General features: G+C 35.1%; 2 protein-coding genes across 2 annotated transcripts; both read right to left on the bottom strand.

Moving 5' to 3' along the window:
- Positions 1–24189: 24189 nt before the first annotated feature.
- LOC124372507 lies at positions 24190–30813 on the bottom strand. Its single transcript, XM_046830908.1, has 5 exons — positions 30233–30813; positions 29488–29657; positions 28691–29264; positions 27931–28033; positions 24190–24376 (listed from the first exon to the last, which is right to left on the bottom strand). The coding sequence occupies exons 1-5, from the start codon at positions 30408–30410 to the stop codon at positions 24190–24192; spliced, it is 1212 nt and encodes a 403-aa protein (XP_046686864.1). The 5' UTR covers positions 30411–30813.
- A 15849-nt stretch (positions 30814–46662) lies between these two features.
- LOC124372506 lies at positions 46663–59252 on the bottom strand. The gene is made up of 5 exons (XM_046830907.1): positions 59104–59252; positions 55890–56010; positions 53431–53627; positions 49937–50077; positions 46663–47296 (listed from the first exon to the last, which is right to left on the bottom strand). The coding sequence occupies exons 3-5, from the start codon at positions 53609–53611 to the stop codon at positions 47025–47027; spliced, it is 594 nt and encodes a 197-aa protein (XP_046686863.1). The 5' UTR covers positions 53612–53627; positions 55890–56010; positions 59104–59252; the 3' UTR covers positions 46663–47024.
- Between the last annotated feature and the right edge of the window lie 168 nt (positions 59253–59420).

Genomic DNA, 59420 nt, shown 5'->3' with positions numbered 1-59420 from the left:
GTTTAACAACGGTCTACGTTTAGAGTTTTCAAAAGTTTTATAAATATCCTACAGATCGCAGTTGTATGTCGAAGTTGAAAAATCATTCATACGAGTTTACTCTCTGCTTTTTAGCGCTTCTGATTGGGTGTTTTCCTCAGTTGTTATTATAATACTTTTGAGGTTAGTGATACAACTAAACGACGCAGACGTACATGTTGGCGGGTTTAGTGTAGACAATGGCCCGGATGTTGCAATCGGTTCGCCCGAGCCGCTTTATTTAGACTATGATTCAGACATCATCCCTGCCACGCCGTAACCTTGCTCGCGTGTTATCGTTCCTACATCACGGATACCCCAGCAGGCCCATGTTCCATCTGAACGAATACCTTTGCAGCTGAATTTTCTAGTATACAATAGCGAGCGATACAATGTGGCGCACCATTGCTGTTCGTGCGGCCGCTGACCGTGAATTAATTCCCGTGCGCTGGTGCCCGCGCGCCAAAACAATACGATCCGCAATGGGTTAAAATAATGGTCCCATTTTTTGGTTTTCAACTTTGGGTTTTTTACTTGTGTGACAAGAACATGTGTTAATATTAAAAACATTGTACAGAATAAGTGTGTTCTACCTGGTGGGAGGGTTCCTCTGGTTGAGTGTTGATATACAGTGGTCATTTTTTTCTTGTTGGATTTTTATTTGTGGATGATATACTACAAGATTTGTAGGCAGTAATCATTCAAAAAGCTATCATGGAAAATCAAGATGGCCGACCATCTACAGTCACAGTGAAATTAACTCTAAGAAAAGTGTGTATTTAAGTGGTAATAATCCAACAAAATATTATTTACTTGTGCACAATACTTACCTTGGATCACATGTAAGTTAATAAGCTAACATTCCTTCATGAAGGCTTTAAAAACACTATCAAGAAACTAAAGTTTAATATTGAACTCTAACAAAGCAAGTAAATGATTAAGATCAAGTCTTTAAAAATTCAATAACTTTACTCCACACAACTATATTAATCACTCTAACACTATTTATATAAAAAAATCCTCTCTGCAAAAAAATATAAGTATGTTAAAAAGTATTTAATTGAAATAATTGTAGTGAAGAACAGCTCTATCATTGAGCGACCTACTTAGCAAGACAAACATCAATCACCCAACTCAGCAACAACTGGCACTTCTGCAATGTCAACAACACTGACCTCAGGTAATGCTGACAGAAACACTCATGTAAACACTCTCAGTAGGGCACTGATCTAGCATCTGACAGACTACTGAAAAACTCAGAATTTTTTTTAAATACATCTGACATTGTTGTATATCATCATTAATATACAGCCAACCCACAAACACTCATTGAAATTTAACAAGAGGAGACTGACAAACCTCTATATAAAAAACAGTTCCCATTGCAATTTATGACTTAAAAAAATAACAAATTTTAACACAGAGGAGCCTGCCAAACCTCGTAATAAAAAAACAGTAAATTTCAAACCTCTGACACTAAAATACCATAACACAGAGGAGCCTGCCAAACCTCGTAATAAAAATCAGTCCATAACAACACAGAGAAGTCTGCTAAATTTCGCTATAAAAAAAGTGTTTCTTTACCCTGGGCATACATACATTTTAAAAACAAAAAAAAATCCTCAGATTTACTACACAGAAACCGGAACAAACTCAACAAAATGTCAAAATATCCTTGCGGAATCTGTGATATTGGTGTTAAATACCAAGGCATTCAATGCACCAGAACCTGTGAAAGGTGGTTTCATGCAAAGTGTCTTGCATGGAGTTCTAAAAAGTTCAAAAACCTCACAGACAATGACATAAACACCTGGTCTTGTGACAGCTGCAAACCAAATGACAATGCTGTAAATATTGAAAACCTAAAATCAAAGATCCAAGATTTGTCATCAAGGGAGAATTTCGACCCAGATGAATCTCTGACTCTAGCTGCGGAATTAGGTAATGCGTTATTATCAGAAAATAATAACCTTAAACAACAAATTCATGAAATTAAACTTGAAAAATCCCAACACGAACTTGCATTAGAAGACAAACTTAACCTGGCAGAAGAGATTATAAATGACCTCAAAGGTAAAAACCAAAATCTACACCATGAAATAAAATCTCTGCAGAACAAACTTGAAATTGAACGAGTACTGAGGGAAGAATTCATTAAACAAGTAGAGACCGAAAGTAACAGCCAAACGAGACGGATAAAAGATATGTCATCCCTGAACACTGCCTTAAAAAACAAAATAAAAAATATAGAGGCAGTAAAAACTGCAATAAACACTGAATTAGACGACCTCAAGCTAAAAAACACAGCCCAAAAAGAAAAAATTGATCTCTTAAGCCACACCCTTGAAAGGGCAAAACAAGAAACCAATAACCTCAAGCATAAGCTGTTGGAATATGATGACACAATTAAACTGTACATAAAAAAAGTTCTAGAGAACCTCGAACCTCATCCAGCTCCTGACTACCTACCATCGCCTAAACCGCAATTGCCTGGACCAACACCAACATCATGCACCTCAGAGAACCTGACAGAAACAACTAAGCAACACCATACACAGGAGAGCAAAATCAACCAGCCACTTAACAATCCCCAAGTTCACAAAACACCCGCAACTTATTTCACAGGAAATTCCACAGACCTCAAAACTTCAAAAAAACCTCTTGTCCAGAGGGAGGAAACCTCCAGTTAGATGGCGAAAAAACATCTTTAGTATCTCTCTCCAAGTTGCAAAGAACCAGAAGAACAAGGTTGCACATGCAGTAGGCAATGAACCACAGTCTGCCCCAGCAAAACCACACCATGAAAAAAACATAAATCTTGATAAAAAAGAGCTCAACGGAATATTCAAGGTTGCGAAAACCCCCCCGCACACTGCCACAAAACTCGGACCATCCGAAACAATTCAAGAATTCTTTGATAAAAATGCTAGGCGCATAAACTCTACAACTTTAGAGGAAACCAAACTCATAAAAACTGCAGAACACCAAACACAAGACATTTTTTTAGAAATGAACTCAAAGGGAAGGGCCAAAGAAAAACAAACAAACTCAAGCACAGATTAACAATACTTCACCAAAACGTCCAAGAAGTCTCTAATAAAATTAACAGATTAATTCATTTTATAGAGTCTACAAACCCAAAACCAAATGTCGTAATCCTCAGTGAACATGGACTTAAACCACATCAAATTGAAAATGTTGAATTAATACCGGGATACTGCCTCAAAGCACATTATAGCAGGGAACATCACAGAAAGGGAGGCGTGGCAATATTGGTGGAAGAACTCCTAGTAAAGGATACAGAAAAGATAGAAACAACGTTGTATTGTCAAGAACTGCTCTGTGAAATGGCTATGATACAAATAACCCTAAAAAAAACATGCCTTAACATCATGGGCATATACAGGCCACCTGATGCAGACGTTGCCGAGGCACTAAACAAACTCTCAATTGCCATTGAAGAAACCAAAATAGAGAACTCTCCCTTAATCATTATGGGAGACATAAACATAGATATCCTCAACCCAGACAGGAAAACCATTAAACTAAATGAAACACTTGCTCTGCACAACATCCGCAGATTAAATCTACCAGCTACAAGGATAACTCAACATTCAAGAACATCAATCGATTGTATTTGCACCAATATCCCTGATGATGAAACTACAAAAAGCATAGTAATAGAGGGAAGAATCTCTGATCACACCGCACAACTCCACACACTCTACACAGAAACACCAGCTCAAAAACCAACCATGGTGTGTAGAGCCCTCAGAGAAGAAAATTTAAACCAACTGAAACTCCTTCTTTCAAATGAATCATGGGAGAACCTGACTGAAGCCTCAACGGTCGAAGAGGCATACAACATTTTCAATAAAACCTTAACACAGGCTCTAAACACTGCATGTCCTAAAAAGAAAATTAGACCTAAAAAAAAGTACAAGCCAAAGCACTTTATTGATGAAGAAGCAATCAGGCTCAAAAGAGACTATTTAACATCTCAAAGTCGATTTGAAGTGACAGGAAATCAAAATGATAAAGCAGAGGCAAACTTAAAGAAAAAGAGCTACGATCAAAGATTGAAATTCTTGAGACAGCAAGCAACCACCAACTATATAACCAGAGCTGAAAACAAGTCAAAGGCTGTATGGGAGGTGATAAACAATGCTCGAAACAAAAAGAAAAGCCCATCAGAGCTCAAACTCCACATAAATGGTGAAATAATAACAAGTCCAAAAATAATAGCAAACCAATTTAACACATATTTTGTAAATGTAGCAGAGGAGACTCTGGAAAAAATCCCAGCTTCCGAGAGGAAACCAATACTTCCTGCAACCCATGAACCGACTGAAAATCTCAATATCATTACAGACACAAGCACTAAAGAGGTCAGGGCCACTATCACTGAAATGAAAACTAAGAATTCAGCCGGCATTGATGAGATATCCACAAAAATACTGAAGCACTGTGCAGATGAACTCACATCTTCCCTTACCGTTATTTTCAACAGATCATTCCGAGAAGGGAGGTTTCCCTCAGAACTAAAGGTCTCAAAAATCTACCCAAAATTCAAAAATGGTGAAAAAACACAAATTAGCAATTACAGGCCCATTTCCCTTATCTCAACATTTTCAAAAGTGTGTGAAAAAATTGTCCTAAAGAGACTTCTAGACCACTGTGCTAGAAACAACTTGCTTACCGACAACCAGCATGGCTTCTCTACAGGAAAATCAACCACCACAGCAATAATAAAGCTAATTGAAACCGTAGTAGACAACTTAGAAGCAGGAAAACTAACAACCGCTATACTACTTGACTTGAGTAAGGCCTTCGACTGCCTCAGTCACAGTCTTATCATGAATAAATTAGGACACCTGGGAGTGAGTGACACTGCAAAAAAATGGTTTAAAAGCTACTTAGAGGGACGACAACAACTCGTTGAACTGAAACATACACACAGAGGAATCACAGAAGAAATAAGATCAACGCCTCTTCCAGTTCAAAGAGGCGTGCCTCAAGGATCGGTTCTAGGACCAGCACTCTTCATCTTGTTTGTAAATGACTTGCCTCACTATGTGGGAGAATTTTGCCTACCTCTCATGTACGCGGATGATACAACCCTGCTACTTAAAGGACAAACCGCAGACGACCTGGCAGTATCATCCTACGTTGCCCTCAACATGGCATACCAATATTGCAATGGGAATGATCTGGTAGCAAACCCGACTAAAACCAGCCAGATAGCATTTGGAAGAAGAGCGACCGAAGTTCAAATCATCCCAGATGTACGCTTGGAGACACATGTTAAGTTCTTAGGCTTGACTATAGATGAAAACATCTCTTGGACCCCACACATAGACAATCTGAGTAAAAGACTAAATACTAGCCTATACATGATAAAACAAATAATATCTCTGAGCAACTTAGAAACAGCTAAAACAGCTTATTTTTCTCTATTTGAATCACACGTAAGATATGGTCTTTCTGTATGGGGTGGTACATCAAAACTCAACCTAAAAAGAATCCTGACACTCCAAAAGAAATGTATTAGGGCCCTTGCCGGCCTACACCACCTGGATAGCTGCAGAGATGCATTCAGAGCACAGAAAATCATGACTGTTGTCTCACTCTACATCCAAGAGGTAGTGATGTATGTAGATGGAAAAGATCTGCCGAGGAACAAGGACACTCACCATCACAATACCAGAAACGGTGAGCTTTACATCCTGCCAGCACACCACCTAAAGCTATTTGAAACTAAACCATCCTACATCGGCAGAAAACTTCACAATTCACTGCCTCAAGAAATGCACACCAAGAGAGGGAACTCGCTGAGGTCGGCACTAAAAGCATGGCTCTTGGACCGACCATTTTACAAACTCGAAGAATTCTACAGTGAAACTCTTATCTAAAACTGCTTGAAGACTCAAAACTGACATTATTGTAAAAGACACTATTTGTAATCTCAATGATTGTAAATAAAGATGATTCTGATTCTGATATCACAGACTGCTAGCTAGATTGATTTGTTCCTATTGTTTAACCCACAGTTTTATTCGCATTACTCTACTGTATTTTTGTGATGTGATCCCTAACTAAAGATTTTTTGGAAATTCACCTGAATGCAACATAAAGAAACATTGGGTAAATTTACGTTGGTAGGAAATCTTCAGAAATCTATTGAGGTCACTGATGGTAATTTTGAAAAATATATTTGAGTTTAGTAAACATCAAGATTTAGTTACCTTCCACAATAAAAAACCAAATTATTACTGGGGCTGGTGAGTGGCAGATTAGGAATCTTCAACACTTCCAAGAATCCTGATCTACCTTCAAAAAGAATGATATTGAGAATCCTTGAGGTTCTGTTATTGTGTATCAAGGCAACTACGTAGCCATACTGTAAAAGCCATCCTGTTAGCTTATGTCCTAATTAGACCTAATTAATTATGTTGATTATATAATCACAGTGTGAGTTAGAATTCAACTTTTTGGCACGAATTCTTAATGATTAGAGAACAATAGTACTCTTGTACTATAGAATAATATAACTTTCATTGATTTATCACAGTAACAGAAAATCACTCTATGATGTGTTAAAAAATTAAAATGATGTTGATTAATTTCTCCCAAAATTATAGCCCTGATTATAGGACAGTACCCCACTTATCTTTGTATTTGAGATTTGCTGAAGTAGAGAACTCATCTGCATTAACAATGAATTAACAGTGACCCTTAACCTAGATAAGATTCAAGTGGAAGTAATTCAAACAAATTAGAGACAATCTGAGTTATCATTCTGTAGAGAAAGCTGTAAGAATATTGTCAAACCTGGAACTGACAGGCACTAATGGAATCACATTAACCCACTACTACTATTAATCTAAAGCAGATGTGAGCTACAACAGTGTATGACAACAGTTTAGCCCACATTGTCATACTGGTATCTATACAGGACACCCTGGTAAAGTGTATTAAATTCTAGTCATCATGGTCGTATTCCAGGCAGGTGTGAACTAAAATTGCATATTCTAGCTGTAGCTGCTTTGTTTGTATTTGAATGAATTATTCACATTCATACAAGCAACAATGACCATTTGTAATAAAAATTCAGCTCTCTTCACCTTCTACTTAGTGCAGCGTCTGAAACCTGATGCTGTCACAGATTTGACTCCTGAAATTTGGAGTCAACGTCTGTCTAAAGAGATCCAAGAATTAAAAGTCAGCAACGAAGAAGCTCAAAATGAACTCTGTACATCATTTTGATATCAGTGACACCTAGACTACAAAAATGTCATCTTTCAAATGTCTAGTTGAAGAGGTGTTGTCATTGTCTCAGTTTTGAGATGCTGCACTAAGTGTAAGGTGAACAGAGCTGAACCCATCATATTGGTGTATTGGATTAACCATTCTCACCATAGCTACGTTTTATGTGCTAAATTATTTAATTTTAAACAGAATTCCGCAATTTTACATCAACAATTAAAATACAGATATATAAGTTCGTATATAATAGGCTAGTTTTTTGTGTACGATTTGTTGAAAAAAAAACACCAAAAACACCCATCGTTCTACGAAGAGGCAAGTATTTGGGGCTAGCAATCAAAGTGCAATTACATCTCTAATTGCAAAGTCCTTTAATGATTATTTTATAAATGTGACAGATGCACTGTTAAAAGACCTTTCTTCAAATTCATTACAACCACAGTCTAAGAACATAAATATAACGTCTCCTAAATTTCAATGCCCGCCCTTGAGTGTAGAAGAACTGAGTCAAATTATTGACTCACTCAAAAATAAATCTTGTAGCGGGTATGACGGAGTGCCTATGAAATTGATAAAATTTTCAAAAAGCTCTTTAATTAAACCATTAATGCATTTGGTAAATTCTTCTCTCATTACTGGCATATTTCCTAGTAAGTTAAAATTGTCTAAGGTTGTACCTATCTACAAAAAAGGTATTGTAACAGACATTCAAGATTATCGTCCAATTTCAATTTTACCATCAATTTCAAAATTTTTTGAAAGAACCATGTACAATAGATTGGTCAAACATTTAGAAATAAATAATCTTTATGACAAGGAACAACACGGTTTTAGAACAAATAAATCTACTATAACTGCGTTGATAGAATTCACTGAGTCTGTAATAGAGTCAGTCGACAAAAATGATAATGTAACAGGAATATTCATGGACCTATCAAAGGCCTTTGATAGCATATCTCATGAAATTTTACTTAACAAATTGCAAAATTTAGGTATCCATAATATTCATTTAAAGTGGTTCGAGTCATATCTATCTAAAAGAGAACAATACGTTGAAATAACTCACATAAAAAATAACAAATTACTAAAATTACAATCGAGCACCCAATTAGTAAAAAATGGAGTACCCCAGGGGTCTATTTTAGGTCCTATATTATTTATATGTTATATAAAGGATATGCCAAACTGCCTTAGTAATCTTGAAAGTTCAAAAAACCAGCTGTGCCTATTTGCAGATGACTCAAATCTCATTATGTCTGCAAAAACAGAAGTCGAATTGGAGATATCTGCACATCTGCAACTCTCAAATGTACAAAAATTTTTCATTGACAACAAATTAGTTTTAAATACTGATAAAACTAATTTTATTTCTTTTAATACAAAACAAGACAGAAAACGTTTAAATCCTAACATATTGATAAACGATTCCAGTTTGGATCAAGTTTCCCACACAAAAGTTCTCGGTCTAACAATAGACAAAAACCTTAGCTGGAATCTACATATTGAACAGATAATTAAGCGGATAAATTCTGGGTTATATACTGTCAAAAGACTTTCTTATTTATGCAGTTTTTCAGTACTAAAGATGGTTTTCCATGCATATATTCAGTCCCACATTGCATATGGGATAGGAGTGTATGGAGGAACCACAAACCAAAACCTAAATAAAATTCTAATTTTGCAAAAAAAAGCACTACGAATAATGTTGAAAATGAAGAAGGATGAGTCAGTGAAAAATAATTTCACTGAACTAAATATTTTAACAGTGCATAGCCTTTATATTTTAGAATGTGTTATGTATGTTAGGACCTATCAATCTAAATTTAAAATTCATTGTGAAACCCATACTTACAATACTAGGAATAAGAAGGAATTAGTAATACCACGACACAATATAGAATTTTATAAAAAAAATAACTTCTTATGCAGGAATACATTTTTTTAAGTCAATTCCAAAAACAATAACAAGAGTTGAAGATATTAAGAAATTTAAATCAATGTTAAAAGATTATTTAGTTATAAAAGCATTTTATTCATTTGAAGAATTCTATTCAACAACATGATCTACTATAATCATCCAGTTATGTAACTTAGTTGTAGTGAAACTATTTATTGTACCCATGTACATAATGTAAATAAAGATATTTTGACTTTGACTTGTGCTATAGGAAGAGGCTGTCTACATTGAGTAAACACCCTAAGGCGTGGCTAAACAAGATCTTCTACGCTTGAAGAATATATTATAGAACAATCTCATACCTTGATTAAATTCGCTTTATGTGTTAGTGCATGTTCTTTTCTCAAGATACATGCTGCTTTGATTTGATCAATTGAGATGTTTTGCAGCAATCACTGTGGGCGAACAAAGTTGATCTGTCGCTGTCTGTTGGGAATCATATTGACATTGGAAGTGATCCACTAAAAGTTGTGGATGATCTAGACGACTGTGTTCTCGTTGACCAATCCAAGGAAGTCTGGGTCGAGATATCAAAATCGTCTATAGTTAAAGATCTTATCATAGGTTGGTATGCAACTTTTAAGCATTGCAATTATGAAATAAAATCCAATTTTCTAGACGGAACTAAAAATGTTGAGTGTTAACAATCATGGATCAATAAATTATGGCATTTATAATTATATATCTATCTATTTGTGTGCATGCGTGTGTGTGCGTGCACTTGTGTGTGTGTGTGTGTAAAATTTTTATTGCATTTTTGTGTGTTTTATTTGATATTTTCTGATCACTGTACTGTTACTATGAGAACTTTACAAATGGTGTGACATGAAGATTAGAAATATTAATACATTTTTATTAGAAATGATAATACCCCATGGAAATAAAAGGTGGCATTTCTGGATTTTTAATAAGGTAACAAGTTTCAGATTTAGATTTGACAACAATAAATTGTTTGAAAATATTTTTATGCTCATCTGTCTAATTATGTAGTAATAAGGGAAGTGTTATGTTGTTGTATTTCTTATTAATTTGTTTCATTATTTTTGTTGATTCATTTCTCATGTTAATTTATTTTCTCATTGGTATGATGCAAGAGATAAGTTGTTTAAACAGTGCAAATCATGAGATTATGGAACTAAGAGAAATTGACAGGCAAGCTAGAAACAGAGTAAACAAGGCAACTTACAGGGAAAAACCAAATTTTTACCAAAACTTGTTTAAAAATCAATCTAGTATAAAAGAAACATGTTTACAAATAAATTCAATTATAGGTAAAAATAAAATCTATTGATGAAATAGTGGGAAAATATGTTTAAAGTTAAAATACAAAAGAAATAGCTAATACTTTCTGTCAAAGGTTTGCAGTAAGAGTAAATTCTAATTCACAACTGTCCTCAAATTACTTTGGAAAGCTTAACAACATTTAAGGAATACAATTTTTAATTTTGTATGTATATTTTTAGAAAAAAAACAATAGACATTCTAAGTTCAATGGAAAAAATGCACCTGGAATTGATGGTATAAGAATAGTAGATCTGAAAAATAATGCAGGATTTCTAGCTAGGATAGTAACAAAATTCATAAATGCATCCATACAACAATGTATAATTCCAGAAATACTTAAAGCAGCAATTGTGAGGCCAGTATTTATGCAAGGAAGCTATGTTGATCTTTGTAACTATCGCCTGAGTTCAATAATGTCTTCTATATGTAAAATATTGGAAGGATATGTTGCAAATAATTTAATAAAACACTTAAAGAATAATAAGGTCATAAATAAATGTTATTTTTTATTTTAGAGAGGCAGAGGTACAAATGAATTGTTCTGATTTTTCAGATTACATTAGTGATGAAATGAGCAATGGAAAACAAGTGTTTCTAATATTTATTGACTTTTTCAAGACATGTGACACTTAGAGGCATAATAAGATTGAGTTGGCTTTGGAAAGTTCAGGTGTTAGAGGACAAGAAAGGAGATGGCTTATGGAATATCTTACAAATAGGAAAATGACAGTAGAGATATAGGTAGTTACAGTAAGCCAACGAATATTCAGTTCAGAGTTCCACAAGGAAATATCCTTGGCCCAATTATTTTTATCTTTTATATGTAAATATGATGCCAGAAACATTAAAATATTACAGAATTTTTACAAGTGTATGCAGATGACAAGCTGATGTTTAGCAATTTCAAACAAAAACATGTATAGTGCAGGCATGAAATTACAGATTGATTTTTTGAATGTAGCAAAATTATGTATGCTTTTCGTTATAATTCGTATTGTTTATCTGGGACAGTTTAGTGAGGATTTTACATATATTTTAGGGATTTTTATCTCTTTTATTATAACTTGCTGTTCCACTTTGTCAGTGTCCATTGAAGGTTGAGCAGGATCCATCAATGTTTTTAACGTAATTAATTTCAATGAGCTGCCATTTTGACCTTGGTTGAGAGAGAAAGTTCTAGTTTCCACTGTTCTTCATATTTATCAATACCTTTCAAATGAGGTGTTACTTAATGGGTCTTTCTACGTTTAAAATGTTTTTGCCACCCTCCTCCAAAATCTCATTTTGGGAAATGGGCAAAGTTGTAACAGTGACTAAAAGGTTCACTTCTATTTACTAAAAAGGTGTCCCGAGTTCCATCCCTCCATCTTTATCCATCAACAACTAAACAGAGTGTATCCATACTTTTAACTCACACTGTATATAACAATGCTCACTTTGCCTCCAAGCTAATTTGGACAAAGTAAACCCAAGGAAAAGTGTTCACAATTTTGAAACAAGAAGTTGTAACAATATCAACCTACCTCAAACTAGACTAGCTAAGACCGATAAAAGCGTAATGTGATAACTATTAATAAGTTACCATTAGATATAAGGATGCTAAGTGATAAGGAATTTAAAGCTTAACTAAATTATTTTCTTTGTAAAAGATCATTATGTTCGGTGAAAGAGTACATATCAAAAGTGTGGACAAGCAAGACTTTTAGAATATTCATTGTACAAAAGTTGTAACATTTTATTGACGTGCCAATGTATTTGTGTAAAAATTTTTCTGGCAGAATAAAATTCTTATTCTTATTAATATTATATGATTTTTGATATATCATATTTTAGATGTTTGTTTTGTTATGGAGAATGTGTAGTGAAATAGGATTTCTGTATCATTGGAATTGTGTAGTTTTTGTTATTTGAAACTATGGGGGCAAGCTTTGTATGGCTTTTGCAGTTTCAAGCAGGTTGCACATTTTTAAATATTCGTTGAATAGAAATATAAAATTACATTCCTTGTTTTAAAATATTTATACAATACTAGTCAGTTATAAAAAAAACTATTTTTCAATAATGTTAAATCTTGATTTGAATAGTTTTTGTTTCAACACCAACTAGAATATTTTTAGTGAGGCTTACACAGTAATAAATCTAGTATCAGTTGTTTCTCAAGCATGTTAATTTTACTTTTTCCAAAATATCTTCTTGTAAAGGAGGATCTAGTAGTCAGGTTATCTGATCTAGTAATCCCTAATAATAATAATAATAAGATAAATAGGATTTTGGTCATGTATTACAAGATGAAACATTTTGTAACAAACAGCCATTGTTAACGATGGCAAAGGTCTAAAATCCTATTATCCTCTCAAACCATCCATCATCAATAAATAAACTTTAAAACAAGAATAAGTTAAATTTATACATTTAATTATTTTTAAATAAGGTAGTTCTATAACCCTAATGAATTCTTCATACACTTGATACAGAATTGCCAATGCTTATAGTGTACATGCGTGTTGCAGACATTGTGCTGGACAATGCAGGATTGGAGGTGATGGTGGACATGTGTCTAGCCGACTATCTGACAACTATGTACAACGCTTATAGTGTACATGCATGTTGCAGACATTGTGCTGGACAATGCAGGATTGGAGGTGATGGTGGACATGTGTCTAGCCGACTATCTGACAACTATGTACAATGCTTATAGTGTACATGCATGTTGCAGACATTGTGCTGGACAATGCAGGATTGGAGGTGATGGTGGACATGTGTCTAGCCGACTATCTGACAACTATGTACAACGCTTATAGTGTACATGCATGTTGCAGACATTGTGCTGGACAATGCAGGATTGGAGGTGATGGTGGACATGTGTCTAGCCGACTATCTGACAACTATGTACAATGCTTATAGTGTACATGCATGTTGCAGACATTGTGCTGGACAATGCAGGATTGGAGGTGATGGTGGACATGTGTCTAGCCGACTATCTGACAACTATGTACAATGCTTATAGTGTACATGCATGTTGCAGACATTGTGCTGGACAATGCAGGATTGGAGGTGATGGTGGACATGTGTCTAGCCGACTATCTGACAACTATGTACAATGCTTATAGTGTACATGCATGTTGCAGACATTGTGCTGGACAATGCAGGATTGGAGGTGATGGTGGACATGTGTCTAGCCGACTATCTGACAACTATGTACAATGCTTATAGTGTACATGCATGTTGCAGACATTGTGTTGGACAATGCAGGATTGGAGGTGATGGTGGACATGTGTCTAGCCGACTATCTGACAACTATGTACAATGCTTATAGTGTACATGCATGTTGCAGACATTGTGCTGGACAATGCAGGATTGGAGGTGATGGTGGACATGTGTCTAGCCGACTATCTGACAACTATGTACAATGCTTATAGTGTACATGCATGTTGCAGACATTGTGTTGGACAATGCAGGATTGGAGGTGATGGTGGACATGTGTCTAGCCGACTATCTGACAACTATGTACAATGCTTATAGTGTACATGCATGTTGCAGACATTGTGCTGGACAATGCAGGATTGGAGGTGATGGTGGACATGTGTCTTGCCGACTATCTGACAACTATGTACAATGCTTATAGTGTACATGCATGTTGCAGACATTGTGTTGGACAATGCAGGATTGGAGGTGATGGTGGACATGTGTCTAGCCGACTATCTGACAACTATGTACAATGCTTATAGTGTACATGCATGTTGCAGACATTGTGCTTGGACAATGCAGGATTGGAGGTGATGGTGGACATGTGTCTAGCCGACTATCTGACAACTATGTACAACGCTTATAGTGTACATGCATGTTGCAGACATTGTGCTGGACAATGCAGGATTGGAGGTGATGGTGGACATGTGTCTAGCCGACTATCTGACAACTATGTACAACGCTTATAGTGTACATGCATGTTGCAGACATTGTGCTGGACAATGCAGGATTGGAGGTGATGGTGGACATGTGTCTAGCCGACTATCTGACAACTATGTACAATGCTTATAGTGTACATGCATGTTGCAGACATTGTGCTGGACAATGCAGGATTGGAGGTGATGGTGGACATGTGTCTAGCCGACTATCTGACAACTATGTACAATGCTTATAGTGTACATGCATGTTGCAGACATTGTGTTGGACAATGCAGGATTGGAGGTGATGGTGGACATGTGTCTAGCCGACTATCTGACAACTATGTACAATGCTTATAGTGTACATGCATGTTGCAGACATTGTGCTGGACAATGCAGGATTGGAGGTGATGGTGGACATGTGTCTAGCCGACTATCTGACAACTATGTACAACGCTTATAGTGTACATGCATGTTGCAGACATTGTGCTGGACAATGCAGGATTGGAGGTGATGGTGGACATGTGTCTAGCCGACTATCTGACAACTATGTACAATGCTTATAGTGTACATGCATGTTGCAGACATTGTGCTGGACAATGCAGGATTGGAGGTGATGGTGGACATGTGTCTAGCCGACTATCTGACAACTATGTACAATGCTTATAGTGTACATGCATGTTGCAGACATTGTGCTGGACAATGCAGGATTGGAGGTGATGGTGGACATGTGTCTAGCCGACTATCTGACAACTATGTACAATGCTTATAGTGTACATGCATGTTGCAGACATTGTGCTGGACAATGCAGGATTGGAGGTGATGGTGGACATGTGTCTAGCCGACTATCTGACAACTATGTACAACGCTTATAGTGTACATGCATGTTGCAGACATTGTGCTGGACAATGCAGGATTGGAGGTGATGGTGGACATGTGTCTAGCCGACTATCTGACAACTATGTACAATGCTTATAGTGTACATGCATGTTGCAGACATTGTGCTGGACAATGCAGGATTGGAGGTGATGGTGGACATGTGTCTAGCCGACTATCTGACAACTATGTACAATGCTTATAGTGTACATGCATGTTGCAGACATTGTGCTGGACAATGCAGGATTGGAGGTGATGGTGGACATGTGTCTAGCCGACTATCTGACAACTATGTACAATGCTTATAGTGTACATGCATGTTGCAGACATTGTGCTGGACAATGCAGGATTGGAGGTGATGGTGGACATGTGTCTAGCCGACTATCTGACAACTATGTACAATGCTTATAGTGTACATGCATGTTGCAGACATTGTGCTGGACAATGCAGGATTGGAGGTGATGGTGGACATGTGTCTAGCCGACTATCTGACAACTATGTACAATGCTTATAGTGTACATGCATGTTGCAGACATTGTGCTGGACAATGCAGGATTGGAGGTGATGGTGGACATGTGTCTAGCCGACTATCTGACAACTATGTACAATGCTTATAGTGTACATGCATGTTGCAGACATTGTGCTGGACAATGCAGGATTGGAGGTGATGGTGGACATGTGTCTAGCCGACTATCTGACAACTATGTACAACGCTTATAGTGTACATGCATGTTGCAGACATTGTGCTGGACAATGCAGGATTGGAGGTGATGGTGGACATGTGTCTAGCCGACTATCTGACAACTATGTACAATGCTTATAGTGTACATGCATGTTGCAGACATTGTGCTGGACAATGCAGGATTGGAGGTGATGGTGGACATGTGTCTAGCCGACTATCTGACAACTATGTACAATGCTTATAGTGTACATGCATGTTGCAGACATTGTGCTGGACAATGCAGGATTGGAGGTGATGGTGGACATGTGTCTAGCCGACTATCTGACAACTATGTACAATGCTTATAGTGTACATGCATGTTGCAGACATTGTGCTGGACAATGCAGGATTGGAGGTGATGGTGGACATGTGTCTAGCCGACTATCTGACAACTATGTACAATGCTTATAGTGTACATGCATGTTGCAGACATTGTGCTGGACAATACAGGATTGGAGGTGATGGTGGACATGTGTCTAGCCGACTATCTGACAACTATGTACAATGCTTATAGTGTACATGCATGTTGCAGACATTGTGCTGGACAATGCAGGATTGGAGGTGATGGTGGACATGTGTCTAGCCGACTATCTGACAACTATGTACAACGCTTATAGTGTACATGCATGTTGCAGACATTGTGCTGGACAATGCAGGATTGGAGGTGATGGTGGACATGTGTCTAGCCGACTATCTGACAACTATGTACAATGCTTATAGTGTACATGCATGTTGCAGACATTGTGTTGGACAATGCAGGATTGGAGGTGATGGTGGACATGTGTCTAGCCGACTATCTGACAACTATGTACAATGCTTATAGTGTACATGCGTGTTGCAGACATTGTGCTGGACAATGCAGGATTGGAGGTGATGGTGGACATGTGTCTAGCCGACTATCTGACAACTATGTACAATGCTTATAGTGTACATGCGTGTTGCAGACATTGTGCTGGACAATGCAGGATTGGAGGTGATGGTGGATATGTGTCTAGCCGACTATCTGACAACTATGTACAATGCTTATAGTGTACATGCGTGTTGCAGACATTGTGCTGGACAATGCAGGATTGGAGGTGATGGTGGATATGTGTCTAGCCGACTATCTGACAACTATGTACAATGCTTATAGTGTACATGCATGTTGCAGACATTGTGCTGGACAATGCAGGATTGGAGGTGATGGTGGACATGTGTCTAGCCGACTATCTGACAACTATGTACAATGCTTATAGTGTACATGCATGTTGCAGACATTGTGCTGGACAATGCAGGATTGGAGGTGATGGTGGACATGTGTCTAGCCGACTATCTGACAACTATGTACAATGCTTATAGTGTACATGCATGTTGCAGACATTGTGCTGGACAATGCAGGATTGGAGGTGATGGTGGACATGTGTCTAGCCGACTATCTGACAACTATGTACAATGTACAATGCTTATAGTGTACATGCATGTTGCAGACATTGTGTTGGACAATGCAGGATTGGAGGGGATGGTGGACATGTGTCTAGCCGACTATCTGACAACTATGTACAATGCTTATAGTGTACATGCATGTTGCAGACATTGTGCTGGACAATGCAGGATTGGAGGTGATGGTGGACATGTGTCTAGCCGACTATCTGACAACTATGTACAATGCTTATAGTGTACATGCATGTTGCAGACATTGTGCTGGACAATGCAGGATTGGAGGTGATGGTGGACATGTGTCTAGCCGACTATCTGACAACTATGTACAATGCTTATAGTGTACATGCATGTTGCAGACATTGTGCTGGACAATGCAGGATTGGAGGTGATGGTGGACATGTGTCTAGCCGACTATCTGACAACTATGTACAATGCTTATAGTGTACATGCATGTTGCAGACATTGTGCTGGACAATGCAGGATTGGAGGTGATGGTGGACATGTGTCTAGCCGACTATCTGACAACTATGTACAATGCTGCTCGTGTTCGTTTCCACTGCAAGGCCATTCCTTGGTACGTGTCTGATGTTATGGAGAAGGACTTCCTACAAGCTATAGAGAGACTCTCAAACCACACCTCAGCTTGCCAACAGCTGGCAGCCAAATGGAAAGACTATTTGGAACAAGGTTTGTCTAGCTTCTTTTAATTGTTGTTCAGTTGATAATTTGCGTCTTTATAACAATGTCTGGTTGGTACAAAATTCTGCTCTCTTTATGTAACTCTAAAACATAGAGCTAACCACAGAGAATTTAACAAACCAAAGCATATGAAAATGAACTCGTTAAAGTACAACTTTAAAACAGAAAAGTTGTATTTGAACAACATAATACTTAAAACCCATCACAAAATAGGAATTTCATGTTTAATTCTGCATAAAATTAAATGAAATATGCCTTTATTTAAGAGGCGGGCCCTAACTATTTTAAATAAAATAGGCCTGTGCTCAGACGTTTGCAAAGTTGACTAATGTGAGCTTCCAGCTTAACCTTATAAACACTATGAATCGCAATCGTGACACTTCAGTGTGCTGCCAAAGCAATAAGAGAGTAAACGCTGCTGGAGTAAAATTGTAAGTGAACTAAGGATCTTTGAGGTCTGGTGTGCAGTTAGAAGTCACTGTTCTGTGGTAAGCTGGCAGTGGTTGGCTGGTCTTAAATGAATAGTGGTTGGCTTGGGTGGAAGTCGATGGGATCAGTGTTTTATTATATAAATGAACCAGACCGGAAACATCTGTATTGAATATATTATTTTCAACACCCGGTATGCCACCGACTTCTCCCTTCCATCTCATCGCACAGCCCAGTTCCAAAGAAAACCAAGTTACATTGGATGCAAGTTATACAATGCTCTGCCTACATCTTTAAAAGCACTCAGAGGGAAACTACTAACAACAGGACTTCACAACTGGCTCAAGACAAGACCGCTCTATTCATTGAAAGAATTCTTTGACGCTACACATCAGTAGAGAGAAATAATTTCAACATTGTAATTTGTACTCACATATTCTGTTTGTACTGATTGTATAATATTTTAGACGCCAATACGTTTCTTAATGTTACTGTAAATAAAGATGATTGATTGATTGATGTTTGTTGTCCAGTGTAACAAGCAAAAGCTACAATTACTGTAAAATATGGTGTTATTGAATTTGTTTTAGCTGCATTATTTAGGTTAAGTACATCTTGGTTAATACACATGATCCTTAGTAAGAATATATTATTACTATTTTATTGTAAATAATTGACACCATTCATGTACTTTTTGTCTACTAATATGAATAAAGAATATTTCAATTCAATTATCTATAATCATGAATACTTCGGTGCTGCTTATTTGTGTAATGCTTTTTATTATACAAAGTTTTTATTGAGTTTACAACAGATGTTTTCAAGGTAAGTTGTAAGCGTTATCGTAGATATTTCTTTATTTGATTTTATTTAACTCTAGAAGGCCATGGTATGATCATTTTATTTAAGTATAGGTTCTGAGTAATGGTGAAAAGCTGTTGGATTTTTTATTAATTTAAAAAATGAAATCATTAACGTATTATTTAGTAAGGTGTTATTGTTTATTAATGTTCAAGGAAATGTCTAGTAAGTCTTGTTCTTGTTTGTTACAATAAGAGCTGTATCATTGGCAAACATCATTTCATGATAGTTCTTAAGTTATTTTAGGAAATCATTGCTTTATAAAAAGGATATAAAGACTGGTTAAAGAACAGAGCCTTAAAGTATTCCTCTGCTTACAAGTAGTTCTGATTTTTTTTTTTTGTCAGTGTTATTTGTAATATAAGTAAGCTCTACTATCTGATTCCTGTTGCTTCAATAGGGTTTCAAATCAATATATGCCCTTATCAGTAGTTTCCAGGCTTTGCAGCTTTTTATAGTAAAATTATGATGTAATGTTTATGTTTGTGATATCAGTGTTTATTGGTTATGATACAATCAGATTTTTTGCTGAAATTCAGGAATTACTTGTAGCTATGTATTCTTTTACTAATTTGCAGTTATGGTTTCAAATTTGCTGTTTTCTATTTGTATTTTATAAAACCATGTTGTCACGGTTTAAGGATATGGTTTCCGTTTTAGGTGGTCAAGCAGTCTGGTTAGCCCTATTCGCTATTGGAGTTTTGAAAATGTAGAATTGAGAGAGATTAGCCAATAACTGGTAGCTGAAACAGTTTCTATATTTTCATATTTTGGGTAAACTTTTTTAAGTTTCAGCTCACTTAGAAAAGTTTCTTGTAAAAGTGATTTGTTTATATATTTGTTAGTGGAGTAGTAATTTTGTTTGCACTATTTGATCAATTTAGAAGATACCTTATTGATATTTTCATTATTAATGTTTCTTTTATAATTCTTCCTATTTATGTTTCTTTTACTTCATAGAAAATTAGTTTTGGTGCTTTAGATATATGATTTGGTTTAATCGTAGGTGTTGGTTGTTCTTCATTTTGATTGTTGAGAATCAGCTGTTGTTACTAAAACATTATCCAAGTAATTGTAAATGTGTATTGAATCTGAGACTTCTTTTATTTTCAAACATTCTAGTAAACAGTTAGACTTGCTAATGAGAATTGGAATGTTATACAAAATTTATATACTGCAGTGAAATGAGACAGCAGGACCCTCACCTGTATGGTAGCATGAATTAGAGCATCATTATATTCAAAGAGACCCCGACTATCAGAAACACAGGTTGTTAATTAGAGTTGAACTGTTGCAGGGAAGTGGACATTACACAGTGAGCTCTATTGGACTCTGCCGTTCAGCTACAGTGATATGAAGGAGCAGGATCCTCATCTCTATAGCATCCTAAGTGAAAGCAGCATAATCATCTTCAAGGGGGATCTCAACTACCGGAAGTTGCTGGGAGACATAAACTGGAAGTATGACACACCCTTCCACTCGAGTCTCAGAGGGTTCAATCCTGCACCTATCGTTGCCATCCGCACTGCCAAGGCCGACCTAATATCTGGTCTGGACCTGTATGTGGTGAAAGTGGCACAAGCCAAGAAGAAGGACTGGCTCCTCACGGGTGACTTTGGAGTGATCCAATTTGATGGAACCAACAGCAAGAATAACCTCGAAAACGAAGTGAGCAGCGAAATAAAAAGGCTGATATCATAATTTTGCCCCTGTTTTTCAATAGCTTTTACTCCTTCTTTGTAATATATCTGTGATTTTTATTATGAATAAATTGATTGTTACTTATTTAATGGCATTCATTACTCAATATTCAAAATTGTATTTTTATTTATACCACTCTACGTACTTGCTGACTTTAATATCAGCAAGTCCTTAATAATATAAGAATAAAGAGACATACAATCAATATTAGGGAAGTTTAGTGTAAATCTGAGGATAATAATAGAATAAATAATGCAAAAAAATTACTATTGTGTCGTTATAGATAGACAGACAGATAGACACAGACCCCGAAAAAACAATAGTTCGTACAAACGTAAAAACTTTCGGTAACTTTCGAGTACATAACAAACCCCCAATGACAGCAACTCTACTTAAAGACAAAACTTTTGAAGATTTTTTTGAAAGAACATATGGAGAAAAATCTCAAGAAAAACAAACAGCTCACCAGATGACAGCATGACCAAGACTCCATTAACTAGCACTCCTTCAGATATCGTACCTGGAAATACTTCAAATACTTTTTTAGAAATTATACAAGAAAGCCAAAACACCACTTAAAGAAAACAAGGAAAAAACCTATCACCATCTTTCATCAGAACATTCAAGGACTATCAAAAAAAGTGAAATTGGAAAGAGTAAACCATCTATTGAGTGACCTACATCCAACCATATTAATACTTACTGAACATGGATTAAAATCAGATAAACTATTACTCACTAAGATTAGTGGTTACAATTTAATTACACACTACAGTAGAAAAGACCATAGATTGGAGGAGTTGCAATCTACATTAAGGAAACAGAAACCGCAGAAACAGAAGCAATCAACATAGCAAACAGTTGTCAAAGAACTGGTATGCGAAGCTGCATTAACAAAGATAAAAATCAAGAAAAAAACTCTCTACATTTCTAGGGGTTTATCGGACACCAGGAGGACAAGCTAATGTAGCTATCAAACATTATATCAGATATACTTACCTCATTTACAGCTGAGGCAAAACTACTTATCTTAATGGGCGGACATCAACATAGACAGGCTAACTGTTAACACGAATAATACTATTTTCGAAGATGAACTGCTGGTTTTTGGAGTCAGGCGGCTTCCCCCTTCCAGCGACAAGAATTACTAATCATTCTACAACAACATCAATAGACTGCATCTGTACCAACATACCTGAAGATGCAGTCGACTTTTCAGTGATCCAAGGTGGAATGTCGGATCACACTGGCCAAATCTGTTCTATTGCAGTGGAGAGAGAAGAAGTCTTCCCTAAAAAAGAAGCTACACAAAAAAGAATTTTCTCAACAAAAAACCTTAATAGCTTTAAAACAGGAATTCGAAATGGAAAAGTGGGAACTGGTACACGATGCCCCTGATGTTGAAGAGGCATACAGAACATTTTCAGACAACTGTCAGACAAATATTGGGACCATATATGCCCTAGCAAAAAAAGTAAAAGCAAAGCCGAAGGGCAGACTAAAAGTTCAGTATGACCAAGAGTCCAAAATACTAAAAGAAGATTTTCTAATTGCCTTACAAAGATATCAGCTCACCAGAAATGAACATGATAGAACATCCATGGCAGCAAAAAAAGAAAGCCTACGATCTCAAGCTTAGGAGTCTCAAACAACATATGGCTGCTAACTACATCATTAACTCTGACAATAAGTCTAAAGCCGTTTGGGACATTAATAAACTCAGAAAAGCAAAGTAAGCAACAGAAAGAAAATTCAACACTGAAGATGGAGATAGAAGGAAACATAATAGACAACCCCGCCGAAAATAGCCGAACATTTCAACCAATACTTTTCCCAAATAGCAGATTCCACATTAGGCGAAAATAGAGAACATCTGAAATACACAGCCATAACTCATCCGATTTTGCTTCCACAAAGAAATTGTCAATCACTAATTTTAACACCAAACAACTGTTAAAGAAGTCTTGGGAGTGATAGCTTCCCTGAAGACTAAATTATCATGTGGAATTGATGAAATTCCTTCAAAAATTAGTAAAACACTGTGCCAAACAACTAGCACCACCACTGGTTACCATAATAAATCAATCGTTTTCCTCAGGCCAGTTTCCATCCCCCTTAAAAATATCAAAAATATACCCAAAGCACAAAAAGGATCCATTACTAAACCTGAAAATTACCGTCCCATTTCACTAATACCAACTTTCTCAAAAATAATAGAAAAAGGTAGCACTCTCAAGAATGTTACAACATCTGGACAGATATAATCTAATAACAAAGAAACCAACATGGCTATCTCAAAGGACGATCCACCACCACAGCTGTCACTAATCTAATTGAATATGTCATAGATAAATTAGGAAGACCACAAACACGTATCAGCTGTCCTATTAGACTACAGTAAGGCTTTCGATTGTCTAGATCATGATCTTATCTTGAAAAAGATTCCAGCCCTAGGTTTTGAAGGCTTGGCGAAAGATTGGGGTGACTAGCTACCTGAAAGGACGCAAGCAAATAGTTGAGATTCAACAAAATGTAAATGGGAGTAAATGCGTTGTATAGATCAAGACAACTCACAGTAAGTAGAGGAGTGCCTCAAGGCTCAGTTTTAGGCCCCTTTTTGTTCATTACTTTTTACAAACGATTTTTCAAGTTTTATCAATGACAATTCTGTAGAAACCATTATGTACGCAGACGACACAACTCTTTTGTTTACAAATAACACAGCACAAAATCTAATTTTGGATATTTCATCAGCAACAGAAAAATCACTCCAATACTGCCTTCAAAACGATCTGGTCATAAATCAATCCAAAAACCACCCAGATAAATTTTAGCAGAAGACAAGAGCAGATTCCAAAAAATACCTAATATTTTAGTTGAAAAAAAAAGGCAAAACTGCTTGGCCTAAACAATTAATGCTGACTCTCTCCTGGACAGATCACATACGCGATCTGACCAAAAAACTTTCATCTGGCACTTATGTGGTAAAGCGAATGAAGTGGATAGGAGGTTTGGAGACGGCAAAGACAGCATACTATGCTGTAGTGGAGTCTCACCTCAGATATGGCTTAATTTCATGGGGAGGAACATCTGAAACCAATCTCAACAAAATCCTGATACTCCAAAAAAAAGCTGTAAGGGCACTCTATAGCCTCAGCCCTAGGGAAAGCTGCAGAGAAGCTTTCAAATCCCTGCAGCTTCTTACTGTCATAGCACTGTACATCCATGCAGTCGTCATCTACACCAGCCAGATGGACCTTCCTAGAAATGAAAATGCTCAACTCATACCACACCAGACGAGCAACGGACTACATTCTCCCTGTACACCACACATCGCAATTCAGCAAAAAACCTTCTTACATTGGACGCAAAATCATTAATGCACTACCACCAAATCTCAAGAACATGAAAGGGAACGAACTGAAAAGACATTTTCGAGACTGGCTGATGGAAACGACCTGTATATTCATTGAAGGAGTTCTTCGATCTTCTATAAATTACCACATCAATTTGTAAAGCAAGAAATATTAATCTAAGTTTTTGTTATTATCTACTATTGACGCAATTTGTATTTCTTAAAGAAACAACAAATAAAGAATATTGTCTATTGTCTATTGTCTATTGTCTATTATAGATAGACATTTTCTAAAGCATAATCCAACATTATTATATTATTGATGTTAAAAGTTGTCATCAAACAGTATGCACAACCTGCTACCAATTTTTATATCTATAAAATAAATCTCTAGACTTGCATTATAAAACCACACATATTGATCTTTTCAGAGATGTAAATTACACTCTTTCTCTCAAAAGAAAAATTGTGTGGCATATAGGGGGGGGGGGGTTACAAGACTTAACCCTTACCGAGCCAATGACGTTACTAGATGTCATGCCTAAACTAGCCCTAAAAGCCAACGACGTCCACTGACGCAAAATCAATTTTTTATTTTAATATTATTTAAAAGCATTTCTGGGTAACAAACTTAGTAAAAACTGTTAAACAAGGTTTATCTAAACAAGAAACAACCGTTCGTGTCTATTTTGAAGGTCATGGCCCTTGTTCGATTGACAAAATAGCGGGTGGCCGGATGTTCATAGTCTCCCGCAGAGCCAACGACGTCTACAGACGCGCGCTCAGTCCGCCTGTAGCCTTCCGTGAGGTTAGATGTTTATTTGCCCTTCCATTTTCGATCCGCGTATTTATCTTTTCAATTTTGATGTTAATCAATATTTTTGATCAATTTGCAGTGTAGTTTATGTATTATTATCGTGATGTAGGGCTTTATTGTCAAGTTTTTTTTTTAGTTCATTGCTTTTATTTAATTTGTATATATATAAATTTTTACTATATTCTTTATATTTTCTCTAAATACAAATTACTATATGCTTGTTTTTTGTAAAATATAACAATAATTGTGGACAATGCCGGACAAAGGGCATATAGGTGTATGTGCCCTTTTTCCGGCAATTGCTTTATTGGATCCGCCATGTTGTTTAGAATGTGCCCTGAAAGTTTGAAAAAAAATCTCTATTCTTTGGTTTCTGAGAGAATTTTTTTTGCAGCTGTGCAGCTGACAAAATCCAAAACAATGACATCTAACATCAGTGCTGTTTCTATTTTCAGCTTGTTGAATTATTGAGGTTATGTTCATTGTTCATAAGTTAAATCCTTTTAAAAACTAGAGCTATTAAGTGCAATGGATCAGCCGAAAGTTAAACGCAAACGTAAACTATACAGTAACAATACAAATTTGAAACGTGAAAGTGCTAAAGTGAAACGATTTAAAGGCAAAGAGTATGTCGGTAGGTCTGGAAAGACTGTAAGTGGAAAGCAGTTTTTTTATGTTACCGAGTGTTGTAGTAAGAAATGTTTTGAAAGTTTTACTGCAGAACATCAGAACGAATTATTTTCATCATTAAGGTAAAGAGTTACAAGACTCATTTATTTCTAAATGTATAGAAAAGATTGATCAACAAACTCAGACCATTCAACCCAAAAAAGCCCGAATTAATATTTGGGCCTATAGTATCAACGTTGGTGGTTTTAAGGTATCAGTCTGTCAAGGTTTCTTAAGAAAACTTTTACAAATAAGTCCTAAAAGAATAAGAGTAATCCAACAAAAAGTGTTAAATGATCAGGACTTTACAGAACGGAGAGGCAGGCCCGTAGCTAGGCCCTTGGAGGCCCCGGGGCAGAAAGTCCATTCGGGGCCCCCCTTTGTTATATATTTCGCACTTTTTTTAATTAATAGATATAAGCATACACTAATTGGATCTTTAGGCTTAGAATTTATGTGCATTTTTTTATTATTATCCTATTATTATTATTATTACCTTTTTTTCTTATTAAATCTATAATACTTAATTGTTTGCTTAAACTATGTTTACAAATTTCTACGGTAAGTCATAAACTGGTAATGATTTTATATGCAAATTTGTATGACTCCTGGCCCTGGTGCCATTAGTTTGGTTTTTAGAGCCATTATTTTTTCAGCTTACCATTGTGATTGGTATTCTATTTATAGTGCTGAAAGGAAAATGAAAAACATAATTATTTTTTCAAATTTTATTCACAATAGATAATAAATAAATAAAGACATAAGTGCTGATGTCTTAAAACTTTTTAGTCTCTTCTTAGGCCTACATCCAAGCAATGTAGTTTAGTAGATAAACATACAAGTAATATCATTAATTATGTAATACCTTTGAATACACAATAAATTGTATATTTATTTATGGTGTTTATGGTAATACTGGTAATACCATTAATTATATATGATCAATGGTGGTAATACCCACTCATTCTCAAGTTTAAAATTGCCCAACTAGTTTGATAGTGAGAATGCAACTGAACTTACTAAAAAGACTTTCTTCTTGACTTGACACTAGCAAAAACATCAATAATTCGGTCAAAATCTATTTTTCGGGCTCTGTCATTTTCAATAGACAAAAGAGCCAAATCAGTGAGACGTTGTTGGGACATGGAGCTTCGCAGGTAGTTTTTGATGAGTTTTAATTTTGAGAATGATCTCTCTGCTTTGGCTACTGTCACAGGGACTGTGAGGTACATAAAGCATGCTGTTAGTACATCCGGGTAGGTTGATGCTAGGGAACTGTTTTCAATGAGTAGGAGATTTGCAACTTCTTTTACTTCTTTGAAATCCTTTAATTTGGATTGAAAAGCATTCCTTACTGATAAAATCTGAGCTTTGAACAATGGCGTTACATCATCTGAAAATCTGCTTACAAAATTATCAGCTTCACAACGCAGTTCTTCATCTGAACATGAGGCCAGGAAAGAAGGGTGAACAATTTTATAGGCATCAATCACTTGCTTCATGCCTTTAAAACGGTTGTCAATTTGTGACACTATAGTATCAACCATTGGGAAGAATATTGTCACTCTGAAATTGCTTTTAGGATCTGTCAGTCTTTGGTCTTCACAAAGTTCATCAAAGTGCTTTTTTACCTTTCTTGCACGTTGGCCAATAAATTCATGGGTAATCGTAATCCCCCATTTTGAACATACTTCTTCTGCTTCACTACAGACTTCTTCAAAGGACCAACGAAGTTCGGTTACTTTCAATAAAGCATTGCCTAGGAGATCGTACGCTGTCATTAAATCAATAGATTCCGTTTGCAAGGATTTTGAGGCAATGTTTATTTCCCCTAATATTTTGCACTGGACAGTCAAGAGCAAAACAAAACTAAAAGATTCTAACCTTTTTTTGAGCCCCTCAGCTTCATTCCTTTCCTTTGGCTTTTTGCTTGTCAAAATTATTTTATTTAAGGCTTTCATTACATCACCGAACCTTTCCTTTAAAGCGTACACAGCTTCATATCTCCCTGCCCAACGTGTAGGGTTTAAAGTCTTTAATGTTACCTTGTCTTTAGGAACAGGAGCCTTCGGATTCTCTGTACAACCAGAAACGACTTTTAGTTCTTGCCACCGAACAATGCTGTGGCCAAAAAAACTGTAAATATTTTGCACCGTCTCAAAAAATTGTGCTATTTCTCGATTGCATTCAACGGCATCTTTAAGAACCAGATTCAAATTATGGCTGGCACAGTGAATGAAATAGGCATGGGGTGCAAGTTCTTGGATTCTCTTTTGTACTCCATTATACACACCACTCATGACCGATGCACCATCGTATCCTTGTCCTCTGCATTTTGTTATGTCAAGGCCTTTTTCTGAAATTGATTTTATGATGACGTCTTCTAGCCCCGAAGCGGTTTGGTCAGTAACTGCTGTGAAAGATGTAAACGTTTCACAAATTCTCAACTCACAAGGTTTTCCGAGTTGGTCATGGTCAATCTTTACATAGCGAAAAACTTCGCTTAGCTGATCTACTTTACTTACATCTTGTGTTGTGTTGTAAATTATGGAGAAAAAAGGCGCACTCAAAAGCTCTTCTTTAATTCCACTAAGCACTTCACTAGCCATCAGAGAAATAATTTCATTCTGAATTGTTGGACTGAGATAATTAACAGTACCACTTGGCCTTGTAATTAGATCTTCTAGGATAGTGTCATATTTTGACAGCAATTCAATCAATGATAGAAAATTACCTTTATTTCTATCAGTGATATGCCAACTGTCTCCACGAAAAGGAAGGTTGCATGTTGCCAACATAAGGGAGACATCTAAGACCCTCTTCAAAACTTTCCTCCAAAAATTCCGCTCCTCCTTCAAACCTTTTTCTAGTGCATCGTCTATTGAGCCATGACGTCGCCATTGCTCATAAACCAAGCAGGAATCAGCATGGTGCTGTGAATTCTCATGTGTCTTTATGCGATCAGACAAATGTTTCCAGTCCCTTAATCCTGAATCCCATCCTCCTACAGGTCCTTTCTGGGGAAACAACCAGCAAGGTTGGCAATAAACACAATCCAATTGGGACGAATAGCACAACCAAGTTCTTTTCAGTTTGAGCCCAGACTTTGACTTCAGGGTAAAATAATTGTCTGAAAAGGACCTACCTTGTTTTCCATCATATGGAAATGGGCCAACTGGTTGATAGGGTCCTAGTCCTAATTCAATAATTCGTTTTTTCACCTCTGGATCGATGATCTGGTCTGGAAAATGGGGTTCTCCGGTGTTTAAACAAGTTTCATTAATTTTATTCGTCCGGCTACATTCCACCTGTAAGTAGATTGCAATGCATTAGTATTTTTTTCTTACAAACATGATCATAACAATAGGGACTTACTGTAATTCCATGTTTACATGGAAGTAATACTGTTTACTTCCATGTAACCATGGAATATTTTATCGTAGGGATTCCATGTTTAGGGCGATAAAACAGCATATGTTGTTATGTTGAAAAATATAATATAAGTATTCTGTACTTGGCATGTCTATTTACTTGATCATTTACGCCGATCAGTTCACTGCTTGACGTAGGACTTGTTGGAGGTTTGGCACAATTTTCTTGTTGATGCCCTAGCCCTAGGCATGTTACTTCTTCATCAATACTTTCTTCAGCGTTATCTTGAGCTGTAACTTCCTCTTCAATCTCATTTCCTGGGACTGAGGCTGCAATAAAAAATAGCAAGTCAAAATAACATTAAGTTACATATAACATATAATTTAAAGCCAATTTTAATAACATTGTAAAGATATAATAAAATATATAAAATATATAAAAATATATAAAAAAATATAAAAAGAGTAGATACATGGCCTCATAAATAATGAATGTGCAAGCGAGTGTGGTGCATTTTTTACATCATATTATCACAAAAAGATATAAAATTACTATGATAGATATTCATGCTGTGCTGCTGTGCATGTATAAACAAATAAAATACCTACACAGAAAGAAGTAGAAACCAAAGGAATCATAAAAATCACATAAAAAATTAAATGACCACTACACAATAGTAGGTAATATGTAGCCTATATATGACTAGTGATAAATTCACAAACAAACATTGCTTATTAGATTAGAATAGATTGCAGTCTGAGTCAGACACAGTGGTCTAAACTCAATCAAACATCCAAACTGTAGATAAATTTTAACACAGTTAATTTTAACATATTAATTATATAGTTATTGGCCAAGCTAATTAATTAGGCCTAAATACCGTATCTAAATTCAAACCACTCACCAATTATTGGTCTAGTTTCAGTACTAGATGTAGATGTGACATTAGTACTTTTAGTTGTAGTAGTACTAGTAGTAGGACATAACCAAGCAGATAGGGTGGAAGAACACTTTGAAGCATCCTCTTCTCTTTTCTTCTTGTCTTGCCTTTTCTTTGCCCCACTTTGATAGCTTCTTTTCATTTTAACAAATACAAGAATAAGAATACAAATTGTATAACACTTTAACACCGTAACAAACGAGTAACGGACGAACGCCAAAACGTCAGTTTTTGGTGTTAGTTTACCATCAACATAACATAACCTTATCCGGGCTGTCTGTCACTAGCTCACTAGTCGTAGTCACTCTCACTGTCGTCTGTCAGCTGTGGCAGAGGCAGTCGGCAGACGGAGCCGTCTACGTCACGTCGACGTCAGGACGAGTTTATTACTGTTGGGGATGGGGGAGTAAGGTGAACTAAAAGTGCAAACTGCATTTCTTTAATTGCGTAACAACTGACAGGCTGATTGATAGTCTGTCTATTTTTGTTACGAAATCTCTGTGAGAACAATATCTGTCCATTATTTTATATTGAAAAGCTATTTAAATATTTGTTTTATAAAGACATTTTGATGATTCGATGAAATATCCCTACGACCCTACAGTAATCAATAAATTTCACATAAACTTTAATTTCATTTTCAATTTTTCCACCTTCATTTGGGGGCCCCCCCTGGCCGGGGGCCCCGGGGCAATGCCCCGGTTGCCCCAGCCTAGCTACGGGCCTGCGGAGAGGTCATCACACTAATCGACCACACAAATTGAAACATAATGTTTTTGATTTGATGAAGACACACCTTGAATCAATTCCATATAGCCTAAGCCATTATAGTGGCAATAAAACCTCTCTAAAGTACTTTGACAACCCGGAGCTCAATATTAAAACTCTTTACACATTGTTTCAAGAGTTTTATAGGTCTGAAACAAATGAAAACTTGAAAATGGGCTACCCCCACTACTTTAAGTGTTTCAAATCTAAGTTTGGCCATGAATTTGGTATGAGGTCACCTAAAAGTGATGTGTGCGATTATTGTACAGAATGCAGAGAAAAACTGTCAAGAAATCCTAAAGATCCAATCAAAGTACCTTATCAGATTCATCAGCGTAAATATAAAAGAAGACTAGCTTTAAAACATGAGTTCATAGAAAAAGCAAAAACTGATTCTTCTTTTTTGGTATGTGAATTTGACTATGCTCAAAACTACCCAGTGCCAAGAATTAATGTGAACAGCCAATTTTACAAAAGGCTTTTATGGTTATATGCATTTAACGTACACATTTTCAATGATGACGAGTCTTACTTCTACTGTTTCATGGAATCACAAGCATCTAAGAATTCGAACAGTGTGGCTTCATTTCTGTACGATTGCCTTAAGAAATATATTGAAAAATCAGAAGTAAAAACTGTTGTTTTGTTATCGGACTCTGCTGGGGGACAAAACCGCAACGCCACAATGGTTAAATTTTGTTCGTGGTTCAGCAAAGTGTTTGACGTAGAAATTATACAGTTGTTTCCAGTTAGGGGCCATTCATTCTCACAATGTGACCGGAACTTTGGTCTTGTTAGGTCTCATATCAAAAAGAGAGAGGTCATCGGAACTGCCATGGCTGCAAGCTGTGGTTCAGGCTCGGCAGAAGCCTAGCCCTTTTACAGTAATAATGGATCGAAGTCTCATAAAAGATTGGGATAAGAGCCTTCAGCCTTTCTTCGAAGACTTTCAAAAGTTGGCTAAAAAACAGAAGTTTACAATCATGAAGTACGTAATAATTAAATACAAAAGTGATGGAACTGTTGTGTGTTCTAGCACTTTTGTTCCTACCTACTCTCCTTTCAAGTTTATGAACACTGTAAATAAACAAACATTAGGAGAAATTCAACCTGCAACAGTGCCATTTCCTGAAGTGTCGGAAGCTAAAATCATTGATGTCCGAAGTTTGATGAAGTACTTGACCGCAGATGACGAAATATGGCTGGAGCAAATTTTTGAGGAAAATTCTTGAAAACCTTATTTTTATGATTTTGGCTATGTGATGTAATAAAGTTTGTTCTTTATCAACTTGTTTTTATATTTCACTGCATTTATCCATTAGTTTAGGTTATAGGCTATGTATTGCTAAAAAAGGGCACATAACATCTCTTATAAATTTTATTTTTACTAATTAGTACTTTTCAGTAAATACAAGAGTAATAACATTATAATAAAGTTTATAAAATATTCCAGTACAATAAATTTTAAGCACAGGATCCTTTAAGTGTTACAAAATATCTTTACAACTATAAACTTTAAGAGCCGTTTCCCGAAAGTACAATATCTTACTATGTGCCCTTTGTCCGGCAAGGTCCTCAATTGTGTTCAACTATTGTTAATTTTATATATGAACACATAGAATGTCAAAATTAAGTTTTTTCAGTGAAATTATGATTTTACCATTTTTTGGCTATAAGTTAACAATAAAGAGTGAAAAAAATATTTTGTCATTTTTTGTTTACTTCTTATGTTATAAGAATTATTAAAAAAATTGGTTTTGGTATGTGGAAATTCTTTTATTTTTAAGGTGTATGGCTCTTAGGATTAGTTTTGGTTATTTATTTGTGGCTCGCTAAGGGTTAAAGAGAAATGGATAGAAGTTTAACTACCACTTTAATTTGTCTAAATTATTCTCAGTAAATGTTTATTTAGAATAAAATTGACTTACTGAAGACATACAAATTCAAGAAATAGTTGAGTTTAAGATCAAATTAGATATTCCAGAAAACAAATTTGAAAATGTATTTATCCTATTAAAAAAAAAGAGGTATTACTAGATTAATTTTAATGAACTACTGAATGGACATGATTTTTGTAATTAAAATTATACGATTACTGCTGAATACAATTTATTCACCCCATTATTTATTTAGTTGATAAAATAAAGAGTTTGATTTTGTTTAGGCCTTAACAGAGTATTTGGCACTTTCTGTCACCATACTCTGTCCGAGCCCTCCTGAACATCTGAATCATTTTTGGTTCAACAACAACATTATCAATTCCACCGCAAGATTTTATGCCATCATATACTCTACGTTGTGCAATGAGCGAGCGTGGTAACTGATTTTCTACTATTAATTCTTTGTTTACAGAAAAACCTCTCTCTACAAATGCCTGTCCGTGACTCAATATTAAGACTTTCTGTATGAAGGAGTACGGGTTGGAGTAAGCATCTTTCCCCTCCAGAAGTGATCAATGCGCTGGTCACTTCTGCGGTACGACTTACACAATGTTATTACATCAGATTTATTTGTAAGAGTTCTAAACTCGCCCTCAACCTTATCAGCTGCTTGACTGGATATCCAATTCTTAGAGTGAAAATTTTGAACACACTTTTCCAGTCTGTTCCTAGAAACACTTAAATGACTAGCTATTAAAGCAGGCGCACCGCTGTCGCACCGGCTGGGCCGGGCCAGCCGAGCCGCCTCGGCTGCCTGCTTCATGCGCCGCATCGTCTGCAGGCTTGGACTCGGCGCGGCGGCAGTAAGTTAAAAAAAAAAAAAGTAAAGAATGTCTTATTTTACCAGGCGAAGTTAGGGCTAAGAAGCCCTCTCTAACACTTAAGTTTATTTGTGTAAAGGGATTTTATATTTTTCCCTGACCAACGTCGAAATTCCCTGACTTGAGACCGGATTCCCTGACTTTTCCCTGATTTCCAGTCCTGTTTTTTTTCCCTGACTTCCCTGATTTCCCTGACCTGTAGCATCCCTGACATAATATGAGTCTTAGATCACAGTTAGACACCTTAGTGCATAGTGTTACAATGTTCTATCTTGAGACCCCTGTTGTTCTGTTACTTAGAGTCAGCTTTACTGATAGCCATCTAGATTTTGAGCCCTATACGAACAATGTTCTACCTCAAAACTTTTACGCTTTAATTTTTGGTCCATAGAATTATGGAAGATGTCTCATTTCAAAGATTTAATCAATATGCATCCAAAATGTTTTTAAATCTCAACCTTTTTTTGTATTTCATCATTTATATATAAAGTATACACTTATCAAATCTTAATGAATAAATCATATACGTAAAATTACATTTTCTATTATGTGCATTTTTCATTGGATATTGTTATGGGAGTGCTGTTGGCCGATTGGTCCAAGATGTTGGACTTTGAGTCTGATTGAATCCTGTCTGTGACTTGCACTTTTTATCAGTACCATCGACCTCGTACTGTATCGACTCTCCCCCTTATTCTGTTTGATAAGATCCTGAACAGGCCAGTGGCCCTTGAGGACGGGCAGAATAAGGCATAAAAGGGGATTGGCTTCTCCTCAAAAAGATGAAATAAATTTTTTTAAATCGAATACATAAGTTACAGATAAGTTATAAACCATGGTTACTGCTTATTCTGTTCAAATTGATAATCATAACTCTTGTAGAGTCTGGTATCACAACAGGATATAAAAGAAGTGGAATAAATTCCCATCAAGTTCCATCATATTCCCCATCATAAATTTACATCAATGTTATCAAAGAAAAGTGATCACAAATCCCAGGATATAAGTCTTTTTACTAATCCATTTGCCATTATATAGTTGATTTTTATAATACAATAGGTGATGTGATAAATATAACATGCTATATTCCAATTTTATTGCTCATACTATTTTTTAAAAATGTGAAAAAATTAATTTTACAAATCTTAACATCAGCTGTATAAAGTATTGATCCAGCCTGTTCTACAACTGTATGGATCAGAGTTGTAGGCTCTAGCAAGTAAAGCCTAGTAGAAATGTAATTATTTTTTAAAAACTAAATGTTAAGGATTTATTGCTCTATCCAAGAGGAGGGAGAATGAGGAAAAGAAGGGAACTGAAAGACTTGTCAAGGTACCAATAAATTTGTGGTTGCTCTTATAAGAAGCAGAAGATTGAGATGGCTGGACCATGCTAATAGAAGGGGAGAAATCAGCAATTTCAAGTGTGGGAAGGAAGACCAAGAATGAGATGGGGAGGGTTAGAAAAGAGCAAACCTGAGGAAGATGGGAAAAGAAAAGATCTTGAAATAAGCCTAGACAGAAGAGCATGGAGGTACAATGTTGGTGAGGCCAAAGCTCAAATGGGTTTCTAGTGGCATAGGACTAAGTAATATGTACAATGAAAATTCAAAGACATACATTTTCAATCATTTTCTTTTCCAAAAAGACATTCTGACTAAACCCAATAGCTGATTAATTTATTTACTCGAATAGAATAAATGATATTTAGTTTGTAGGAATCTGATACTTCAAATACTGTTGCAAGTCTACAAAAATAATCAATAAAACTTTGTAAACAAGTACTGGAAAGGAAGGTATTATTAGAAAAGGAAATAAATAACATCTGCATGGTTAGTTCATAAATTAGTCATTATATTAATACAAATTTATACATATAAATGGTACACTGTAAAAATTAAGTTATATACTTCAGAGGCGATGAGATCTGGCCCAAACAGAGGCCAACGTCTGGGTAGTTTTAACATGGAAGCCAAGCATATAGTGTAATAATAAACATGATAAGTAATGTGACAGTAGTTTACTTCAGTTATGTTTAATATTTACATTGCAGCTCAGTTTCAACCATATCTGTTTACAAAGATAAATAAAATTGTATGGAAATTTATTTTTTTAATAATATATTGCCATAATTTTGATAAGCACAATTGTACACAAACTGATTTTTGTGTATAATTGTACTGCAATTTTAACATCCGAATTCAAATAAAAAGTTTTTTAATAGGTTTTTTTTAATGAATACAATTTTTAAAGTGTTTGAGGCATGTTTTTTTTTAAGTAAATACTATTTTGATATATAAAAATATCAAGTGAACTTTTTCTAACAATTTTATGTTTATATGAAAGGCCACATTTTTATCTACTTTTTGACATAATTGCCATCAATATTAAGACACTTATCATATCTAAAATAACTATTAGAACTTTTGATGCTATTTTCGTCGTTGCGGTGCTGACCTTCAAGATGCTTCTTCTGATTAAAATCCAAATGCTAGTCTCTGAGCGTTAAATTGAGGCTGTTTGGGGAATTACCAAATTGTTCCAAGCAAAATTCTGTTATGAGAGCTTCTTTTGCCACATGCGGACAGACATGGCCATACAGCAAAACATTTCTCAAATAAAAATGTCACTTCTTGAAACTTGAAGAGTCTTCTGATAACAAATAAATTGTGAAATGTCTATTTTCACTTTTATCACTCACTTTCTGCACCAAATTGTTGCTGATTATTACTCCTTTTCTCATCATGAACATTCTTTTGGCCATATTTTTAAGCTCTTACCATTTGAATGGCATTCCATCACTCATAATATTTTGTCCTTATACTTCAAAATTGTGATAGCAATTTCAGGTGCTTTCACACCTTTAGCACCAAGAAAACAAATAACAGTATGTACTTCATAGCCAACGGGATTCTCAATCAACAGGGAATTTGAAATGTATTAATGCATATAAGACATTATTGAATTTTGTTGTAACTGCATCATTAGCTAGCTATCAGATGAAGGTAGACAGTGTACAGACACAGGACACCAACTGCAGTGCTGCAGTGATGGAATTTCAAAATGGTACTTACTTGAAAAAACATGCCTTATAATCATGATGATTTGTAGAATATTTATCTAAAAACTGTTATAGTAATAAATTATAATCCTTGAATTCAAATGGAATAAAAAATGAATCTGAGCTGACTCCAGCTGCCTCTTGAGGGGATGATCTATCATGAGTGTGAGACAGCTTTATGCTACCCAATGTCCATAACAGCCAATGCTGAGAATGCGCTGCAGATAAGTCGAGATTGTTACTATGATGGAAGTTATGTTTTAATTATTAATATATCTTTAAAAAAATATGTAATATGCTGCAAAGAGTATTTAAAAATTAGTTTTAATGCGTCTTTGCTTAGGAGCCAACTGTAATAAAAGAACTTTTATAGAACTTTGTACACCCTTATCATTGAGTTATGGGAGAAATCTTATTTTAAAGATATGATTAATAAACGTCAAAATGCATTTTGGTTTTTATTGAACAGACTTCTTGAATATTCAAAAGATAAAGTACCAAAAAATTTTTTTGTCTATGAATGCATTTACCCGCGAGAACTCGCGCTACAAGAAGTTACGCAAGAACTCACGTTGTTAGATCGAATCTAACATCCTCCAACCAACTAAGAACGGCTTATTCATGATCTTCATTCATTGCAATAATTGTAAAGTCATAAAAGAGCAATCTACGAAATATAACTCAAAAGCAAACAGAAAAACAAGAAAAATCACTTAACTGATGGATTTAAACTGGCAGTTACGCGATCACTTGCGACGTTAGATCGCTCCTAACATTGGGCTGACGCAATCACTCGCGCTGTTAGGTTGAAACTAATAACCCGCGAGGAGCGTCCGCCCCCCCCACCCCAGCAACTTCTAATGTCTAAACATGATGCAATACGCAGCAGACGTACCCATAGAAGGATAAATTAAGGGTTCAGTGTTGTAAGATAACAAATAAAAAAAAATGTTATATAACACAAAAATTATGTTAGATTCAATCTAATAGCGCGAGTGCTCCCGGGTTAATTATATCTTTAAACTGAGACATATCCCATAATTCTAAAACTATAAATAAAGGCATAAATATGTTTTGAGTTTAACATAGTACTTATGAAGTTAAAGTCAAGAAAGCTAACATACAGTTCAGGTAGATCTATAATCTACGTGGACTTTTTTTCTGTTTTTAAAATACTACGAAAACTAGACTAAGTTTTGATATTAGCAGTAAGATAGAGTGCATCCATAGATTCTAACAATTCCTTTAGTTTTTTTATTTCATATATACAACACATATTTTTATGTTATACATATTAAAAAACAACAACAAAAAATGCTTGGATAATTATTCATTGTGGCTTAGCGTATAAAAATAAAGTATTTAGAAAGGAATTACTTTGGATATTTTTTATATAAAATAAAAGCAACAATGACACAATATTAATTAACATGGTGCAATAAATGTTACACTGTCTATGCTTACAATAGAGTGAAATAAAATATTAGCTGTTTAATAAAGACTTGCACCTAATTAACGTTCATAATATTCACATACTAATGTTCATGATTGAAGGCAATTATATTTTACATTATCATAATAACTTGCACAAAAGAGTAATTTAATTTAATTTATAGTTTTCTAGTTTGGGAAAACGGTAAATAAAACTAAATTTTGTATACCTTATGAATTTTAATGTAGTTTAAATATCTACTTAAAAATAATTTCTGTTCTTTTAACCCTTTTAAGGCCAGGCACTAATATAGACTTAATGCCATGATTTATAGTTCAAGAAGACTGTGTACCAATATATCAGAATTGTGATTATATTTTTTAAAAAGCTGCATAATGATAAATTAGTGCCAGAAAGACATTGGTGCTCCCCATCGTAATTTTGATTAGTCCAATTTTATTTGGCAACTGATCGCAGTCCACTTTCCCTAGAAAAAAGCCTTATTACAAATAAGAAACAAATTAAGTATGTAAACTCTTTAAAATATCTATATATATATATATACAGGGTGATTCATGAAGTTCTCCCCCCACTTCTACAGCACATTGTACTAGTAAAAATAATGAAAAAATGTTATATAAACATAGGTCCGAAAACGCTTCGTTAGCGAGTTACAGCTAGCGAAAGATTTCGCCTGAATTCCTGGGTAAAGAGTAAAATAAAGCCATACTGAACTTTTGGAAAGGTTAATTAAGTAAGAAATATCGTGGATTCTTATGTATTTTTACCTGATAAAGCTAATGAAATAGATTTCAGAACTGTACCTGTAGTAGTTTTTGAGGGATTCAGGGTTAAATGCAAAAAATTGGGGCACGAAACAATGTTTTTTTAAGTTTGATGTACAATAACTTTGTTAAATTGGTAATAAATACATAAAATCAACAGACATTAATTGTAGAGAATTTAATTCTGAGAAAATTGATATAATCAAAGTTTAAAATAAAACAGAAATAAGAACCAAAAAATCGATTTTATTCAGTATAATACATTACTAGCTGTAAAGAAATACCGTACGGTATTTAGTTAAAATAAAACAAAAACAAAATGTTTGTTCCTTAATGATGAGATAAATTGAGAAAACAAGATTAACTGTTAAATAAATTTGTTTGTAAATAAAAATATCATGTTTTATTACGTTGTAGTTGTTTTTAATAACAATTTAAATCAAATGTTCGAAAATAAATGAAGCAAACATTTTCCTATTATCGTTTACTAATCATCGAAATGCAGTTTTTTTTTATTTATTTCTAAGTTGGTAACGCACGAATAACAGCTGATCAACAATGGTATTCTGTACTGTTACGTTAGAACTGTGTATTAGTGGTGTTTTGCAAGCTACAGCAGGAGATCGGGTTCTGTGAATCGTGTTATTAAATGCAATTTTTCTGTGAGTTATAATTCGATTGTTTATTCAGCGAAAGAATGCCTTACTTATTTACATCAGAGGAATACGCTGATATGGTTTTTATTTTGGGTTACTGTAATGGTAATGCTAGAGCTGCTGTAGAAGAATATGAACTACGTACCCTAATAGGAGGATTCCAGATACCAAAACAATTTCAGGAACTTTTCGTACTCTTCGGGAAACAGGATCACTACCAAGTACTAGAACCAATTATGAACGAGCTGTCCAACTTGATGATTATATTGTTATTAATGCTGTTCATCGCAGTCCAGGTGTAAGTACACGACGTATTTCTAGGCGGATAGGAGTTTCGCAGTCAACGGTGTGGAGGTCACTTAATCGAAACAAATTTTATCCGTTTCATAAATAAAAGGTTCAACATCTACAGCTAGGGGATGGTCCGCTCGCTTGGAGTTTTGCAACTTTTTGAATATTAATAACCAACTCTACAAGCGTATTTTGTTTACGGATGAGGCACAATTCACTCGGGATGGTGTCAATAACTTGCACAATGAACACTCATGGGCAGAAGAAAATCCACATGAGGTAGTGGAACAGAACTTTCAACACCGATTTAGCGTCAATGTCTGGTGTGGCCTTTTGCACAATCGGCTGATTGGACCTTTCATATTACCTGGACGCCTAAATGCTGAGTTCTATTTGCATTTCCTTCAAGAAGAGTTGCCGCAGCTGTTAGAGAATGTTCCTTTACATCTCAGACAAAATTTGTACTTCCAGCATGACGGAGCACCTCCCCACTTTTCACGTGCCGTTTCTGCTTACTTAAATCATCAATTCCCTGGACACTGGATTGGTCGTGGAGGGCCTCACCCTTGGCCACCAAGATCACCAGATCTATCTCCATTGGATTATTGCATCTGGGGATGGATGAAAGGCATTGTATACAAGACAAAAGTGAATTCTCGTGATGAATTAATTGCCCGTATTATGGATTCGGCTGTGCAGATACAGGGAAGTCCTGAAAAATTTAGAAACGCAACAAAAGCAATACACAAACGTGCTGCAAAATGTATTGATAATGATGGCCTCATTTTCGAACATCTATTATAAAAAGGTGCGTACGGTTGGCCCAACCTGATTAATGTTGCTTAAAACTAGTAATGTATTATACTGAATAAAATCGATTTTTTGGTTCTTATTTCTGTTTTATTTTAGACTTTGATTATATCAATTTTCTCAGAATTAAATTCTCTACAATTAATGTTTGTTGATTTTATGTATTTATTACCAATTTAACAAAGTTATTGTACATCAAACTTAAAAAAACATTGTTTCGTGCCCCAATTTTTTGCATTTAACCCTGAATCCCTCAAAAACTACTACAGGTACAGTTCTGAAATCTATTTCATTAGCTTTATCAGGTAAAAATACTTAAGAATCCATGATATTTCTTACTTAATTAACCTTTCCAAAAGTTCAGTATGGCTTTATTTTACTCTTTACCCAGGAATTCAGGCGAAATCTTTCGCTAGCTGTAACTCGCTAACGAAGCGTTTTCGGACCTATGTTTATATAACATTTTTTCATTATTTTGACTAGTACAATGTGCTGTAGAAGTGGGGGGAGAACTTCATGAATCACCCTGTATATATATATATATACAGGGTGATTCGGTTAGTGTTACCGGCACTTTCTGAGCTGATTGTACTATAAAAAATAAAGAAAAAAGTTCATATAAACATGGGTCCGGAAATGCTTCCTTACTGGGTTATGGCCAATTGAAGATTTCACCAAAAATTGTGTGCAGGAGGTCAAATGATGATTTGCCGCGTGTTTATGAAGAGATATTTATAGACGAATGCAACTTTTTCTAACGGATTTTTAGATGAGAAATTGAATAAAGTTCATCTCATAGCTGTATCTCATTTAGTTTTTTTGTTATACTACAAAAAACAGAAATAAAATAATTTTGAAAACACTTTTTTAAGGTTTAACGGACAATTATTTTGTTAAATAGGCATTGAAGACCCACATTTTTACAAAGAAACTTGCAGAAAATTTAATTCTGAATAAAATTATGTGCCACACGGCTATTAACAGCGAAGTATTAGTTTCTGGAATTTAATTTTACAACAAACATTCTACCAAGCAAGAAATACGTATTTAGTAAATAAACACCGTAATGTAATGATATAAGGTACACAAATAATTGATTAGCATACAATTGTAAATACGATTTTAATAGATTAATGCTCAACTAAAAAACAATAATACTATTACTTTTTAGGACTATCCAAATGGTTACATCATGTACCTACATATCTTTGTCACGTTAGCTTTACAGAAGGTAAATTATGTTTTTATAAGTTGGTATCACAAATCAGCTGTTCAACAATACACTGCAATTTATTGAGGAATCCAAATTATTTGTTACCAATTCTGTACTAGTTTAATGAGTGCAATTTAATACAATTAATTTACTACTCGTTTGTTAGTGAAGTGTATTTTAAAGTAACTTACTATCACAATTGCAATGCCTTTGTTATTTACAACGGAAGAATATGCCGACATGGTATTTGTCTTAGGCGTTTGTGACGGAAATGCAACCGCTGCTACTGCAGAATACCGAAGACGATTTCCTAATCGCAGAGTTCCAAACCCAAAAACGATCAGTGGATCATTTTGTACCCTAAGAGTAACAGGTAAACTTCCTAGTATTAATAATTATCGGGATCGCCCTGCCCAGAATAATGTAGATATGGAAGAGGCTATAATCATGGCTACTGAACGCAGTCCTGGTGTCAGTACACGGCGTCTTTCTAGGCGATTCGCAGTGTCTCAGTCTGAAGTATGGAGAACTTTGCGCAAAAATAGCATGTTCCCTTACCATAAACAACAAGTTCAAAGTATTCAACCAACAGATCCTCCTCTTCGATTGGAATTTTGCAACTGGTTAATTAGAAACCGTCAACATCATAGAACCATTTTATTCACTGATGAAGCTCAATTTACCCGAGATGGCGTCAACAACCTTCACAATGAACACACTTGGGCAGAGGGAAATCCACATAGTACAATCGTGAGCAACTTTCAACACAGATTTAGTGTAAATGTATGGTGTGGACTCATTCATGATCGATTAATAGGACCATTCATTCTCTGAGGACATCTAAATTCCTGCATGTACCTAGAATTCCTTACAGAACAACTACCACTATTATTAGAAGATGTTCCATTAGCAGCAAGGTGCAATATTATTTATCAACATGATGGTGCCCCTGCCCACTTTTCCCATAATGTAACAATGCACTTAAACGAGCAGTTTCCCGGGCGATGGATTGGTCGCGGTGGACCACACACTTGGCCACCACGATCACCAGATCTAACTCCATTAGATTTCTGTATATGGGGTTGGATGAAGAACCTGGTGTACCAGAACAAAGTAAATACACGTGAAGAGTTAATAAATCGAATTGAAGATGCCGCCGCACAAATCAAAAACAATCGTGCAGCGTTGCGGAGGATAACTCGATCAATCAGAAAGCGAGCTGCTAAGTGTATTGAAGTACAAGGACTGATTTTTGAACACCTGTTATGAAAGTGGTACGTAGTATTATAAGCTTTAGATGAAAAAACAATAATTTATTTAAAACTTAATTTAAATTGCATCCTAATAAATCTTATGTGTAGGCTACTCTATGTCATTAAAATGCGGTTTTCCTTTGCTTTGGAATTTCTTGCTTGGTAGAATGTTTGTTGTAAAATTAAATTCCAGAAACTAATACTTCGCTGTTAATAGCCGTGTAGCACATAATTTTATTCAGAATTAAATTTTCTGCAAGTTTCTTTGTAAAAATGTGGGTCTTCAATGCCTATTTAACAAAATAATTGTCCGTTAAACCTTAAAAAAGTGTTTTCAAAATTATTTTATTTCTGTTTTTTGTAGTATAACAAAAAAACTAAATGAGATACAGCTATGAGATGAACTTTATTCAATTTCTCATCTAAAAATCCGTTAAAAAAAGTTGCATTCGCCTATAAATATCTCTTCATAAACACGCGGCAAATCATCATTTGACCTCCTGCACACAATTTTTGGTGAAATCTTCAATTGGCCATAACCCAGTAAGGAAGCATTTCCGGACCCATGTTTATATGAACTTTTTTCTCTATTTTTTATAGTACAATCAGCTCAGAAAGTGCCAACACTAACCGAATCACCCTATATATATATATATATATGTAGAAAAAGACCAACATATTAATATTAATTAACTATATTTCGCATTACGCTTCTTCAGGTCAAAACAACATAACAAAACACATAAAATAATTAAAAACATACATGTAAACAGATAAATAAATTAATAAGCATAATATTCTTGAAATGATAAACATATGTTCAGACTGTGGGTGTAAAGATGCGATGAGTGTTCAGATGATTTAAATTTATCGAAGATTTAATCCATAGGGAAATTTAGATTTTGTGACAATTTGACATGCTTGTTCTAAATTTCTTAATTTTGACGTATTTCAATTATTTTTTATTGATCGTATTGGTTTTACTGTATATAAATTTTCAAAAGATTCTTTGTGTATTTTACTATGAATGACTAATGGTTTTGATTCATCATTATGCTTAAAATCATAATGGTGACCTGTCATTCTTATTCTTAAATTATTTGTTGTAGAGCCGATGTAGTCTTTAGGACATTATTTACACTGAATTTGATATACTACATTTTTTGTATCACATTTTATATATATATATATATATATATATATATATACATATATAAAATAATTGTTCAAATCAATTATTTTTAAATTTTTAGCACTTGAACAAAACACAGAACAAAATATAAAATTAATAAAACCTTTAAAAACATAGCCCACTTATTTTAGCTCCAAATATAACAAGAAATTTCCTGAACTTTTTGTACTTTATAAACAGATTTATACTGTCAAATGTAGTTTTATATTATCCAAAACAAAAATTGTTAATCCAGAGCTTTCTCTGACAGAATTATAATTTTTTTGTAAATGCATGTTAAAAATGGTGTGTGTTAAAAAGCTATCCAATATTATTTTCTATTATGGAAGGAAATAACTAGAGTGAGGTGCTGACATATCGTTGCAATCAACCATAACCATGGTCAGATGATGTCGTCATGTCAGCAGTTGATAGTTCAATTTCCCTATATTGAATGATCTACAGGAACATTTTTACTTTGTGTGCTATGGTGGAACATCATGAAACATATGATTTGGTCAAAATATGGGTGATTCCCAAAATGAAACCATTCAAAAAACTTCAACAGACCTTCAGAGAAGATGTAGAAGTGTGATATAGGTACAGCTTGTGCCCGATTTCATGATGTACCAAATTGTTACAAAACACAAGTGCTACAAGTGTAATAGACACCCCACATTTCAATAGGCAGTGATTCTCATTCTGATCCAAATCAAAATTATGAAGTTATCGATCAAGTTAGGAATTTAGTGATACAGGATGAACAGTCTGTAAACTAGCTTGGAATTACTTAGGACATGTTAGAACCCACACACAATGACCCTAATTTTCTCAAAGGACTAGAAGACTCAAAACTGCGAATGATATAATGCAAAACATTGGCTCAACTGAAGTCTATTCAAAAAGAGGCAGTCAAGACTTCCAAAAGTAGTAGAGTATTGTAATTAGTGTTTGTAGTCAAAAAAGATTTTCTTTAACCCATTGCGGATCGTATTGTTTTGGCGCGCGGGCACGAATTAATTTACGGTCAGCCGCCGCACGAACAGCAATGGTGCGCCACAGTATCGCTCGCTTTTGTATACTAGAAAATTCAGCTGTGAAGGTATTCGTTCAGATGGACCATGGGCCTACTGGGGTATCTGTCGTGTAGGAATGATAACACGCGAGCAAGGTTCCGGGGTGGCAGGGATGATGTCTGAATCATGTCTAAATAAAGCGGCTCGTGCGAAGCGATTACAACATTCGGGCCATTGTCTAGACTAAACCCGCCAACATGTACTTCTGCGTCGTTTAGTTCTGTGTCACTAACCTCAAAAGTATTATAATAACAACTGAAGAAAACACCCAATCAGAAGCGCTAAAAAGCAGAGAGTAAACTCGTATGAATGATTTTTCAACTTTGATATACGATTGCGATCTGTAGGATATTTATAAAACTTTTGAAAACTCTAAACGTAGACCATTGTTAAACACTCTTAGTTGACAAGTGAAGACGATCACCTGATCTATCAGACATTAATAGAACTATTTGGAGGGAAACTTAAAAGCAGACCGCTTTCACGAACCTGAGCTCGTCATCGTGCCATTAGGCCCGGCCGCTGCGTGACGAGCCCAGCTTGTCAGTGATCCGCAATGGGTTAAGGAGATCACATGTTAAAATATGTTGATGAGTAAACATCTTCCAGATTTAGGCTGGATACTTTTTGAAATCACCTTGCAAAGGTTGCATATTGAGCCTGGTCATTGAGCATCCTCTTTCTCATAAATCAGCTGGTTCTGAGCACTAGAATTTTGTATATTCACCTAGTTTTTTTACTGTGCTCCATCTTGAAAGGGTTAAAAGATGGTATAATACACAAACAATACACCTATTGTTTTCGAATTAATATTTTTTAATAAATATTTACAAATACTCAACTATAATATTTATTAAAAATTTAAACTGCCATAGTTCCACTGCTGATGAGATCAGTTACAATATTTAAAAACCCCAAAAGCTTTAAAAAACAATGAAATGTGTTTTGGCTAAACAGAAAAAGGTTTTATTAAATTGCTACATTATTTTCAATTCAATATAAATTATTCCACACTATATTATGTAGATTTGGCTTACAAGAGGAAGTTTACTTTGTGCATGGTTTTAACTTTGAAGAGATCAATAGCAGTCTTACACGTTGATGTATTTTCCTAACGATTTTAATAAAATAAATGAATAAAAGTCAGACCCACTGATAAAGAGTTTGTAAAGAGTGAGTTTTGTAAATGTTATAGTGTGCATCAACAGAAAAGACCTTATTTTAATACCTCATACTATCCACCACTTCATGTAAATTTTCCTATTATCCTCAGAAATCATATTATATTACACCAGACAAAAATGTACAGTAACTAAAGAGTGCATACTGTAAATTTAAAAGTCCAAAATAAGTAACATTACTAAATTTAAAATTGAAAGACTTGTTCTCATGTTTCCATGTTGCAAATAGTAGCTTAGGTTAGACAAAATTATAAAAACATTATACTGTGCAAATACAATAGAAGCATAAGATACAGTCACTAAGCCAGTACGGGATGCTCGTCGGAATGTGGTCTGAAGAAGACGTTGGGCCCGCGCTGCGGCCAGCTCTGTGCGGCATATGGCAATACGCGAGCACACAATTCTGCAGGTGGAGATACTGCATCACAGCTACAAGTCAGCCGCAGGCGACACACGGTCAACTGGCTGGGTGGGGCTGGCGGGGAAGTGTTGGCCCCTCGAGAAACCCCTCGTTCCAGCAGACACTGCTCTTCCACAGTTGCTCTCAACACCTCCAGGTCATCATACTTTTCTGAAACAGTTGAAGCCCCCTTTTGAAACTTAGCACATTATCACAATTACCATAGAAAAATAAAACAAGCTGTGGAGTTGCAGCTCAACACACAAATAAAAAAGTACAATAAAGCAGATTGAAATGCAAGTAAGAGGAGAGTCTAACTATGTTGCCCCATTTTATATCCACCATTTCCTTACCTTCTATTGTATATTTTTCCCTTTCTGATCCTTTCATTTCTATTTCAAATCAGTATTACTGGCAAAATTAATTAAAAAGCTTTGCTTTAGTTATGAGAATGTTTCTTTACTTATAAAACAAATGAGACACAATGAAATTTTCATTAATGTGTTCCTTTGTGTAGTAGATGCAAATTATATCTCTTATAAATTACTAGAGGGTCCTGGAAGGTGTAGGTTGAGACACTGTATACAATGTTTTGTTATACAGAATCAAAATTGAATCTTTTTTAATCCATTTAAGGAACAGATGACAGATTACTGTCAGTGAAATTACTGAAAAAATCAGAATGGTAACTCTACTATGTTTGCTACACACCAAAATACATGAGATATTAATTAACATGTACTTCTGGTATTGAAAAATCTAGGTAACAGAACTTGAATGAATTTTACTTGCCAACAAAATACAATGTCTTGATGTATATTTTTCTATGGTAAATTTATTTCTCTTTTATTAGTTTAGTTCAGGCTTGGGCACAAACCCTATTAGTTATATCCAAGCACATAGCAGCCAACTTCATAGGGGCCCAATTTTGGTTTTGGTTAGGTTAGCCCCACCAATATCTCTGAAGTTAAAGTTTACATAAAAATGTTCAAAAGTCAAATAAAAATGTACAGTGTTTGAAGTTTTGATTACGTTAACAAACAAATAATACTTATATCAGTAAACTTTACATAACAATGAAAATACATTACTGTTTTACTATTACTTTTATGAAAATAAAACTTAGTGTTGGTAATTAAGAAATTGGATTATTATTATTGTAGTAAAAAATAACTCTAAAACCACCTTATTGATCTGGTTAATTCATGTGCTGCTACAACCTAAACACCCTATTGTTTGTCTACCATGATCTAATGCAATTAACTTTTATTTTTTCCAACCACTGCCGATTTAGCAACAAATATGTTTTTGTGTGTGTGTTTTATCATTTATATCTGAGTTTAAACACAAGTACGAAATACACAATTGAGAAGTATTTCTTGAAAAACCAAGATTCAAACAAACATTGAAAAGAACAATATGCCAGCAACTCCCCAGCCATCATCTTGCAGTTCTTCTTTTTCTACTTTGTATTGATTACCATCTGGTGGAAACCAGGGAGATAAAATGTACTATTAAAAATCAAGGTTTATAACATATAGTTACATTGAGTTTAATACATTTATAAAGCAGCTGAAGGTTTAATGAAATGAAAAAAGAAGAAGCTTTATATCTCTCCGTTTGTACAACTGAAAAAATATGTTATAAAGGTTTCATACAGACAAAAACACTCATGCTCTTAAGTAAAGCACATTATGAGTTGCATGTAAACCAAATATGACAGTATTTCTGGATGAACTGGTTGGCAATAAAAACTGCACATAATATTTTGTGCATTTTTACAACAATAAAATTGATCGGTCGTCAAGGGTTCGGTATTCAAGGTCATGAGGATAACTCATCACTGTTTTAACAATTACAAATTTGTGAAAAGACGTTCAGCCCGAAATAAAGAAATGGATGAGACATTCCAGATGTAAATGGATACTACATGAAATTCAAAACAAAGTAGTTGATACACTAGCCCAATCTATGTTGAGGTCCATGATTATAGAAATCCAAAATAATCATTATTACTTTGCTGTCTTAGTTGACAAGGCATTTGAAATATCTGTACAAGAACGATTAACATTTTGAATTTGAAGTGTGAATTACAATTAAAATTTTTGTGAAGTTCCGAGCATTTTCTGCAAGTGCTACTTACCGAAACTAAACCCCTCTACAGTAAAAGCTATTATTGTTCACCCAAATTTAACAGATAGATTTAAGGAACTGCAAACATTTTTATAAGCACTTTTTATACAGACCACGATTCTTACAGTAATTAATCAATACATATTTCATATTTTACTATATAGAAAAAAATTAATACACACCCGTTTTTTACCAGGCAGGATATCGGGTGGTATTCAGATAACACCAGATATAAAACTAAGCTTGACATTCCCGAACACCATCTTCCTAAACTAGGAACTTCTTTCAAAATAAATCTGTTGAAATTTTTAATAACTTTCCTGATATTGCTCACACCACGTCTTTCAATAATTTTAAACAAAATACTCTTGGCTGGTTAATGAATCACCTTCATAACTCAATAAATGAATGTCTAGAAGACAATATCTGTATTGATTTTAATTCTAAATAATTTCTTCCAATTAAGTGATGGATACTTGTTTTATGTTTAATTTTGTTAACGTTGTAAGTAATGTAATGCTTAACTGTCAAATTATATATTTGTAGCTTTTAATTGATTGACAATGTCTATTTCTTATAAGAGATCAGTGGCAATAAAATTCTTGATTCTTGTGTAAACTGTTTTATTAGCATTCCTTACTTAATAATTTAACTGCATTCCGGAAGCCAGACACTAACCTGGGGAGATCCTGGCCATGCGCTCCTGGATGCACTGTTCGTCCCTTGGCAGTCTGATGTATACACTGCTGGACGCCGGCAGCCAGTGAGTGGTCAACACCACATCCACACCCCCACCATCCAGAGAGGGCACTAAAGCACCTGACATAACACACACAACGTACCATGTCTTCATCCAATATAGTACACAAATTACGTTCCGATTCCCTTTTGAATCAGATAACAAATACAACACTTTAGCTCTCCACGTTTAGTAACACTTGGAACAGAAATTTGGGCAATAATGTAAACAAAATTATCAGCATGTAATCACATGCCATAGTAGAGTTTGCGTTATTATCATAATTAACCCTTTAAGCGTCATGAAAAATTGGACCTGATCCTTGATAAAGTTACAATTTTTAAAAATTTCCAATGTGTAAAGTGAAATTTATTTTCGCTTCTGTATGTCAAAATAGAGTTATTTACCGGTAAATAAAATTTGTTTAGCCCTTTTTGGATATCCTAGGCTAATTTTTAACTTTTGAGAATATCGTAGAATAATAGTGTAGTTGTCACTAATTTTTTTATCATTTATTCAGTAAATAGGGGAATGAAACACAGTTTTACAGATAAACATATACTATATTACAAACTAATAAAATTAGAAAAATACAAAAGTAGACAAAGAGTGTTTATTTGGTGGTGGGCTGTCACAACTGGCATTCCACGCGACTCCCGCAAGCCACTGTTATCGCTTGGACTTTGAACCTTCTTATCGCTCGGCTACCTGTAGGTCGGCCTTGTGGGGCTTGAATTATATTTCTTGTTTTCTGATAACATCCTTATGACCGTAGTAAAATATGAAAAAGTTTGGGGTTGACCAAGTAATTGCTCAGAATTACCAAATCTTCAAATTCCGAATCGTCTGGATTCGCCATTCACACGAATAATTGTAAACAAAATAAATAAACACTGGACACTGCTGTATATAATATTAATAATTTACTTTAAAAAGAATAGGACACAACAGAAAATTAGCGATAACCGAAATACATGTACGTGTACCGGACGCTTCTCACTAACTAACTGACTAGATGCCTTGACGGGAGCTCCCGTCAATGACTTTGTGAAAGGAGCGGGGCCACGCCTGCTAGACAGTGTTTGGCCAATTAGAAGCCACTGCCACTCCCACTGTAATAGAATTCGAGGCAGGGCAACCCGTCTGTTTGTCGCATGACTACTAGAACCATCTAGCAGCAAAATATTCAACTAACATAGCAGTAAGAAAATAACGAATGCAAAAATGCGGATCCACGGCAATAACGTTTTGAGCTTGTAGTGGCCCTCCGCGGATCCACGTCAATGACGCTGGAAAGGTTAAACAAAATGTATACATACTCGCACTGAGAAGCCTACTTTAGACCTTTATAATTTTCATTCAGCAACTAATTTTCCTAGTAGCATTTATATTGTAATCCAGATCAAGAAAATACATACATTCAATGGTCAAGGTGAGTCCTCTTCAGTGCAAAAGCAACTACTTCTGGTCTGAATAATAATTTCTTTAAAAATGATGTCTTCTTGAAATTCATTAATCTCCATTTGTAAGGCAGCTTTTCTTGAGTGAAAAACCTGTGCTGCTTCACTATTCCATTCACCATTAAGTTTGAAAGAGAAGCAGTTGCTTAGAACTTGTACATTTCTTATTTTCCCCAAAATCATTTAAAAAAAGTTTCTAATGGTTCGATATCACTATCAACAGTTTCAGCTCAGATAGATATGATGTTAGGAAGTGCATCTGTTAATCAGTGATATCCTCACACCAGATACCAATTTGAAAAGCTCCTAACTTCTAACACACAAGCACTCCTTTCCCTTGTAACATCAACTTTATTAGATTCAAATGTTTGAATATATCTGTTAGAAAGGCAATGATCACTACGTTCAGTTCTTTGTCAAGTAAGAAGCCTAAATACTCACTTGCAATATTTTCTTCACCTTCACTTTAAGACAGAAACAGTTTTATATCTTCAATAACTGCAAAGGAAGCTGAAGAACTGTTACGCTCAAGAGCAGGGCTTGATTTACAGCAAAAAATACTTTGTTGAATGATGCAATGGTAGAATAGTACATTTTAATTAAATCCCAGATCACTTATTATTCGACCAACCAAGCCTTTGTTTGTCCCAGCATATTGCTCGAACTCCATCTGTTGCTGCTTATATTATCTTTTTCAAATCTAAATTTGCATTTTCCATTAAACATTGTGCAAGTCTTATCCACAAATGTAACCTTCCATTGATATGATAGTTAACAGTTCTTCAACGAACTGCTCTTCAGCATTGTCTAAAAATCTCATAACTACTAGCTGGGCCGTGTCAGTGATCACATGACTTATCTAAGGCCAATGGAAAACTATCTGTGCCTACTAAAACTTGTTTTAACATTTTATTATTTTCATCTGCAAACCCCTTTGTATTTCTGGTAGTTGTGGCTGCAGAAACTGGAATGCGACTAATAGTGCCAATAACATCCTGTTTTATTCTCAAATAATGTATTCCATTCGCCAACAATCATTCTTTTACTATTTCTGCATCAGTAAAAACTTTCATATGTTTGGCGAGAGTCCTTGAAATGCGCAAAGAGGTTTCTGCAAATTTTTCTTATGTTACCATACATCAATTCAACATTTGATTGAAAGTTGAATAACTGGCACATAAGGAATCAACTTTTGATTTGCGTAAATTGCTGCCAATTGGAAATTTTGTATAAAATGATTTGTGTTTGGTCTCGGTGAAAGTGATGTTTAAGGTTTACACTTTTAACCACAGATACTTTTTGTTGACAAATCAAACAAACGGGTAAGGCCCCAATTCAGTTTGGTACTATGAACTAATATTTATCAGTCCATTCTGATAAGAACTGACTATTCTCACTGTCTTCTCTTCCATTGTAGCAGTTGCTAAACTGTAACTCACTTACAAAACTTACAACATCACCAAACAGCACATTAAACACAATAAAACTACAGTTTGTAAAACAGCACTATATTAATATTCACTGGCAGCCGATGACTGACAGAAAGACAGGCGACCTGGCCGGGCAAGCCCAATCTGGAGGGAAATTGGTGTGTTGACCAGCCAGGTGGTTAGTGGGGGATGGCTGGTGTTTAATTCAGTACAATCGAATACTGATACTCAAACTCACTTGCTAGACTAACTGCAGTCTGAATAATAATGAATAATGAATAAAAGCTTATGTTATTAATTTCAAAAATTTGGTAATTGATTACTGCAATATCTGTAATATCCACATTTTTACTGTATTTTACATATTACTCAAAAACTGTATTGTGGGCCGTTCCAAACGAGTTTGTGGTCCGGACATGGCCCATTTGAGGACCACTGTTCTAGGACATTGGGAAGTTGAAAAGCTAAAATATAATTCTTCAAGTGTTGCACCCCATTTTAATCCCTGTGGGTTGTTGACCTTCATGAAAAGTCTTTGCTTACCAGCAGATCCAATGTGAGGCAGTCCTCTACTGATGATGCTGCGTCGGATCCTGGGTTCGGAGTCTTCCCTCTCATCTCTCCCCAAAGTCCCAGGAGGATACAGTTGAGGAACCTCCTCCCCATCCTGCCCAAAGCCTGGCTCCAGCTCTGGCAATCCCTCATTGAGAATGTTGCTGTACATGCCCAAATTCGAAAACCTGTCCACACATTAATTAACTTTAACTACAAAAACAAATATTTCTAAACTGTAAAATTTAAGGAATGCAAACAGACTCCTCACCACAAATAATTATTAATTAATTAATTTAAAAACAAACGCTCCAATAATAGTTAAATTTTTTTTATGTGAGGCCTTCTGTTCTAAATGAAAACATCATCAGACCCACATAACTGAAATCAAAATGGTTTTATTTCCATATCTTGTGCCCTAAAACATACTAAAATATGGACAAAATGTTTTATTATAAAACCTTTTTGAGCTACATAAGTAGTTTCTCAAAAACATAAAAAAGAAATTAAACTATTATTTTAACTATATATATATATATATATTATTTATATATATATATATACAAACTAGTACAATACATTTCAACTATGAATTATTAGTGATTAATTTTCTTTTCCCACACCGTAAGTTAGGGCTGTAAAATTTGTCAATAAAACAATGAAATAAAAGTTTTTATTAGCCTAAGAGAACATGTTACAATGTTGTAGGGTTTGTTAATAGATAAGAAACTAATATACTAATTTAAATTAATTAAATCTTACAGTAAAATTGTACAAAATGTCCAAAATAATTTTAAACATGGCATATCATGAATTCAATGTGTACACTGTTACTAATTTCCTGGTGAATCTGGCTTAAAATCATCAAATGTATATATTTAATTTTCCAGCAAAAATTCTTTAATGACTCTTTTGAAGAGATGTTTAATATTGGAATCTGTTGCCATGCTAATGGTAATTTATTTTAAAAATATTGGTTATTATAAGAAAATTATTTTTTAAAGAGGGAAGTTTTATGTATTGGGACAGAAATAGCATTAATGTTCCATGTAAAATAATTATGTTGGGAAATGAGAGGTTTGGTTTGCACACTTTTGTAAGTTTGAATCAGGATTTCCAATATGTATATACGCTCCCTCACTGTAAAAATTCGAAGATCTTCAAAATGGTTCCTGCATGATTGGTTATTTCTAAACGATTGCAGTCAACGTCTAAATCGCTTATTATCCTAATTGCTTTTTTTCTGACTTTTGAAAACTTTTCTATAAACGGTGACATGCCCCATTAATCAATACCATACCTCATCAAAGACTCAAAATAACAAAAATAAACGATTTTTACCATTCTTAGATCAGTCAGATCTCTTTCTGACCTATTAGGAAATTGAATTGAATTAGGAATTTTTCTAATTGTATAACATGCTGAAAATCGATTTTTGAATTAATGATTGATGTGATTTTCCCATCTCAAATTGTCATCTAAAATAACACCAATACATTTTTAAGTTGTAGAGGAAGTTAATTTATTTTCAAAGAATGTTATTTCTATTTGTTGAACAGTATTTATGATAAAGTGAAAAGTTAAATATTGATGGTTTTGAGATATTTAATGAAAGTTTGATATTCTTAAGCCAGATATATATATTAAACTCAAGTTGTCTAGTAATTTTTGAGATAGATAAAATCTGCTCTATGACTTAAACTTGCAGTGTCATCTGCAAAAAGAATTAATGGATTCTACAACCGGCCCGATTGCTACCAAACTGAGGACAAGAAATTCCCTAGATTTCCCATGTCAATGAATCAGAACTATGATAGTTCCGAAATAATATAATCTCGCAATTATCTTATTTGGTCCTGAGCTTGTGAAGCTCATTGCATCATTGTAGCTCTCAACTTATGATTTATAAAAACCTGAGCTTGTGAATTGCTCTTTAAAGTATTATGAATTGTTTAAACATTTTTAATATATGAATGGTTCTGAAACTGCGTTTAATGTAAGAGATACATCTGAAAGCAGATAATGAATGCCTAAACAAGAAAATAAATAAGAAAAAGAATAAATAGTTGTAAAACTCCTAACTAATAATTAATAATACATGTGACTATAATAAATATTTGAAGCTAAAGTAAAAAATAAGATATTGGATCAATTTACTTGAATGGATAAGGAGAGCTGAAAATACCAACCATTTTGCCACAATGGCTTGATGTCTATAACATTTTCTTTATCTCACACTTCCAATGAACCATAGACAATCATCTGGATCTAAATTTTTATATTTTATCGAGTCATTTTATCCACGACATAGCTAATTCTCTCCCACATAACTCGGAGAGTTGACTGTAATTGAGTTACAAACTTATTTTCTTGATCACCTTCACATAAAACTAGATTTCCAAATCAAGTCAATTAGTTCAGAAAAGTTTATTTATAAACGTGACCAATACCTTCTGTTCTGAAGGTCCAGAGAGTTGCCGTAAGCCGACTCCTGCGGATGCCACTCAGCATGAGGCCTTCTCTGGGGAAATCTCTCGTACTCTTCCAGGCTTATCGGTAACTCTTGTGCTCCTAGGTTTATACATTTTTTTATTGATGTATACTGAATATACAATGTATATGTGGTGGGTTACTTTTAAAATCATCTATAGAGAGAGAGAGAGCAAACACATTATTAGTTCATACGCTAGGTTATTAATTTAGATGAGAGATGCCACGAATAGTGATTTGGCCAAATACTGAATGCCAAATATTCGGCTATGTACTTGGCCACACCCAGCAGGGATCACTTCTGGCTGGTTTATACGAGTTCCAGTTGAACCCACCACTGGGCACAGCAAAAACTGATGTGCCACTTCAATCTGGGCAACCTTATGGATGTCCAGTAGCGGCACATCACTAACCGCAAATGTTGAGATTCTGGGGTTCATGGGCAATTCAATAGGTCTAGTCTACTGTGGAAGATGACTGTTGGAGTTGGTGGGGTTTGCTCCCTTACCTCAGAGGTTCTTGTTCACTTCAACAAGGGTGTGCCTCCCCCTGCCTACTTTGACTGGAGAGGCTGGTTCAGAGCTGGCCTCCCCTTCTTCCGGGATGACTTTGAGATGTAGTGTCCCATAGAATTATCTTCCTCATGTATCTCAATAGGAGGCGGCCCCTACTCTCTAACCTTATCTATCCTGAATATCCTATCACTCCGGTAGCAGCAGCGCAAAGGTTCTTACAGGACTAAGTGCAATTTATAAGCTTCTTGTCCTAAGAGAACAAAAAAAATATATATATATATACTTGGCCAAAAGAAAAACAAATATTCAGCAACCAAATGTTCGGCAAAAGATGTGCATTTTGCATGTGACAGGATACAACGTCTCAGTGTGATAGAAGCAGGCGTATTTGTTTCATTTCCATGTACATCGCGTCACTACACGCATCATTTGTTTAATTTTGTGTTAAAATATCACTGTTTGCTTGCCAAAAATTAAAGAATGGCATCTTCTAATAAGAAGTCAGCCATTTGGGAATATTATGAGATTTTTAGTACAGATAATAAACTGACTGTGTTTACTATGTACCAAGGTCTCGTGGAGTGGAGAAGAAAAGAAGCAAGTAAGTAAAATATTCTTACTATTTATTTTTACTTAGATATTATTATGTTGTATGTATTATATATTAAGCAGGTAACACACAATTTTAGTTATAATTTACGTAGTATGTAATTACTAATTGGTAAATTGTAATTGGTAAATGTAATGTAGCTCTTACTATTTTGTTGACAGATTTGATAGAAATAAAATAAAAATAATACTATTTCTAATTACATATTCTTTTTATTATCTTTAGCTTTTTTTAATTAACTATGAGTAGTTTTCTTACAAAGTACCTACAGACGTACGCGGTCGAATCTCTGGGCTTACAAAATTTATCCTAAAGCGCTTCTATTTCTACATTCGAACAAATTTAATACTTTTGTAACATCAGTTTTAATAAGTTAAGTAAGCCGTCTATAAAGTTTTTAAATATTATTATGTATTATTTTATTACTAATGTGGAGGAGGCTCATAGTCCAGCAGTGGACTGAGGGATTAGGATTCCTCATTGGTCTTGGGTGGCAACTGAGTGTTACCCCTGGGGAGATACTTTCCCAATTCTTTGGGGATCACCTGAACTAAGGTAAGCCCATTCCCTAGACCCCAAGATCCACTTACTTATCCATGACAGTATGCCCAATATGATAAAATATGTACAAGACGCAGACTATGATTATGGAAAGTGTTTTATTCATTCATTGTAACTATCAAAGAATCGCCAAAGTCTAAAACTGAAATACCACAGAAGATAGCTGCTGCGAAATGAATTGTTACTCATTTTAAACAATTTGTAATAGCACAACAAGTTTAAATCAATTCGTTAAGAACTTAACTCGTAAACCACTAACTAGTAAAAGATGTAAGCACATGCTGGAATTCGATCTATTATTTAATGGAGCGATTATTAGCTGGAGCAACAGCGAGCTGACTCTTTCTATATTACGGATCACGAATCTTTAAACAATTTGACACCTTCTCAGTGGGAGTTAATGGATCAATGCATCAAACTCTTTAAACTATTCAAAGAGATTAGGAAAATAACCAGTACAGATATTTCCTGTATCTCCGATGTGATTCCACATTTTGCAACATTATTTAAATACCTTGAGAAAAGAAACTTCAAATAGAACACCAAATTTAACTAGAATGAGATCATCACAACAAGAAGAGCTTAAAAACTGTTCCAATTCGATGAAAATTACAAATATCTGGTTGCCACTTTTCTTGTTTTCAGACTGGTTTTCTAGGATTAGTTCAAGTGGAAAGAGCAAGACAGAACATTTTTTTTAGAAGCTCTGAAAATGAGTTGTGATGAGTCAAGTAGTACCGTTGATGATTCTTCTCCACTTCGTAAGAAAAGAAACAACAATGAAACTGATAAAAGTAAAACGGAAATACACAACAGTTTTTGGAACTGTTATGAGGAATTCGCTACAGATTACATGAAAAACGATGGAAATACAGAGAAAAGTTCTGTGACAAACGAGATTGTTATTTATTTGAAAACTATTCACCTGAATCAGACAACAGTTACTCACAAGTGGTGGTTAACAAACACAAAAGTGTATCCAATCCTGACAAAATATTTGACTCAGATATAATGATTATTATTCATGTTTAGTTGGTTCTTGTTGATCATTGATTGTATGAACGTGTTTTCATTTTCACTAAAGTGACATTAATCGATAGTAAACATTATAATGAAAAGTAGTTATTTATTAATAATATGACCTTATGTTTGTGGTGTGGGCAAGATCCCATCACAGAGAGTTCCCGACCCTGAGAGAAGGACTCAGTTGGAATACTTAAACAGACATTATTCTTTACAAAACAGATAATCCAATTTAGCCAACCTTGCAAAATTTATTCTTCGGAAAGAATGAAGAAACCTATTACTAACCGCAAATAGGCTTCTAAGGTCTTGTGGGATGGCTTCAAAATAAGTGATGAGAGAAGTCAGGGAAATATTAACCAACCTTGTGGTACTGATGGTACTACAGCAGTTACAGCATCTTATATGTGTAACATGTAAAAATGACCATGGCCCTGAAAGGTTGAGTGTGTGTGAGCAACTCACCGAACTGCTGCCGATGGAAGGTGCTGTGAGACCGGTGCGGGGAGCCTTGAGATGCTCCACAGAGTCACCCTTGTGGTGGAAGTTTGACATCGGTTGCTGAGGCTCGGCTGGTGAGACCCAACTGCTGTTGTGCTGCTCTGGCCACCGAGATCCTGTCACACAAGTCAACATTATCTAACATCACCAACGAGACTGAATTGTACATATTATTTGTGACAGTAGATAATAAATATTTATATAAGTAAATATGAAAGAAACTAGTGCACAGCATTTCATAATTTTAGTGTGTATCTCTGTTACAGCCAGGAGCATGAGTG

This window comes from Homalodisca vitripennis, unplaced genomic scaffold, assembly GCF_021130785.1.
Source record: "Homalodisca vitripennis isolate AUS2020 unplaced genomic scaffold, UT_GWSS_2.1 ScUCBcl_3391;HRSCAF=8907, whole genome shotgun sequence".
NCBI lineage: Eukaryota > Metazoa > Arthropoda > Insecta > Hemiptera > Cicadellidae > Homalodisca > Homalodisca vitripennis.
Note: the sequence above shows the minus strand (reverse complement) of the source record. Positions and strands in the feature narration are given on the sequence as shown.

Excerpts from the sequence above, each read along its gene's own strand:
- LOC124372506 (XM_046830907.1), bottom strand. The coding sequence starts at position 53,611 with ATGTACAGCAACATTCTCAATGAGGGATTGCCAGAGCTGGAGCCAGGC. Across the intron at positions 50,078-53,430 it reads GCCTCACATTGGATCTGCTG|GTGCTTTAGTGCCCTCTCTG; the intron begins GTAAGCAAAGAC and ends GTGTTATGTCAG. Across the intron at positions 47,297-49,936 it reads CATGGCCAGGATCTCCCCAG|AAAAGTATGATGACCTGGAG; the intron begins GTTAGTGTCTGG and ends CAACTGTTTCAG.
- LOC124372507 (XM_046830908.1), bottom strand. The coding sequence starts at position 30,410 with ATGAAAAGAAGCTATCAAAGTGGGGCAAAGAAAAGGCAAGACAAGAAG. Across the intron at positions 29,265-29,487 it reads TGATCGGCGTAAATGATCAA|GTGGAATGTAGCCGGACGAA; the intron begins GTAAATAGACAT and ends ATCTACTTACAG. Across the intron at positions 24,377-27,930 it reads GTGTACGCTTTAAAGGAAAG|GAAGGTCCATCTGGCTGGTG; the intron begins GTTCGGTGATGT and ends TTTCATTTCTAG.